The sequence below is a fragment of the Lepisosteus oculatus genome, chromosome 8 (genome assembly GCF_040954835.1).
Source record: "Lepisosteus oculatus isolate fLepOcu1 chromosome 8, fLepOcu1.hap2, whole genome shotgun sequence".
Lineage (NCBI taxonomy): Eukaryota > Metazoa > Chordata > Actinopteri > Semionotiformes > Lepisosteidae > Lepisosteus > Lepisosteus oculatus.
The window spans coordinates 47613292-47683316 of record NC_090703.1 but is presented as its reverse complement, the minus strand read 5'-3'; the positions used below and the strand labels follow the sequence as shown (position 1 = coordinate 47683316).

Below are 70025 nucleotides of genomic sequence, written 5' to 3'. Positions count from 1 at the left end.
GGTTTAATGCGCTCTTACGGTGTAATCCTTGTTTCCTTATTTACATAACATCCGATCGTAACGTGCAAAAAAAAAAGAACAGATTTTCTTGTTGTTCCTATTGCGACAAAGTCGTTAGGATATTTACAGCATGTGGTATACAGACTCCTGAGAGCCAGAATGGAGTTGACGACGGAAGGTCGGCTGGGGGCAGTGACAGCAGACAAATTCACTTCCACCTCGCACTCAGTCTGACGTCATTTCCTCATTAAAAAAAAAACTGTAGCCCAGGTCCACCTCCCTCCTCGACTCCCATCTCCACCTTGGCAGCTTCCCCTCCCGATTCACACCCCGCACCGCGGGAGGGCTTCAGTCTCCGCAGCCTCGGGGGCTACAGGCAGGATTCAGTTCAATCTGAGGAGAGCTAAACACCAGCCAGACGTTGTCAGCAGGTTTAGCTCTTGGGGCTGCTGTCAGTCCTGGCAAAGGGTGGAACGCGGAGTTCGGGGCAGGCTGTGGATGTGGGTTTCAGTTCCACCAGCCCAACGCTGGACACTGGGGGACTCTTCCATTTGCAGACAGGGGCTGTGAAGGACTGGAGTGCCCCAGGGCCAGTGTGGAGGGAAAGAGCAAGGTCTCCTTCCCCCTACAGCCACTCAGTGCTTCTGAGGGCCACATGAAGCCCATCCGTCCAGTTTCAAACCACTTCATCCAATACAGGGTCCCCCGGGGAGCCGGAGCCTATCCCAGCAAGCAACGGGCGAGAAGCAGGGTGCACCCTGGACAGGACACTAGTCCATCTCAAGCCACAGACGCAGTCTCTGGAGGAGACCCCACGTGAACAAAGGGAGAACATGCAAACTCCACACGAACTCCACAGGAATCGAACCCGGGCCCCCAACATTGTGACGCAGCTGACATTTGGCTCCGGACACAGCAATGCAAAACAATGACTCTCACTTCCTGTATAAACTGCCGGTTATTTTGTAAACATTTTACTGTTAGTCTAGAAACTGTTGTTTTAAGGAGGTGAAATTATCAACGGTATGGAATATTTTACAGTTCAAGTGGTGAAGATACAGGGAGCGTGGTTAGTTTACGAAGTGCACAGCGCGTTTCTAAAATCCTTGACTGTTTAACAGCAGCATTTGCTGATTTCTCTTTACTGGAGCCTTATACCTGATAGCAGAGCCCCTCCCTTTCTGAACAAGCACCCCAGAGCAGATGTGTGAGGTGGAGAGAGACTGGACGTGTGTGTGTGTTTGGGGGGGTTGTCTGTGTGTGTGGTCTCTGCAAGAGATCAGTGACTGTCAAGAGACGGTGACTGAGAAGCACCTGAAAAATTTAACAAAGCAGTGTCCAGGTGGCTCGTCAGGGCTAGTTCTTCTCTTTAAAAAGCTGTGGGATCACATGTCGGACAACTTTAACCTTTGGGCCTCTAAAACACAATCATCTGTAGCGATGATGCTTTCCTTCAGTGAAAGGAAATGCAGTTTGCTGACCTGGCTTACTAGAGTGCTCTTCACGTCTGCAGGAGTGGGACATGCCCAGAAAGGCATGTCGTGCTCTTGTCCCTACTGCTGCCTGGCAGACACATTCAGTGGCCATTGTCGGGCTAATATTCAAGAGCTGTAATTAGCGTCCGGAGAGCAGGGGAGCTGAGTGCTCTCGTCTGGGGTCAAGTGCTCTGAAATGCTCTGAAAGATCCTGAACAGGGGGGCAATTCCCAGCCCCGAAGGATGATCGACCAGGGCAGCTTCTCCCTCCCAGATCCAGCTCCTGCCTTTTCCAAGATCTCCCAACAGAATCCGAACGACAAAAACATGTGAGAGTGCATAATAGGCTGCCAGTGTGCAAGACCGCTAGAGGTAATACTTTAGTCAGCGCTGTGCATTGAAGGAACAGGAAAGGATCATTCCACGCTGAAAGGTAAAAAAGAGAAACACGATGTTTCAGCTGTGGAGAAGAGAAAAGGATAAACGTTGTGCTTCTTTTCTTTTCTAATGCGCACTGTTCATTCGATAGCAAGATCTCAAACAAAGGTTTTTTTTAAACAATTTTGTGGGATCGATCAAAACAGAAATTCAATCAAATGTGTTTGAGTTTCAATTGTACAACATAAATGATCTGCACCCACATTTTTTTTCTGCTTCTACTGTATACTTTTAATGAGCAATTCACACAGACAGACAGCAATAAGCCAATTTCGAGAGCTTCTGTACCATTAGCTCCGCGTAAATGATATGTCTGTGCTTTTTTCTAGTTTGTGTTTCACAAAGTTGCCATTGTGCTCCCATTTCTTTATCTCATGATCACTGGTCACCCAGACTTCATCAGGGATACTTACGACCCCTCTCTACACACAATAACCTGATTGTGTAGCACCCCCACTGCTGTGGGTCTTTATAACAGGGGTAGTTCTGGAATCCTGAGGCATAATGTTGGCATTGTACCCTGGTGACCTTAGGGACCCTGCCTTTTCTTTATAATACCCTAATAACTGTGCCCTCTCATTCGAAGTTACTTTGTCTAAGCACCGATCAATATCACTGTATTCTAAGACAATCAAGAGATTCTTTTGTGTATGAAATTACCTCAGATGTCCTTAATAAGCTTTTTCAATATTAATTTGCACTGCCATGAACAATACAATTTAAAGCTAATAGTAATGCTAATTTGACGCTACATATACTGTACATCTTTCAATTTTATTTATTTCGTCTTTATTTTAAGATGGCCGTTTTATAATGTATACATTTACATATTATGGTCATATTAGAGACAATACAGTTAACATTAAAAATGCTCATCACCTAAACATAGGTTAATACATTTTTTAAACGCTTACAATAAAATCAGTTGATTTTCCAGGGTGAAATAAATCCAAATAAATAAAAGTCTCATCCAGATGTTGTTCATTGATAAAGATTCAAACTATTTTTTCTAAATGAATAATTCATGAACAGCATGGGTATTTTACGAAGGTTTAAATCTTAAGCAGTCTGGTAAAGGTGCCACTGGTACAGTATATGTGTTTATTTTCATGATCTCATGGAAAAGAACTCGTACCGTGCGGCAGAAGGGACTTACAATCAACATATCTTAAAAATAAACCGTTTCTGATGTTAACCATCTTTCTCATGACAATAACCGTGCTGTTCATGGCTTAACCGTCCCAGATGTGAATGAACCAAGCTGTTGATGAACTGTGCAGCCATGAGAAGGACATGTAAACAGCGCACAGAAGGAAATCTAATTCAGTATCCAAGAGCTGCGAGGCACCGACTCTAGCCGGTACACTGCCCCAAGCTGACCATGTTGTTTGTGAATTATCCATACTGCATGAAACTTAACTACAGGGTTGAGACATTCACGAGTGATTCTCATGAATGCCTTTTCTGCAGATGGTCAGGATCCACTCAGAGTCATCTGTGAAGTGCACAGGAACCCTGCCCAAACCAGGAAATGAAGTACTGTCAGGCAAGCTGGAAGAAGACTCGCCAATTTTCAGTTTGTTGCCTCTTTTATGGATCCAGCTCTGAGACAATGTTCAAGCCCTACATGCCTACTGACAGGAGTTACAGGGTTTCCCTGCGTTTTCTCCAGCCTGATGCTATGCCAGAGAGGTGTGGGCACGCAGTCCCACCTTACTGCAGAAACTTCCAGCTGTGTTTTTCTTAATTCTGTTTGTGTACAGCTGATGGGAAGTTGTGTAAGTGCAACAATGCCTTCCCAGGGACTTGTAGCTTGAAATGGCAGAATGGAGGAAAATGTGAAACAGATGGGAATATGCAAGCCCAATTAAAGTGTCTGTTTCTGACCGTGCAATATTGAGCCAGGCCTGATCTGTGGTTTCAGGACACTGAGGTAGGAAGACAGTAGACACCAATGGTTCCATATGGTACTACAGTAGTCTGCCTGTTAGCCTGTTTAATATAAACCTGCAGCCTCGTATAAAAGGTGAAGGTGAGCTACAGAAGATGAGCTTGGCTCTGTTTATCACGAGCATTTTAGACCTGAGACATGGGGAAACTCCTTCACTGGAATTTCTGAATCAGAGAGATCACACAAAACAAGCATATCTGATGTCTGCGGTGAAGTAAGATCTTCTGTCTATTTTTGTAAAAAACACTTAAAACCATTTTAAGTTCACTTCCGCGGAAGACCAAACCTCGCAGCTGACAAGTGGAAAAGAAAGCTATGGACTGTAAGAGGCAGTACAGTAATGCTAAGCTTAGCACTGTTTTAAACTCTCGGAATTCAGGATTTCTTTTTTTGTATTAAACTAGGGGTGGTGTGAAGAGCTCTAGAAATCTGGACTGATTCGCTGTGGAACAAAAGACTGACATTCAGCCACACATTGCTTTTATTACCAGGGGAGTCTGACCAGATGAAGCGCTAAGCCTGATCTAGTGTTAATATAATAATTCATCTGTTGTTTAAAAGAACTAGCATGTGAACCACACATTAACAGCTACTGCTACAGAGTAACTACCACAGGACCAGGGTTTTACATCTCCGGCGAGGGAAGGCGAAAAACGAGTTACTACAAAGTAACTATACTGCTGATTATGTTACTAATAAATTGTGAATTTGACAATTTCTGATATCACTGATATCACATTTAGCATTTCACTGGTGCTACTGAGGACCTGTGCTGTCAGAGGTATAAGTCTGAGGTGAGACAGGCTGTACTGGGAGCTCAGACAGCTTGTGTGTAATTAGCATCTGCAAAAGCCAATTATTAGAAAGCTGCACAGGATAAGACAGTAATTACAAGAAAGAACGACGTGGAATGTTGTGTGACAGAGTACACTGAGGGCAGGGTTAACACTTTCTGCGAGCAGTGCTGTGAAGTCTTTCCAGGGCTTTATCTATGCCAGAGAAGAGTCTTGTCAGAGGGACAGTAATAAAAACATTCCCAGGAAACAGGACCCCCCCTCTTAGCCAAGAACACATTGGGGTCATCAGGTCAAACATGCGAAAATAAATAATGGGGGATTCTGCTCTCCACACGGAGAGACCAGCCCTGACCCCGTCCCGGGTATCTGTGGGCAGAGCACAAGCCTGTCACTCATGGGCACACTGACTGATCATTCCTGTCTCACTCTTCAGCATTACTGTCTCTCTCTCACTATTCTGCACATCTTCCTCCTTGCAGACTGTTCAGAGTGAGGAGATGACTGAAGAACAGCTAGGAAATGTTCAAAACAGCTAATTAAGCACATTCAGTGCATGCCTAATAAACACTCAGCACTGCTGCAGTGAAAAAGGATACTGTCACATGCATGCCATCCAGTACAGCCCCTGCTGTGACCCACCTTCCAGGCCAGCTGAGCCTTCTGACAGGACAGTAACCGGACTGCCTGGTGAGATCAGGCGACCTGGGTCTGACTCCCAGCTCATGGATATCTCGCCAATTAGACTCAGTCTGACCTCAGTGGAAAAGTATGAGAGTTAGCAAACACTGTTAAACTACTCTGCTCTGTTAAATTACTACTGGCAGCACAAGACCACCAGAGTAAAAGTAGCACATCAAAATTGAAATATATGCATCTTTAATAATATAAAAAGCCTTACAAATTTGCAGAGGCCAGCTGGACCGATTGCACCAGCTCAAATTTCTGTTTTCAGGATACCCCTGGGTCGTGGTATTGTTTGCAGAGCACATTCACAAACCAATATGAGGCAGCCCGTCAGAAGATGAGGCACAGACAGCTCCCCGAGGAGAAAGGAGCATGGACCACTTACAGTGAGGGTGTGACAGGCACCCAGGGCTTTCAAAATCGCGTCGCACGACACGTGACAATTCGAGAGCTCCACAAACTCATTCCGAAAAGGACAGCCCGATGAAATGGCTCACCAAACCCCAGGCAGACGTTGTCTGCAGCCAGTTAGAAAACCAGGCAAAGGGAGTGCAGGGGTCTGGTGTAGGAAGACCTCAGCAGCAACCACATGTAAAAACCAGAGGAGCCGCCACTCTCTGTGGACTTCACACTGAACACATCGCAGCACACATCCCTCCAAGAGCGAGCCAAGCTGTGAAATACTTCATCTGAGACGAGCAGTTGTTTTGGGTTTTAAAGGTCACTCCTGCACATTGACACTGTCTCGGGACCGCGTATACTTGCTCCAACGGTAGCCTTCAAGGTTGTGTTACATTGGCGATGCGACGTGTCTTCACATCCCTCCATCCTGTGTAATGGAAAGGTATCTATGGAATGCCATCACATTAGTCACTACTGGACTGAAGTCCTCCCTGCCCGAAGGAGCTGTCCCAAAGGGAGGTGTCGGAAGAATGAGGAATACTGCTAAATGAGTTTCAAACATGCCACTTTCCCAGCACGGCAATAACCCTCCCTCTCTCTCCTAAGACGCACGCACGCATTTTTAGCATTAGAGGAGGCCCTAGGATTAAACTCGTCATTCTCCAGTACGTCTTCGGCTCTGAGAAGGACCAGGGCTGAGGTTCCTGGGGAGGTGCAGTCTAGTATTACCTTTTCAAAGAAAATAAGAAAAAAAATATTTCTCCCCCCCCCCCAGACTTCCACGGTCTGACAGCGGGCTGTGGCTGGGTTTGGGAATGGGAAACAGGCTTGGCGTGTTCTGAGGATTTCTCCCATGGAAACTCTTCACAGAGGGTAAGAGAGTAGGTTAGGGGGCCCAGAGAGAGAGAGACTGAGGATGGGAGGGAGAGAAAGGAGAGAGAGTGGTAGGTAGGGAGAGAGGGAAAGATGGCCGAGAGACACAGAGAACAGAGACAGACCGACAGAGAGTGAGAGAGACACCCCCGTGGAGACCGAAAAGTGAGAGAAGGGGGCCCGGAGTGCAAGAGACCGAGAGGGAAAGGGCGAAGGGTCGGGATTCTGGGGGTTCCTGGCCAGTTTCTGGAGAAGGGGAAGAGTGGTGCATGCTGGGAAGATGTAGAAGATGTAGTATATCCACTGTGTGAGACTTCTCACAGCCCAACTCTCCAAGGTATGCAGCTGGCCTGGCCAAGAGAAGGCCATCCCTCAACCCTGACAGGGCTCTTTGCTGACCGATCAGGTCCAGAGAGGATGCTCTTGGCTGGGCTTGGACAGAGCAGGGTGTGCCAACTCAAAAAGCAGTGAGACTAAGAATTCCGTTTAATGTAAACCATCCAAACCTCCTTTAAAAGCTACATTCTTGCTGTGAACAGTTATCTGGGGGAAAGGTTTGAATCTGGGCTCGCTGCCAGGATCAGTGAGAACAATCTGTCAGTCAGAACGAATTAATAGAGAGGTGACTGCAAGTCTCTCTTTCCAGATCTTACAAGGAACACAATCCACATTAGCAGCGGAAATTAATGTTTCATCACTAGTTTTATAAAATCATTAACTTTTAGAAAAATGCTGATAATGCTTCAGAATAGAAACCACTCACTCACAGAAACATAGCTTGTTCAGTGCAAGTAAATGTCTATTCAATTATACATAAAACCCACGTGCTGTGTTACTCAGTTATTACTGACAACAACTATTAAGCACCTAACCAAGCGTCATGAAGCTGTTATGCACGATGTGTTAGATGCTTGCGTGCCAGACTTATAGAACTGAGTTGCCTAGTGGTGTGGGATTTGGCACAGCTGCCCTGGGGTTCTGGATTCAATTCCAGGCTGGGGCACCTTCTGTGTGAGCACACTCTCCACACTTTTATTTTAGGCTCCGAAATGTCCCACCCGGAGTTTGGTCTCTCGTCCCCTCTGGCCAACTGAACCTGGCTTGTATTAAGGGTGATCGCACAGGCCAGACACTGGATAGAAAGAGTCTTTAATTACAGCACCACAATAATAAATCTGGAGAGTCAAATGCTCCCGCCTTCTTTCAGCTCTAAACTGCTGATGTGCTTCCATTTATAGAGACGCTGGCCTGGAAAGACTATGTTTAGATCTTTTCATTAAAATGTATCTTAACTTTCTACCTGGAGGCAGTCATAAAAGAAAAGCTGCCTGGGCTAAAACTCAGTGAGGAAACTCCCCAGATTTGCACACCCCCAAAATCTTAAGAGCCATTTAACTGGGACCCTCAGTTCAGAGATGGTTGTAAAAAACCTCACCTCACAAAGTCTCTGTGAGGACAGGGAGAATGGCCCCTTCACAGTGGGATCTAGAAACGTGTTCTGTGCACACTGCATGCAATTCACAGTTTCAGGGGCGCTATGTTTGTAGAATCCTGCCTTGATTTCTCTTGGAAATCAGGAAATCTCTTGGAAATAAGATCCTAAGGAATGGTAAGGAGATGTACTGTATGTTTGAAGTTGTTGGGAGCTGATTGCCTTTGTTGCACCTGAGCATAGGGGCTACAGATTCATGTGTAAATCCATTATAACCCATCATTTATTATTCATGAAGAGACCATTAATGCAATTAACAGCCTATGTAAATAAAAACTGTAATAGTAACTATGTTTTGCAAATGGCTGCTTGCATGGTTATTGATTGAAGTCAGATGTATATTAATCCACCCTGAATGGTTCACTGTTGGTTATGCAAGTGTGATTCGTACCCTCTAAATGTTTTTCTTGGAACAAAAAGCGGCCAGAAAGACAAAATCGAAACCATTCACTGCTGCCACATCAGCCCAAGTAGCTCTGTATCCCCCACATGCTGATTATGAACTAGTGAGCACGATAAGCGTTCCTGACCCTGGCCTTTCTAAAATATAAGAACGTTTATTTTGAGGAGCAGAGGGATGAGTTCCTTGGATCAATTAGTTGTTGGCAACCAAACGTTAGTGAAACTGAACGGCCTCCTGCCTTTTGTAATTAATATGTAATTACAAATTAGGCTGTGTAGGTCACTAGATTGTGCTGAGCAGACTTAACAGACTTTTCCACACATGAAAATTATAATACAAAAACAATAACCTGAAATCGGAAGTAAAACACAGCCAATCCCTACAGTCTGATCCTAATTTAGCATAATAATTTCCATTTTCTGGAATATGCCTGGCTATTATTAATATTACCTTCTCAATGATTCTATGGTTCATAGTTTAATCAACACAATCCTTTACGTTATTAAAGGCATTATTATTTCCAGAACTTGCGGATTATCTTTCATTGTTTTCTCATCATAACTATGTGAAAATCTGGTTGCGATTTGTGGCAAAAACACAAATATAATCGGATTCATTCACGAAGTTGTCACATTTGCAAGAGTCACAGAATTACCTTTCACGTCATGGCACACTCTGGGCTCAAGACGTGTTTAACTCATTTAGAGGTTTTCCGATCTAATAAAACACAGAGTCCATGCTGGCTTAGAAAAAGAAACAGTGTGAACACAACACCTTTCTATCTGCTCTGGGGTATGCTAATACAAACCAGGACACAATTCTTTCAAATTCTACGTTCATCTTTGTGAAACAACTGGAGAGAAATTATCATGGGCTATTCCTTCTGTAAAGCATCTCTAAGGAAGTCCATGCAAAGTCCGAGCAGGGTAAACTCTGGACACGGTGATTACCAAATTATGTCCTGCCCGTGATTGATCATCTTAAATTTGACGGCACGATAGAGAAATTGGACACCCATGTGCCCCATTTTTGCAATGATGCAAATGCCCAGGCCACTATAAGCAGGCTCTGAACAGAAAAGGCACTATGCACAGACACCAGTGCACCAAATGCAGCAGACACAAACACATCCTTTTCTGCTAATTTGGCCTTGTGCAATCAGGCATATATAGTATGGATACGATGTATATCAGGGTCTTTGGGCCCTCTACAGGGACTAAAGCAGAAATCCCTATTCCCTGAGCTCAGATCTGGGGCAGGGAAATGGACAAAAGCAAGTGGTAGGGCTTGGAGGGACTCTTTCATTGAGCAAATTTGGCCCCATCGTCCACTTGCACTGACTGCTAATGGACAAACCACCTGATTTAGGAAGTTCTCATCTGATGCAAGTTTGATGATTTGGTAGAGTGTGTACATATTGCGAAATGTTTTTTGTGAAATAAAATTTCGAAAAAAATATAGTTCACGGCTAATACAGTATACTGTATATGCACACTAATGTATATGTATAAATGTGTATATACAGTACATGTGTGTCTGTATATTACAAACACAGGACACCTCTTGGGGTGGCCAGTAAAGTATCATATCGCATGCTCATTGAGTAACAGCACTAAAAGAGGGAATGGCTGTGTTCCAGAGTACACCCAAACAGTCAGGCAGCAAGAGCCACATGGGCAAACTGGGGAAGAAACACAGGCCGCCGCTACGTGTTGGATCAGTTCTCTGACACAGTGCTCACAACTGATGGGATTCGTGGCAGGGGGCCTGACAAAGACGCTCAATCTGTTCTGCCAGGGATCTGCATGTACAGTTCTTCCATTATTGGTGGAAAGACGGGGGGGTGCTCATTTTAATATGGCTGGGCTGTGGCACCAGTCGCCTCTTTATCCGTCTCGTTGCGTCAGCTGCGCGCCCTGGGCGGACAGCCAGGGAAACAGGAAGCACGGGGGGGCCCGGCCCCGCGGACGGAGTGTGAGAACTGCACACCCGCCCGCTGATAAAGCGGCCTGTCTGTCAGTCTCTTGAGTCACTGCCCTCGTCGAACTCATTCTGATACAGGCCGAAAAACACAGGTACTGGCGGAGGAGGCTCCCCGATATCTGCCTCGGCGCAGGAGACTGGCTCTGAGGAAACCACTCTTGCCAGGAGCTAAGTGAGGCTCTGAAGAAGGAGGACGAGTCGGAGCACGAGGTGGATTCCTAAAGGTGATTTGATCGAATGTGTTCATGGAAGGTCAAGTCAGAGTCAGGTCAGTAGGGGTAAAGCCTTTTTGCAAGGCATTACTGGAACTGTACGTCATTCAGCACATGTAGCACTTTTCTCTTTCCTGAGGGTAAACACACTCATGTATCTTCCCAGGAACCACTGCAGCTCTTTTCTAAAAACCATGGAATTGCTCGTGGCCCGAAACAGGCAAGGGATCTAAACCAGCTCAAACTCCAGATGAATATTACAACTTTTTCTGTTGCTGGTGCCGAGATGCTGCTGTCGGGTCTGGAAAGAGCAAGAGACAAAAACAGAAGCGGGATTCCCGAAGGGGAGAGAGAGCAGGGAGCAGTCATCCCTGATCCCAGTTAATCAGAAACCCCTTCATGCTGGGCGTGGGGTTATCCAACGCCGAAAAAACATCTGGTCAGCCCTTCCTGCCGAAGCAAAGATATTATTATAGAAGAAAATATCAGAAGAAACACAAAGGCCTTCAAATTTTTCTTGACTTCAGTCCCTGGATCAGAAGAGGTCAAGTAACCCACATAAACATAATGTTAACGGTGTTCTAAAAAAGGTGGAAAAGAGAAACACATTCTCAACTGAAACAAAGATACACGAGTAAAGCGCTCTCTTTTCTCCGCCTGGCACTGGCATCCCATGGATTCCAGAACACACTCTAAAATGCTGCATCTTTAAGGGCTTGAATAGTTTGGCTCCTGGCTACATCTGTGAACGATCATCTGCTTGCACAGGGACCCACATGGCGTGTGCGCTCGCTGGACTCTCAGCCTTCGGAGCCCGGGCTGTCTGCTCTGCTGCTCCAAGGCATCAGCAATGATCTTCCAGCCCACAGCACACTGTGCAAGCCAGTCTTCAACCTTCCTCCTATAAACTAGCCTTCAATCCTCTTTCATGTGTTGCATTCAATTGTGTTTGGCAAGTGATGTCATGATGTCAAGGGCACTAGATGAAATTAAAATTATTCTATGACATAAGAAGCTTTTGCAAACAGCTGGAGGCCATGTAGTGCATCTAACTCTTCTCTTTAGTAGCTAATGGATCCAAGCGCATCATCCAGCAACAAGATTGTCTGTCCCACACTCCCAGTGCCCTTTGTGCCCTTCCACAAAGCTTCCAGTTGCGTCCTCTGATTCATCTTTCACTGGTGATTCTGAAAACGTCCGCCCAGTTTACTTTGGTTTTGGGGAATTTTTAACTCTTGAACTAGGATACCGGGTGGCACAGTGGCACTGTGGTTGGTATGGCTGTCTAGCAGAGGGGGGCTCCAGGTTCAATTCCAGACCTGGAGAGCTATATGTGTGGAGTTTAGATGTTCTCTCTTGGTTCGAGTGAGGTTCCTCTGGGTGCTCCAGTTTCCTCCCATAATTCAACAGCTGGTAGGTTAATTGGCCTCTGGGATACCTGGCCCAAGGAACGAGTGTGCAGGTGTGTGTGTGTGTGCCCTGCGATGAACTGGTGTCCTATCCAGGGTGTACCCTGTCCTGTGCCCCAGGATAGTCTGAAGCTCCCTCGTTACCCTGGGTAGAAGAAGCACTTAAAAAACGGAGAGGTGAATTAGGACCTGTTTTGGTCTTCTCTGTTTAAGACTAGAAAATTCATTTGTATTTTTTTTCAAAATCAAGATGTTTTTTTGTTTCTGATAATATTGGAATTTCATTTCTGGAAGAATGAGAAGCTAAGATATTTTAAAACTGTTCAGAATTAATATTTTATTATAATTTAATATGGATTCAATAAAGCCCTAAAAGACTACCACAGATTCCTCCCTTTCTTCTCTTCTCTCCAGCTGCCTGGTTTACCTGTTTGACATTCCCAGTGTTTCCTGCTCACATTCCCAGGGGATCCACCAAAAGCCCAGGAATTTTTCATTTTGTGAAGTGATGGAACTGTGTGTAAATGGGAGTTGCACGGTCATTCATATGGCTGGTGGCCCCCTGGAGCTGTGAAACAGCTGGTCAGCTGCCTGCCTGCCATTACCCACAGCGTGCGGCTGGTTACAGCTCAGCCACTGTCCATCCTGTTCATCATCGCAAGGTCAAAGGTTAAATGAGCGCACGGCATGCGTGTCTCACCCAAAGACGCCACCACTGCAAATTTCAAACGAGCGCACAGTCCAAGGGTTGTGAGCTACAAAAAGAAAAATAATAGAATAATACCATTGTGTGCTGTCATGGAAGAACAACGGCAAAGACAAAAAGGTCAACAGGGGAAAAAACTGATATTTATTGACTTTTTCATTCAGTGGGCAGGTAACACATCAGCCCAGAGGGGACAGCTCTCGGACTGGACACCTGCTACAACCCACAGGCACCATGACACCAAATGGAGTTCATGTTTGGGAGGTCAAACCCTAATCTCGCCCACTTCCACCTGCCTACTGTACATATAAATGTCACGCTTCCTCCTGACTCAGTTCTGGGTGTCATTTTTTCCTCCCTCCCTCTGCCTCATCTTCACCCCTTGTATCTGCTCCCCTGGGTGTTCCCTCCTTAGCGGAGAGGGAGGTTTTGACATGCTCCCCTCCCACTTTTAGACGATTAGCATTCTCTTCAGCCAGGTGTTCAAATTGCACCTCTTCTCTGCCTTTGTTAGGGCTTGACTGAACTATGTGAATTATCAGTAAGCCTGCAGAGGCGTCGAAGTAGAACAATCATCCAGGTCCTGAACCTGAATCTGCAGGATCCAGTATGATTGTCAAAGCCTGGTTTTCTATGTCAGTGACAAAGAAACTGAGCAAAAGAATCAAAGACTGGCGGACAGCAGACAGCATGTTGGACTCTCCTTAACAACAGACCTTCCAAGAGACGGTTTTAAGTCTGGAACAGGAACCAAAGGACAAGAGTGGAAACTACTCTCATGCTGCCCTTATGGAAGGCTTACGTGGCGTGGGCAGTTGTGTGTGTACTTCAGAACAGTCACAAACAAGAACAGGCCATGCCATGCACACTGCCTACACCTCCAATAAGGGCAGAGTGACCACACCACTGACAGCTCGTCCCCAAACAGTGCAAGAATGATTTCATTTCAGTGCCTAATCTCAACCTTCTTTATGTTTAAAGAGAGCAGAGATGAACTGCTAAACACAGGTGTCTCAGTCACTGGGAAATGTTTAATAAAGATGTCATGAATTAGGAGCCTTAATTGGTGCCAGTGCCAGCCGGGTGTTTAATTCTGCCTGCTCTTCAGAGCCCCAGTTTCCTCCGCACAGCTGCAGTGCCCAGGACGAGCTGCAGTGGGCAGGCTCCGCAGGTTGTAAAAAAGGACACAAGCACCTGGCAAGATGTCAGAACAAAGAGACTGCAATCACCCTTTTTGTCAGGGAATGTCTAACACTGAGAGGCTGAAGTAGCTGCTTTTGTCTGGAAGAGAGCAGGTGGCGAGGGAAGATCAGAATCCCCAAAGATACTGATTGTCAACCCAAGAAACTTCTTCTGTGTATAAAATTACCTTTGGGATCCTCTGGAGAGAAAGTCATTCATTTTATCACATTGAAATAGAACTAGTAAAAGTGACAGGAAATGTGTTTAGCTGAAAGGTTGCTTGTTTTCAGACTGGAGGTTTTGAGATGCAGAATGTAAGTATATAGTGTGCCCAGCAGGAACACACACATGCAGGACTCAGCAAGGAAGCAGGGGGGTCTGATAATAACCATCAGCCTGTGGCTTGACATTCTTGATGAGCTACATGTTCAGAATATCCAGCTGCATGGAGGACAGGGCAGATAGGGATTTGATAATGTCTGAATGAGATGCCATCACAGAACTGCTAAAAGCCACGAGCAAAAGCAGGTGTTACTCGGAGACATGAGAACTACGCACATGTGAGTGTTGGATTCTCCCCTGCGTAGGATCTTATTCCAGGCAAACCCCAAATTCCCTCAGCTTTCTTTCCTTCGTTTCTGTTTTGGATTATTATGTTCGTCGGACAGGTCTGCCCAGCTCCGAAGAGGCTTGCTCAGTGTATCTCAGTCCCCGTGCCCAATGCACACTCGCGCTGATCAAACAGCACTCCCGATGACTTCCTGTTGTTTACAGATGCAGCTGAGCTTGACCACATGTGGTGCGGGGGGGAGGATGAGGGGTTTTGAAGCAAGGCCAGAATAGCCCACTCAGGCTATCAGATTGGACCAGACCAGCACAGAGAAAAAAGGAAGAAGAAGCACAAGGCAGGCAGAGCAACAATAGCCACAGAAGAGCAGGAGGGCCTGCTGGGAAATGCATCAGCTGCTCTCCTCCCAGCACAGCCCTGCACGACTCCCTTGCTCTGCAGGCTCTGAGCTGAGATGCACAACAACTTCAGTTGCTCTTTTCTTTGCAAAAAAAATAAACACTGGTTTAACAGGGGATTTTCTTAGAAATTCCTTTTGGCAGGTGGTGTGGGGGGGGGGGGACATCTTATCTATTCATTCTTGTTGTCTTTTACAGCCACTTCTTAGTTAATCTCGCCTGTAACAAAAACAGCAGCTTGTTATTTCATGAAAAAAAACGAAGGCAAACTGAGCAGACGGCTTTCAGTTCTTACACGCCCACTTCTCTGACACAGACACATCTGACATCCCAGCATGCATCTTCAAACTACATGGGATACCGACTACGCTCACCAAAGGAGAGGGTGTTAAGACCATGGGAGTGTGGTGTAAAGTATCGGCAGGGCTACACAAATCCATTACTTGGACTGATTTACCAGGCACTCTGAGATTAACTAAGAAGTCTCTGTGTGGAGCTTCAAGTAGGTGTGTTGCTTCTTCCTGTGGACAAGTTGCCAGAGTCCTGCCATAATGAAAGATACTTCCCTTTTAAATTAAGAAGAGCTGCATTTGATTGGAAATAACTAGTAAACACAAGCATGTGTAAGAAAAAAAATCCTATCCTCTCTGGCCAAGAAAAATCAGTTTCCTTCACTGCTTCCCTGATAAATCAGTTCAGATTAATCAGTGTGTCCTCCAGCTTGACTGGAGGACACACAGACTCCCATCAGTAACACACTGTATACAACAGATATGCCACTGAAGACTGAAGTTTAGACAAGCTGAACATGTTAGGGAGAAGATCTGCAATAGACACAATACTATCACAGCTGTGAGTTAAAAAGAGACACATGTGATTTGACTGCGTGAGAAGAAAACATGGAACGTTGCATGTTGTAGACCATTCATAATACACACTCACCTGTACCCTTTGGTGTGCACACAGCTGAATCAGAGCCAGCAGTGTAAACCACACTTTGCTAAGTGCTGCACCTGCAGTCTGCTGCCTGGGCACCTGGTCCCTATTGTTGTGTCTCAGTTCTGTGACACTGTGAAGTCAAATGGCAAATGTGTTAGGGATGTCTCTGTCGCTCTGCTTGTCTGATTGACCAGTTTTCTGGGCAGGCGCTTAAATACCGATTTGCATTGTGAGAAAGATACTTGTAATCGTGCTGTCGGCTGAATGATCTTCCATCGCTCTGACTGCACCAATTGGGTATAAATCCCAAGCAGCAGTCTGTCTTTGCCCATAGACAAATTACTAGTCCCCTCTCCCCTGAGAACTGGCAGCTCCAGATACAGTCAAACAGCAGGGGCTCGACGTGTGCTAACAGGTATGAGCAATTAAGTTCACCGATGCCTTTGTTTGAGTGTTACACAACACTTTAATAAAACTCAATAAATATGAGAACCAGGAAAGCTTGGGATTGAGAGGGGGTCAGCTGACCCAGCCAGGTCACAACACAAGTCTCAACACCTTGTTCCGCACTCATTAATTTTCATTGCGGGCGGATCATACTGATTCACAACAGATGCTGAAGGAAAAAAAATCACAGCCACATGCCTGTCACCACAACACTGCTGCAGCTGGAGACTGGAAATGTGAGCGTGCGCTGAAAGCGTCCACAGTCACCCCAACGTGTCACCCTGCTCTCGCAGGGCTTATTTCCACCCTTTTATTTTTAACACTTCTGGTTCGGTTCAGGAGAAGGGAAGTACCCACCTATCCTGCGATCCTCTCTCATTTATTTTTTTAACACGGAAAATGAACTGTTGACCCTGGCACAAACAGCGCCGATTGCGCACCCTTCCCAAACTGTCCCAGTCACACACGTGGGATGTGCCGAGACGCCCCGGACGGCGGACGCCGTGACGTCCATCCGGACCCCGCATCCAGTTCCCAGTTTCCCAGCAATCCGTGTGCTCTCCTGGCCATCGCTCAGGGGGGCGGTCCTGACGCAGGCTGAGGCGCCCCACCTTCCTCCGGATATCTCAACCCCCGATGTCCCCCTGCCCCCTACCCCCCCCTGTTGTCCTGCACATGAATTGAGCTCCGACAGCATCAGCCTCGGTCTTCCAAAGTCCCCGCCACACGTTCTTCAACAGCACAGCCTGCTAGCCCATTCGCGCTTCAGCACAAATACAGGCAGCCATCCTGCCCACTCAGAGCCTCAGGGCGGGCAGGAAACAGGCCCCATAACCCCACGAACAGAAGAGGGCAGCCATGAGGCCACTGACACAGCCGCGCAGGTGAAGGGTGTCTGGATCGGAACTCAAAACAGCTGCCTACCTGGCTGCACAAAAAAAGTCACGACATGAATGATAGGATAGAAGCAAAGCCAACTGCTTTGACAGACATCAAAGGGAGGAACAGAACATCTCATTCTGTCAAGGCAGGTCACCACAGGCAGCTGTGTCACCCGCAATGGGCTGGCAGAAGCTGTGACATTAATGCAAAGAAAAAATATATTTGAAATAGGTCAATGGAAGATTAAGAATATCTAAAGAGATGGATCCATCGGGGTTATACAGTAACTGTTTGGTACTGGAGGTCTTTCTGTCTGAAGCCCATAGATTTTCTGATGCTGTGATTGGTGGACGTATGGAATGGGACTTATGGTTGGCTGCTCATTTTCGGAAAATTGTGATTTTGAAAACTATGGATTGTTTTCAATTTGATACTGGCTAGTAGCGTTATTTAGTTGTCTGACAGAACTGGAAGGTGATTTTAAACTACCTGAAAAAGACGGGTTATTCTCACATGTATCAGTGAGGACCCGATACGTGGACTGGTTTTCCATGCCAGGGATACTGGGCTCAAACTGACCAGAGGACTGGTTTCCTCCCCCGGCAGGAGACACCAGCTCTCCCTCAGCGGGCAGTAAGGTCCAGAGAGCTCTGGAGCGACAGGGGGAGGGAACTCAGGACCATTACATTTGGTCTCTTCTAAACTGGAAACAATTTCCGTCTGAATAATTCATGCCTGGGAAAATGCAGCAGACAGGTTGTGTGTGAGATGGGGTGGGGGAGGAGGGGAGTTGTTTGTCTAAAACACCCTGACGTCCAAACAGGGCCCCCAAATTACTTGTTAACCGCACCATCCCACTCTCACACCCACACACACACAACGGCTGGAGCCAAACACACAACCCAAAAGAAGCAAGCGACAGGCTGGGACTGCCCGGGAGCACCAACACGAGGGTCATCGGAGATCACTTCACCAAGAACACGCCAAACTCGACTCTGCACGCCAGGCCACTGCCAGCAGGCCTATAGCCGCCACATGTGTGTCTCTGTACGCTGCCTTTTTCCTCGTTTGAAAGTGGTGCTTAAAACGTTCTACAATAAAGACTCAACAGGAGCCCGGTGGGCAGGCCGGAATGTGGCCTTTGTTGGCCCGTTAATTGGGTGTTGTGCAGGCTTTTCCCCCTCCTCTTCCGGCAGGTAAAGTTTCAAGCACAGCAAACCTGCAGGATCTGAGGCCGAGATCTTTGCACCCATCTGGTTTTACCCACGGTGAAGCAACAGGGCTGCTGACTGTACATTGTAAACTTGACACACATGGTCTCTGCAGCTCTGCGCGCTCCACAACACGCAATAATAAGACAGGGATGGAAACTACACGTTCATTTCACTGCATTCCGTCCAGCTGTCGATTTGCAGCGTGCAGGTTCAAACAATGTACGCTCACGGGGAGGCCAAAGCAGAGAATATCTAATGCGATGCTAATCATATGCTTGTCTCTGCAAATTGACTTAAAGCGAGGCAACAAGCATAAGCATTGAAATTCAGCATCTGTTTTGGGCTCCGACGCAGAGCCTGAAGCCGGCGACTCCTACGACTGCTCCGCAAGTCAGTGCGCGACGGGTCTCAGAAGGGGAGGTGGTGACGTCACTCCACAGCGTTCCAGCCTGGAAGGGGCCAGCGCTCACCGCTTCGTTTGGGCCGGACGGACCGGGACATCGGAAGGGTGCTTGTAATGGAGGTCCAGGTCAGCGGTACAAAGGAGCTTTGAGAACAAGGCATCTTGTGCCACGCCGCTACGATCCTTTATTTAAAGACGCACCTTCCTTTTTTTTCGGTTTGAAACACAGTTCGCTTCGGTTTCAAAGAGTTGTACAACATTCGAGGTCCCACGTCACGTAGTTTAAATGTAACATAAAGATAGTGAGATGACAGACAGGGACGTGTTGAGACTCCGTGTTAAATGGTACACTAACACAGGATGGGATGTTAGGACTCTCCTTAAACAGCTGCTCATTCTCCCCTCAGAGAAATGGCAGCATTACGTTCTTATTGGAAATACTTCCATCACCTGTGCTATAGCTGTTTGTTTTTTACAGTTAATAATCTGACAGATGCCCTTTTTTAGCTTTTAGCGGCAAGTCATCAAACGGAAACGACCTTTCCTCAGACAGACGCCAGGAACAGAGACCTGCACACCAGTGTGAGAAGCGTTTCACGGTGCCTTTTCGTTAAGAACCCGGGAGTTGTGATTATTAATGGATCAGTTACTTAAACCGTATCAGAATGTCCTGTGACACTCGGGTTCAATTACCTGCGAGTATGAACAGTGCAGCCGGACGTCGAGTTTGCCGGGCCGGAATTAAGGCGCAGATCATTTCTCCTCCACGGTAACCCCGGAGTGCGCTCTCTCTGCGCGCGTCCTTCTATTAAAACCGCAGCTGTGGAAAGAACACCCTCCAACGAGACCTGAACGAGAGCTACCGGACACAACCCCTGATGACCACATAACGCTGTGCCATTATATTTAACACATGACTTGCATCGACTGCAGTGCGATAAAAGTAAAACAAAACGCTACAAACAATGAATAAGGCGTGAAAAAATGAACCTATCTGTAGATTAAATGTGTGCGCTGAATAAACAGGCACTGCTGGGGATGATATTTCAACGTAAGATTTTAGTTCCAGAAACCGCTCCGCGAATCACAATTAGCGGGATCTTTCTCTTGAGTCCTGTATACATTCAGTAGTTTATCATCCGGCGGCCGCAGGCTCGTGTCCTGGTCTGTGCCCCCGTGCACAATCGTCAGCACCAGGCGTCCGTCGCGGGCAGCCATTTTCATCAAGCCTGCCGGCCACGCGCTCTGCCGTGCGTCACGCAGAACCTGCACGAGGCCACATTTCTCCCTTTCCTTCCTCTGGTCCTTTCCATCTTACCGGCGAGCGGTTCATTAATGTATGATGGCCAGATAAGCTGAGCTGAAGTCCCTGCATCGATGGGTGAGCGCTGTGTGAAACATCTCGAGTTTTCAGGCTTTGAAGAGCTGCGCCTCTAGAATCGATGATTTGTCCAGTGTATTGCGTGTGTTCTCATTCTGAGTTGCTGATACACCTGTTATACCTGCCTATCAGTATAATACTTAATACTAAAAGCTCTGTATTACAGTCCATTTATGCATGCAAATTGGTAGTTTTTTCACGTTTGATAATTGGGAATGCATCGTTTTCAGGCTATAAAATTAGATTGCATTTGTGCTAGAGATCAGCCACGAGGTCATGTTCTGTGGTGCCCTTTGTGCTCTTTCTGAATCACCCTCCAGAGTGGAAGTTATTGGAAAACAATCGGATCTTATTGAAGCAGAATCTGGCGGTGCACCCTGGGAGCACAGCAATTTGGTAGCAGCTCCCTGTAGTGAGGAACAGCAGGGGGCTGTTGCTGCAATTTAATTCTCCTTTCGCTCAGGACAGCAAGTAAAATTGCAAATGAAAACTTGAAACGCTAGGCAACTTGAAATCTCCATCATCACCCCCACCGTGCAACTGCACCACCGTGGGACCCCTCTAGAAGGAAGAAAAAGCAACAAACAGCCAAAGTGGAATTAAAAAAAATGCATAACAGTCAGCTGATGTCTGAATAATGGGGTTGCAGTGAAAACGTAGCATCTGCACTAAAAACAAAAATATGAGAGTGTCATGCCTGGAGGAAGGTATTTGTCATCTGTCTAACTCCACGTTGGCTCTATTGCCTGACCAGGAGTCTCCACTCCATGCTCACTGGGAATCTCGGAGGCTCTGCCCAGGCAGCTCAGGAACTCCATCGGCTCACGACGAGCCTTGCTGGGGTTCCCTGCTGCACCCTCTCAAGGCCCTCACCCCTGCAGAACCAGGCCGTCTGCACTGCAGGACAGACACCGCGCCATGTGTGAAGGTCACTGATCTCCCCGTGAGGTCTGAGAGTAGCCTTCACCCCCACATGAGCCGGGGTCGGTCCAGGCAGCCGCTAACTCAGTGAGATAAAGGCAGGCAGGGGGAATGATTGAGAGTCGTTTGGTTTTGTGGGCAAGGGAGAAATGTTAGCCTAAAACTCCCACCCCTTCCCCTGTAGGACTTTCCCAGTCTCTGACCCTGTCCTCTTCTGCTGGGATTGCAGGATTGTTCAATATGGATGCACACACCCCTGTGGAAAACCAGCCAGCTGTTCTCTAATGCACTTGGCTGGGCAGGGAGGAAACAGTCAGTGAGTTAGCCCAAGACTAACAAGACTAAAACAGACTGTGTCAAGATCTAACTTAATAGAGGCATCATTTTAATTGCCCTAAAATTAATTAATTTATCCTGAAGTTACAAATAGTTACAAGGCTGTACCTGACTGAATACAATTAGCATTGAAGTTAAATGTAGGTCTTGATATAGACATGTAAAAACGTGTACTTCTATTGAAATTCACTTTGGGGGCTGTGGTATAAATCGATGAGAATCAGGAACCGTGAGTCTGTCTCTCAGTTGTGTTTTATGTGTTGCGTGCTGTATGTAAATATTCAATGGCGTGTTTGCGCTGTAAATGTCTGTATATGTCGTGTTGATTTTTCCTGCTTTGGCAACACTGTAGCTCAACAGTCGTGCCAATACAGCTCTTGGAATCTGAATTGGAATGAAATGCCACCAACTCCTTCACCCTGCAAAAGCGACACAAGACACCTCCCCACCTCCTCTCTTCCTCTGCCCCCTCCCCCCCCCTCCTTTGTCTATCTAACCCCCCCTCCCTCACTGCCTTCCTTTCCCTCCCTGGCTTTTACTTCTGCACTCTGGGCAGGCCTTCACTGCCTCATGTGTGCATGTGATACGGTAATGTTATGAGCAACCCCTTTATCTCTGGAATAGAAAATAAAGACCCCCCCCCCTAGGCTGGACCTAAAGCGTGTGAAATTCACCGTGAAACCAAGGAACACTTTGTGCTGAGTGATTATGTAGCTCATCTCGTTGTTTTTTTCATCCTGTTATGCCTTAGCAAGCTGTAGATCACAAGGTAATAATGTTGGATCACCCCTCCCCCTTGTCTTTATCAAAAACAAACCTTCCACCCATCCTTTTTCCGAGCGCTTTATCCAGTACAGGGTTGCAGGGTAGGCGGGGGAGCCAGAGCATGTCCCAGCAAGCAACAGGCGCAAGGTGGGACACACCCTGGACAGGACGCCAGTCCATCACAGGGCAGACACAAACACAGACATGCACTGACAGCAGGGCCAGCTTTCCCAGAATCCAATTAACCGGTCTTTTGGACAGGGGGAGGAAACCCAAAGGAAACCTACACAAATAAGGAGTGGAGCCTTAAACCTGGTCAGCAGCTGTATCACCCTGCAGCTCCCAGCTGGCAGCCCACTGGAGCTCAGCAGGTGTGAGGCTGGTCGGTACCTGGATGGGAGACTCCTGGGGAAAACTAAGGTTGCTGCTGGAAGTGGTGTTAGTGGGGCCAGCAGGGGGCACTCACCCTGCGGTCCATGTGGGTCCTAATGCCCCCGTATAGTGACAGCGACACTATACTGGGAAAAGGTGCCGTCTTTCAGATGAGAAGTAAAATCGAGGTCCTGACTCTCTGCAGTCATTAAAAATCCCAGGGCGTTTCACAAAAAGAGTAGGGGTGTTACCCCAGCATCCTGGCCAAATTTCCCATTGGCCTTTACCCATCATGGCCCCTTAATAATCCCCATCTCTGAACTGGCTTCATCACTCTGCTCTCCTCCACACTGAGAGCTGGTGTGTGGGGAGCGGACTGATGGTGGTGGAGGGGATCCCCATTACCTGTAAAGCGCTTTGAGTGAAGTATCCAGGAAAGCGCCCTATAAGTGTAAGCAATTATTATTGTAATTATTAAAGCCCCACACAGACAGTGCCCCCAGAATTGAACTGCAGGGCTCTGGCTTTGTGAGGCAGCAACGCCTAACATCTCCACCACCGTGGTCCGCCCCAAAACAAACCAATCAAAAACAAATTCCCATTCGCAACAACAACCTGGATTCCCAGGAATTTAAACTCACAACACTTGAGTGGGGGCTGCGGGGAATTGCGACTTGATCACTGGGGTAATAGTGTAAATGTCAGGGCATGGTGTATATACTGACCAGACTGGACTGGTCCAAGTCCCAGCTGGGGCACTGCAGCCTCACCCTCAAGCAAAGTGCTTCGCTTGCATTTCTCCACAGTGACCTGTAGAGTAAAGCAGCAGTCACCAAGTAGTCATGGGGAAATGAGAATGTGTTCTCACTTGACTTACCCAATAAAATAAATAATTCAATGCAAATATTCAGTGGAATCCATTAGTCTGAGATCATATATGCAAAGGCGCTGAGCATGAATAGATTTAGGCCTTGTGTCTGCAATTGCTTAAAACACTTTTGACAGTGACCACATGTGTCTCCACACAGCCCTGAGAGCTTCCTGATGTATAGTCTGAACTGACACCCTGCAGCGCCAGACACTCCAGGGAGTAATTCCATTTGCTGTTGTGGACTTAGTTTTCCTTAAGCATCGGTGGGACAAATCTTAACAGTCCCACAGGTGGGCTGAAATCATGATACCCCAAATTACAAACCCGCCGCTGCCCTAGGGGAGCAGCAGGGCAGAGCAGGGCTGGGGAGACGGGCAGTTAGGGAAACAAACTGAAGAAGACTTCACTAAAAAGTAGCATTGAAAATAGGTATAACTTATAACTGGGGAAGTCAAAGATAGAAAGAATAAGTTTCTTGGCCTTTAAAAGTAATTCTTTTCTATTAAAAATGCATTGATCTCTGCAGATTCTTAAAAAAAATATTTCACCATTTGGAACGCAGACTTATCTCTGTAAATAAGTATTGCACTGCATCGCATTCCACAGTTAGCCCTGATGGGTTTATAAAATTACCTTTCAGAGCTCAATAACTGTTTTCCCTCCATCTAGGAGTTCTCAAACACGAGGAACCTGCACTTTGCATGAGGCTTGGGAACCTGCTTTTTGTCAGTGCTCGACGGCAGGAAGAGAAGAGACTGCCTGAGCTGGCCTCTTCCGTAGTTCCTGTCAGGATCATTACAGCCATCCAGGAAGTTCTTCTCTGCTGCTCTTCTTAACTGCTCAGACACAAGCCACAGCCCCTAGGGCACCCCAGCTGTCTGCAACACCAACCTCCTCCCAGAGACCGAGTGCATGCAACACAGTACTGAGCACAAAACGGAGCAGACACTGAACGCCTGCCTTGTGCATGACTCAAGTCCTTTAAGTAGGCGGGGGGTGGTTCTAACAAGGCAGTGTGGGCAGTGTTTCTGGACTCTGAGCCTTTAAATCAATGCTTAATGGTTTACCACATCTTCCTCATGGTTAATCGATGATGGCCAATGGCGTTTAGAAAGATATGCCCCGGGAAATCTCCAGGGGTCACATCAGTGTTCCTCAGAGCCATAAAGATTTCACAACAGACGGTTTCAAGATACACAGCAAAGCCTTTCCCCATCTCCTTCTGTCAGCAGCGGCTTCCATGCCTGTTACGATATTCATTCACTACGGCGTTTGTGCTGATCCCGAAGGAACGTTGCTGGAAGACTTTCCTGAAAGACTGTCTGCTCACTGGCGGATTCACTGAGTGATGAGCCGCTTCCTAAAGCATAATGTGCCCAATAAACGACATCGAGAGTGGGACGGCTAGCTTATGGGAGGCATAATTCACGTTCCCTAAAGAGGTGGATTTGTAGTGTCACATATTCTATGTCTGCAGCTCCCTGATATACAGCTATATTAATGTAAGCGATTTTATTTGAAAAAAAAAAACTACACAGATTAAAGTAACATATTTTTGGTTTCCGGTGCATAATTCAAGAGGCTGCAGCCAAATCACAGACAGCCAGACTGTTGCGCAAACCTCGCCAGTCGTTTGTAAAGCGCTGTCTCTAGCGTTTAAATGAAGAGAGCGCGGCGCAATTTACTTCAAAAGGTGTGCGCAGACTGCGAGTATCTCTAGCGAGCCAGATGTCAAACATCGTGACTCCTGCCTTGTTTAATTTATCCCAGGCTCTTCGTGTGCGCTGGGGGAAAGCCACGCTTGCCTTAGGAGCGCGTATTGTAACCGGGCAGGTTTCTGTGTATAGACTGTGAGGGGTGGGCGGGTGAGCGGATAGGATTGTCTAGGGATTTCAGGACTTTTGATCTGTTTGCTCTCCCCTCACGGTCGTGGACTGGAGTAATTGTGCTGGCGTGCGGCGGGGGGCGCTTTCATTTCCACGCAGTGCAACTTCTGCGTCCACTGGTCCCGCCAGTAACCCCTGCCCCGCGCAGAAAGTGCTGCTTAGCAGGGAATGTGAACATAGTCGGACCAACGGGGGGGCCACTCAAAACTGAAATCGCTTTTTTAAAAAACGTTCTTCTCAGCGCGCAGTCGAGGTTGTTTTTGAGGGGGGAAAAAAAAGGAAACGTCTGATTTTTTTTTCTCATCTTGCGTTGTAACCCATTCGTTTGCAAACGCCTGGCGTGGGTCAGAAATAAAAAAAAAAAAGTGTTTGGCTGTGGGCATTTTGTCATCAAAATAATGCCAATAATGTCAACCTGTCTGTCGCATAGCACGGTACAGGACCAGGTACACAAGACATCACACTCAAGGGTTTAAGATCTTTCTCTGCTAGACGTACACGCCAACACCATGCAGAGCCGACGCTCTGTTGGGAAACAATAAATGAAACCCGCTGGTTTATCACACCCGCCAAGGTCTGGAAGTTGTGGGAAGTTGCAAAGGTGGTTTCTATTCGAAACACGCACAGCTTCTAACAAAGAGACCTGTGAAAAGAACGAAAGTGCCCCCAGGACTGCAGAAAGCGGAGAGGGGACAGCGTTTGCACGCAGGACACTGCGGGAAATTAGATGGGACAACACGCTTAAGGCAGGGAGGGCGGCTCCGCAGGGCACACCCTAAGCAGGACCCCGGCTCGGCCTCTGTCTGGGGGTCTTGCAAGTTGGCTAAGACGCCGTCCTCTCCTGGGGGACGAATACGGCTCCTCACAGCGCCGGCCTCCCGGACGCCACAGGTAAGAGGAGCCCACCCCCCTCCTCTAATAATGACCCCCCTGCTCGACTGACAGCCTCACAATTCAATTCAGTTGTCAATTCAAGGTGCTTTATTCGCATGACGGAGGGGTACAGTCGGTGCTCCCTCACTCTCACCCGGAGCCACCCGTGAAAGTGGCGGGGTGACTTCTGGATAATCGATCCCTATCATCACAGATTCCGCTCCCTCCTGTTGATCTCTCCGAGCGCTCAAGACCTACTAGGCGGACTTCGGGTTGGTTTTCGGGTCTGCTGGTGTGGTGTACAGACAGAGCAGGGGAAAGGTTGAGACGCCGCGTAAAAGTACTTTATCACCCCCCCAAATCTAGTTTTCATTATACTGTACGTGTGCGTGCCTGCCTGTACTAAGCATCCTCTCTTTCAGTATCTAATAAAAAAACGATACAGTTCTAGATCCGTTTCTTCCCCTGCACAGCACTTGTGAATCCCATTGGCTCCCCAGCGATCGCCCGGGGGGACAGAAGAGATACAAACTACTATAAAACTCAAGAGTGTCCCCTCAGCGTGCCAGAGGGAGAGAGAGCGCGAGGCGGAGAGGAGGACAGGCACGGGCTGGAGCAGCAAGAGGCTCGAGGACGAGGTTCCCTTTGCGCGAGGAAATCCGTCTTTTTTCCGAAGTTTAGTTACTTTTCGTGCGGGCAGGAGTAGCTGTAGTTTTTGCCGCTTGATAAGAGCTGGGAAAAAAAAACGTCGGGGGTCCGAATGGAATAAAACTATTACCTGATCCAGGACAAACCACGCGACAAGAGGAGATTGGTCCTTAAATTTTTTCCTTTTCTTTTTAAAGAGTGTCCGGAAAAGGGTAAGCGTGTCAGTTTATAAACGTTTAAATACAATTTTGTGTCTATTTTTAAATAACCCTGAAAGAATATTAACATCTTAAGCCGTGAACTGTAATTTGTGAATCCACGGTATTTTCGAAAATCGAAACATGTTCGTTTGTTCAATCCTAGAAGTGTTTTTTTTTATATACTTCAGCTGTTGGTTTGCTTACATTCTCTAACTTGGTGTAGTTACTGACAGCTCGGTGTAGTTACTGACAGCTGTCTGATCCGCATGAAGGGTGAAAAACGACTTCTACAAGAAGAGCAAAACTAACCAGGCAGAAGGCTGGGGATATTTCCTCACAGATACGTCAGGAAACACTAAAGGGGATTGTTTGGAAAAAGATAAATTATTATATTAAGCGGAGGACCTTAATCGGAACAATTCACAGCAAGTTTGCGCTACCTTGAGATCTATCATACAGGAAAAAAAAAAACAGATTAAAAAAATTACTGAGGCAAGCACACACCAGGGAAATTAAAACAGTAAGAACTGTGCGACTGCTTCCGTGCACACAATTCCTGACAACCAAAGCACTGAAAGTAGTAAGTGAAAAGACGCGTCTTCACGAAAGTTGCGAGTCTCTGCGTCAGCAAAAACTGTGATGCAGAGTTAAAGGTGGGAGGAAAATCGATTAGATGAAATGCCATGATTCTAAAAGCAAATGACTTCCAGAGTGCATATAGTCCCACTTCGGGGTTGTGAAATATCACTAGTACGACACAGTTTATTGACCTTGTCTGTTCACACAGCTTTGATCTCACGGTTTCGTAACTACGGCTGGTTGCGAGAGGGATTTCGGGGAAAAAGGGACAACATCTATAACGGAAAACTCACAGCCCCTTCGTCCACAACGTAAACACAAACATTTCTCGTTGCATCGGACAAAAGGCCGCCTTTTTAGTTCTTTAGCTCAGCTAGCGCTGTCATAACGTGAAAGAACTTAAACTCTTTAAAAGAGTTACTGAAAATTCACTCAGAGACGGTACAGATGTTAAAGAAAATAGTGGAGAAAAAAAACACGGGCAGACGATTTGAGGTGGAATAAACTAAGAATTAAATTAGGGAAGGTGAACCGTATGGTTTATAGCAAATAACCGTTCCTTACCCAGGCAGCGTGCGTCATCTTCCAGCTGTTTCTAACTTCGCTTCACAACTGTACAAGGACGCACTGCGCTTGTTTACAAGTCCTGCATAAAACGTAAACTTCAGCCGCCCTCACACTAGCACCGCAGTTTTAATCATCATAGACCAGGACCGACACCAGATAGGAGACCTCCAGAGTATCCTCTGGCTGAAACAGCCTATTTCTATCTCTAGATAAAACCCTAATGTCCCAGGACCGAACTTATCCTAAATTAAAAACATTTCCATTCTCTCCCCGCCCGTCCATATATTCTTAAGCTTTTTTCAGCAGCGTTGCTCGAGCGCAAAATTTGCACCCGTTTTCTCTAAAAAATGTTTGACGAAAACATTGGATCAACATTGGAAAACATTGGTTTTCCACATCTTGGCTACCGGCTCTCTCGGATGTTTTCGACAGTTTCGGAGTCATTCTTGAGCCCAAAGTGCCCTGCAAATGTTTCCTATGACTTTCAGGCCCGGCTCTGCGAATTGCAGTGCACGTTTGCACGTCCGCTCGGTTCAGTTTCTCTCCGTATCCGGGGCAACAGGTCAAGGAACCCCCGGACCAGCCACCTTCTGGTCTCGAGACGTTTTAGGGCTCCGCGCTCACGGGCTTGCAGGGTATTGAAAAGTGGGCTTGTTTTCGTGAAGCGAGTGAAAAACAGTAATCCCACCGACAGTGTAAAATGAAAACGAGACCACCCCCTACTCCTTACGCCGAGGTCGGTTCTGGAGTGTGATAATTATCAGTCATCAATAATCATGATAATCAATAATCAATAATCATAATGAACGGCTTTATTTTCAGGAGTTGAGTGATTCCACAGACCCCAGTGTGAATTTAATATGAAAGCATCGACGTGCTATACAATTACCGGGTACTTAAGCGATTTAAAACCACATTCAAAGATCGTTATCAGCCAAGAGGCAGCGAGTCGCATTGTCCCTGTAGACTGACTGCGGGCAGCTTGCCCATCTAATCATTCATTTCCTACGGAGATTGCCCTCAGTGTTCTCAATAGGAAGTCAGAATTAGCCTTTATTTCTAAAACCATAACGTGACTGTTCGTAGATTTGAATGCAGAATTAGTGCGCGGTTTCCGTGGGGATACTGGATTGTGCAGTATGGGTTTTAATGATCGCAGAACATTAAACAGAAGGAGGGATGTGAACTATGTTGCTAAACTCCGTTTGAACTTAGATATTCGTTAACACGAATCGGCAATTAAAAAGGTTTTGCGGCCTGCTTTTGTATTAGATGATCGTCTGAAAAGATATATAACTATGTGAGACGTGGGAGAATTTTACGTAGATGTAAATGAGCTTCAGGTAGTTTTTTAAAAGCCTTTTTAACAACAACAACAACAACAACAACAACAAAATATCGCATGCATTGTCCCCAGGTTCCCTCGATCTTGTTTCCCTGAAACTCTACGAGTGCCAGTGAACGACCTTCGACTGGTAAAACTCCACAGCGGAAAATCTGGGCCAAAAGTCTCTCGCAGTTCCGCGCAGTACAACTTGTACAGGTCGGGCAGGAAACTCGGCGTGTTTTCGTTCGCGGCTCTGCAACGCCACGGGTTGCGCACAGAGTTTTCAGTCCTGTCGGCATCACAAATTCCCAACAGACCACAGAAAGGAAAGACGGAGTGTCATCGCCCAGGAGGTGAAGTCAGTAAGTAGCATAGGACCATTTTAATAAGATGAACGTTATTTAAAAGTGATATTTTTAAAGAAACCGTTGTCCACCGTAAATAATCTGTAAAATAAAAAGTTAATAATAATAATAAAATGCAGACTAAAGATTAGGTATTTTTTGCATTCTTAAGAGCAATCAATTACTTAAATTGCATTAACCCCTTACATATCAACATTCCTCTTACAATTGTAGTCTGCTTTTATGATGAACTTTTCTAGGCGGTGACAGAAACCTTATTCTAGCGCAGTAAACCATAGACATCGGATATCTTAAGGGTTAGGGGTAATTTACATACAGTATATATGTAAATATACTGCACATACTGTATATTAGTATTTTCACCACGTGTATTTGTGAAATTATCAAACTGACCAGAAATATTATTCTTAAGAAAATAACGCTATTATTATTATTATACTGATGATAGTGATTATTATCTTATTACATCGTTAAAGATACTTTGAACAAACTACAGTATGTCCAAAATTCAGCAGCCAGAATCAAGACCAGGTCTAGCGCAAATGATCACATTACTCCTCTACTGGAGTCCCTGCACTGGCTTCCGTTCAAATTCCGTGTAGACTTTAAAATCCTCATGCTCACGTATAAGGCTCTGCATGTCTTGACACCTCCGTACCAGTCTGAACTATTATCGCCCTACTCCCCACCTCGCAATCTCCACTCTTCAAATTCTGCCCTCCTTACTGTCCCCCAAGCCCGTCTACATTGTAGGGGTGACGGGACCTTCTCCTGTTATGCCCCCAAGCTCTGGAACTCTCTCCCCAAGGATATCAGAGAGTCACCTTCTCTAAACTCTTTCAAATCCAGACTCCAAACCCTCTTCTTTAGAAAAGCCTTTACTGAACTGGTTCCATTCTTCACCCCTCTGCTTTTCCTAGTACCACCATCCCCGGTCTCCTCTGTGTATTGTAATTGTGTTTTATCTTGTGTATTCTTTTTTATTTATTGTTGTTGTTGTTCTGTAAAGCGCTTTGAGAAGCCACCTTTAAAGGCGCTGTAACATAAAGTTTATTATTGTTATTATTATTATTATTATTATTATTATTATTATTATTATTATTATTATTACATGTTTGAGGTTTTTTTTTTTTTGTTTTTGGTTATAATATTAAAAAAAAACATTTAAGTATCAGCGATAAGCACACCTTCGGATTACTCTTGTGTTGGAGAGGAAAGGTAGTAATATCGAAACCAAGAAATGAATTAGACGAGTATCACGATAACCAAGGCTTCTCGAAGAGTGTGGGTTGGGGCGAACAGTTGAAAAAAGCATGCCGAAGACACAGAATCGAGGCGTTTCTTACTGGGGCAAAAACCAAATGCATTTTAACCAGATTCACGAGGATAATTGGTCATCTAGGATGCACTGTAATTGTACAAGTAATCACTAAACCGAGCAACATTAGCGGAAATTAAACACTCACATTTCATCATGTGTGCATAATGCAAGTTGAGCGTTTATAGACGGGAATAGATAAGACTTCGCAGGAAGGCGGATGTTTAACTGTGGCTACACAAAATACGGCAAATTTGATTAATTTTCCGTTCTGTAACCTTCGCTGAAGGTGTAAACAGATCCCTGACTCGAGTCAAACCGCAGTTCCTCCCCCAGCCCTCCATAGACCAAGCAAATAAACGCACAAGTTCAGTCCAGGTGTTGTACCGAACACACTAACTACGGCTGGTCGTTGAATCAATTCACTGATTGCCGCGTATGTGTCTGATCTTGGGGACCCACGGGGATCTCGAGAATATGCTAAAAGATTTTTATTTTTCACTGTAGTCCATTCTTTTACCAGACAAAGTTAAAACCTTTCATCCCTGTGTTACTGGAAGATGGCCTCCAGGCTGACGGCTCACAGAAACATCGTCTCGAACCCGGCGATACATCAGACACAGAGTTTTTTTTTTTAAATTAAATACCCATTTAAAAAAAGTTGTAAAACGAGGAATCCTACAGAACGGAGAGCGGCAAGTTAACAGTTAAAAAAAAAGCCCCCTTTCGAAAATACCCAGGGCGTGGTGACGTTTGTCCCGCGACAAGGTCTCTCACGCGGCTTAGCTATGGTATTGGTTCCAGAACAGTAAATGGTCACTTCTTTCTTTATTTACTAGGCAGGACACCCCGGTCCAACCCATCTAACACTTCGAAAACAGACAGATAAACAAGCGACCAGTGTGTGCTGGTAAGAGCACTTTATCATTATCTCCTCAAGGCAGTTTGTATGCGCCCGGGTTCTGCAGGTTTCTCGCTCCAGCTGGGCGCTCAGATAAGAGCAAGCACTTCAAGTAAACTTAAAACACCAGAAGAGCGCACTCCGCTCCGGCCGTTTCTCGAAAGAAGCCGGGTGTCAGCTAAGACAGCGCAGTCTCATTCTCGTGGTCTCAGTTCGCGATGCACCTCCATGTAGTTTCTACTGGTGTCCTCTGGACTGCTTCCCTATTTGTTCCAAAGCGATTCACAGGGGTGACTTTGTCGATCCTTTGAGTATTTTGTGCATTTGAATCTGGTTCCCTCGCTGTGTTTTATTGACATTTCAAACCTTCACTGTTCTTTTCCAGTTGTAATACTGAGAAAAATCATTTACTGTGTATTTTAACATAGTAACATTGAACATCAGACATTGTCTACTGTTCCTGTATCTTTGTCGCGCTTGGAAAAGCCACCTTTAAAGGCGCTATATAAAATAAAGTTGATCATTTCTATCTTTCTTTCCCCTTAAACTTTGTCTCCTTCCATTATAGTCTGCTTTCCTGGAACTATAAGCCCTTGTTTTGCACTATACCTGTAAAGTTTCGGTCATACCTTATGATCACAGTGTCCTAATGCTCTGTCTTGATGATCACACTCTGTCCCGCTAGGACAAACCCTAAATGCTGTCTGTACCCTACACTAAGTCTGAAAGCGGTCTTTAGGCATGTCTCCCTTTCAATGTTGACTTCTGATATCCTGATTAATGTTGCCCAATCTTTGTGAGGAAAATGTACATTTCCCATGACAATCGCTTCTACCTTTATACACATATGATGAGATCAGGAATATAGGACTGTGTTAGAATGAATATCTGAATTTTGTGATTGGTAGCATACTTCTGAAATCATGTATCCTGCTTGTAAATGGTCATATAATAGATAATTCCTGAGACCCTTGATTTAACTAGATTCATTTTCTGTGCCTGAATGCCTTTTGCATTGTTTAGACCCCCCATCTCCACTTGTGCCTTGTCTCCTGTCCCTCCAAAATGCTGTGTAACCACCAACCTGCCGTATTAGTTACTGTTATTCTCTTGTACACGATTCCACTTACATCACATCTCCTGTTAATGCTCTAGCTTCTGTCTCACATATTTTGCTCCTAATACTTACTATAGTTCTAATCAAGGGTTTAGGGTTTTCTGGTTGATGCTGAATAGTCCATTAAACTTATGTTTACTTACACTTATGTAGCACTTTTCTGGACACTCCACTCAAAGCGGAGATAATGGAGACTCCCCTCCACCTGGATGATGCGACGGCAGCCACAGTGCGCCAGAACGCTCCCCACACATCAGCGATCAGTGGGGAGAGCAAAGTGATGAAGCCAGTTCAGAGATGGGGATTATTAGGAGGCCATGATTGGTAAGGGCCAATGGGAAATTTGGCCAGGGCGCCGGGGTTACACCCCTACTCTTTTCAAGAAACGCCCTGGGATTTTTAATGACCACAGAGAGTCAGGACCTCCGTTTTACGTCTCATCCAAAGGACGGCGCCTGTTTACAGTATAGTGTCCCCGTCACTATACTGGGGCATTAGGACCCACATAGACCACAGGGTGAGCGCCCCCTGCTGGCCCCACTAACACCTCTTCCAGCAGCAGCCTTAGTTTTCCCCCAGGAGGTCTCCCATCCAGGTACTGACCAGGCTCACACCTGCTGAGCTCCAGTGGGGCTGCCAGTGGTGAGTTGCAGGGTGATATGGCTGCTCGCTAATCAACCCGTTTTAGTAACTGTAACTCTATGAATGATTATTCTGAAGGTCTTTTAAAGCTGATTAATGAGAACTTTGGTAAAGTTAAGGTTATCTATAAAACAATGAGAAGCCAGGTTAGAAGTATTCACAGTTACACAGCTAAATAAATAATTAGACCAGCTGTGAAACTGTGATCCCAGATGGAAAAGGTAAACAGATGACAGTGGGCCTCCAGGAGCTGGGAGGGACTCCCCAGGTTGTGGCCTTGGCTGTCTGTCTGTTCCTGGGGTGTCTTTTTGACTGTACCCCCTGTGCGTGTCAAACAGATTTCCGCTCAACTCCCCCCCTTCCAGTCTTTTCGGATGTAGATCCTTGCCCAAAGTTCTTAATTGAACTAATTATTTAATTGGAGCCTTTTAGCTGTTTCTAGCTTGTACAACATCTTATTGTGTGCACATTTTATGGGCTTTTTGAAATTTCAAAGCAGTTTACGAACTCATTTGTTATAGCCGAGGGTTTAATTGGTCTAGTAGAGGAAATAATTAAGGTGTTAATTAAGTAATGGAGTCATCCTCTGGGGGCACAATACAGCAGGCTCAGGGGTTTTAAAGACTAGGATTCAGAACCTCTCCATCAAAGGAATCATTTTATCAACACTCACTGAGCTCAGACTTCTGGCAGAATTTCACATTAAATACAGGCTTGGCCTACAGCACTGCCTCACAATCTGGCACTAATGAAGAGAATGAGATTTTCTTTTATTACAGTCTCTGAGCCACTAAAACATGCCATCTGTTTTCACCAAAATGTATTATACGGATCGTCAATTTTGATACCAAGGTAGAGTAAGTGCTGTAGGCTTTAGAGTGTGGCAATACATGAATTACAATTTGACAGCTATAAAAACAACAAAATGTAATATGAATTTAAATTGACCAAAGAAATGCCACAGTTACCTACTGGTTACCAGTTACTGATGTGCATGGAGAAAACTGGTGTTCCCTTACCTAACCGCATGCTCTGCATTAATCCCGATTCCGTGAAAGGCTGGGGTCCGAGTCTCGCAGGCACGAACGACAGAGGTCATGACCTCCAGCCTTGCAGCGGAGCAGACAGAGACAGACCCCAGACCCAGTCTGGAGGGGAGAGACAGATCACTTCAGCGTGATGACAGGACGTGCCCCAGGCCACACGTGTCCTAGGGTTTGCTCAGGGCGCTGTTGTAAAATGACTTATTAGTCTTATTAGTTTTATTGATCGGTCCGAGGCGTCCCACCGCAAGTTTTGAATCATGTGAAAATTTAAGTCATTTTGACAAACAAAGTTGTAAATCTGAGCAATGTGATGATCCCTCGGGACCAAATATGAGCTTAGCAGCTGATGCAGCTAATGGCAGGTTTATAGGACATGCAGTACTGCAGGTGGTCTGCTGTTGGATCACAGCTCAGATGTGCACAAGTGTCACGTCCCTGGCTCAGTGCGCTCAGGTTTAACAGCTGATAGCACAGGCACGTCTGCTGGTGCTTCCTGCTCCTGTCTCACTGGGAATAACCAGTGGAGTCCTGTCAGCAGGGTGGGAGCAGCCTTCTGCTCCTCTGCTCTTTGGAGTCAAGTACTGCAGCATGTTCAAGAGCAGGTGGCAGGAATAGATCCGTCTGCCTGCTATCAGGGAGGAGAGGGCGAGAGCCACACAAGAGCTTCATGATGACAGCTTATTTACTACTGAGGAGCACTCCAGCTGAGCTGTGTAGCTGTGTCTGATTATGTGCACCACAAAAATTAAAGATGCACTAAAAACAGAGGGCAGTGTGAAATGCACAAGGAGTCCTCAATGACCTTTGTGGTTGGTTGTTGGAATTCAATACAGAAAAGACCCCCTAACAGCCCCCCTTCAGGTTTCTGCAGATGTGTGGAAGTTTTGTCCCCAGGGTATTTGGCAAGACTTTTTCTGGGTTGTAAGTGGAACAATATATTTATCAGAGCCCCGAATGCCAGGGGGGCTCGAGCTTGCCCTGCAGATGTTTGGAAACAGTCAATCGTCCCATTCAGAGACAAAGAAGCACACAGCAGAGTGAGAGCTAACTTGTGATGCCTTGGAGAGCGGGGGTAGCACTGTCCCGCACAGTCTCGGTCCCATGATCCCGGTCATGGGAGTAATTGGAGGATGCACACGGGTCTGCACACGAGCGAGCATGTGTTCATTGTGGCGTGCACCAGTACATAGAGTAGCAGATCCTGCTAGCTCCCTGCAGCCTCTCAGTTTTGTGTTAGATTTGCATTCAACCAAAACAAATTGATAGTGGTTAGATTAGATGCAATGTTATTTCTCAGTAAGATGCCTTTGTAAGTGATGGACATAAACATCTTTGTTTTGTGCTGGTGAAAACCAGCAAGAGCAAAGCCCGAAAACCTAAAATAAAACCAGTAAGAATTTCTGTAGTCTATTTAAACTTTTCAGCAGGAAATGTATTTTCCTAAGTGACTCTTTCCAAACCACATGTCACCAGTCCAGGCTGGATCACCAGTAGCTACAAGTGGTGCATAATGAATTGTACAGTTGATGACTTTCCAGAAAGTGTTTTCACACTGCTGATCACTGGGAATCTAGCTTTCCATGTAAGCGGCGGTCCTTCAGGAGCAAGGAAATGCTTTTTGCTCCTCAGGGGAGCTCTTGAAAAGGAGAAGCGTTATGCATGGTGATGTACGGTGCTATACAGCATGGTGTTGCTGAATGGCACACACCCGGCAGAATCAGCCCTGGGGTATTGAGTAGTGCAGGGATGGCTGCTGAGAAACACACTCTCTGCAGAGGACTTGCACTCTGAATCCCCCAGGCCTTTTCACTCCGTGCATTTCCAGCCTCCAGCCCTTGAGTTCGGAGGGGAGGTGGGAAAACAGTTAAGCTCCAAACAAAATCCAGCCATTTTCCAAGCCCTTCTTCCAATTCCGGGTCCCAGGAGAGCCACAGCCTCTCCCAGCAAGTACTAGGTGCAAGGCAGGGTACACCCTGGGTGGGACACTAGTCCATCAGAGGACCAACACAGACACACACACCCTCACACCATAGCCAGTTTTAACAGAGGCCATGTAGGCTACCGGCATGTCTCCAGACTGTGGGAGGAAACCAGAGCAGCCGGGAACAAGGGGAGAACATGCAAACTCCACACAGACAGCACCCCAGGTGGAATTGAATCAAGTGTTGTAAGGCAGTAATGCTCACTGCTGCACCACCATGCCACCCTGCCAAGAAAAATCCACACAAATTAAGAGTGACAAAGATCAGCCAAACACTTTAGCTGCATGAAACAGTTTCCCCAGCGCTTTCTCAGGACTTCAGGCCTGGTGAGTGATGCCGGGCTGTTCTCTCTGCAGGACTGCGCGCCACGGCCTGGTCTCTCCCCACCCCCCCTGCTCCCCAGCCACTGGGCACAGAATGAAGGCCGCCGTGTTCCTCCTCCTCCTGGAGCTGTGGATGGCCGCCTCGGGGGCCACGCGCTTCATCCGGGACACCACGCCGAGCAGCCCCCGGGAGGGGCCGGGCCGGAGGGGCCTGACGGGGGTCGGCGCGGCAGGGTCCCCGGGCTGGAACGCCTCCTCGGACCTCCCGGCGCTGTCCAACCCGCCCCGCTCCTATTTCCCCCCCATGTGCGCGAAGCCCACGGAGATCAAGCACGCGTTCAAGTACGTCAACACGGTGGTGTCCTGCCTGATCTTCGTGGTGGGGATCATCGGGAACTCCACGCTGCTGCGCATCATCTACAAGAACAAGTGCATGCGCAACGGCCCCAACGTCCTGATCGCCAGCCTGGCCCTCGGGGACCTGCTGTACATCCTCATCGCCATCCCCATCAACGTCTTCAAGGTGAGGCAGGGAGGGCAGCTCGCGACCGGGGACGGAGACTGCCTGTGCCTCTCCTCCCCCTCCGTCCTCCGTCCTCCGTCTTCGCTGGGCCACTCCCGTCCGCACCCGAGAGCTCGTCCTCTCTATTCCCCAAAAACCCGGACCGCCCATCCGGGAGTCTGCAACGGGGCAGCCGGGAAGGGGAGGTGAACTGTGGGTGGAGCCACCAGAGGGCGACGATGAGACATTCTATCTGCTATATTAACTAGAGGAAATTATTTAATAATACTACAAATAATAATAATAACAATTCCTTATAAAAGAAAAAAATCCCTATCAAAGTCTCAGGGTGAGATCTCTTGCATCATTAGGAAAAAAAAGCAGTCCGGGTTAAAATGAACACTTTTCTGTTTGAGTTACAGACTTATTTGTAAGCTGTGTCAGCTGCTGGAAAAATGAATACAGCCTCACATTAGTGCTGGAAGGCACCGTTACACCGTGTCTCTGTTACAGGCTCCACAATATTAGGGACAACCCGTGTGCAGATTTCCCTACCGCATTGCCGGTCAAGGCGGAGATCTGTTACAGAGTCAGTGTAGAAGATCTTTTTTAGTAAGGAGCTGCAGTTCAGCCACAGCTTTCACAGCCTGTCCCAGTAGCAGCTCTCGTCCTTTTAGCTACTAATTCCAGCTCATCTTGAATTACCCTGCCTGCAATTTCAGAAATGGTATCTCTGCAAAACCCGTCCATGCTGGTGTGAAGCATCAAAGAGATGGTCCCTTCCAGGACCTCTTCCACCATGTCAGAGGCTCCTAATGCGCTGCAGTTCAGTGCAGGTCTGGCTTCAACCCAGTGGGTCTCGCACAAAGTATTACCATCGAAGCAGAGTGACAACTCATGCAGATGCTCCTGCGTATTAAGGCAGATCAGTTGCCTTTAAACATTAAATCAAACAGGCACGTTCTTGGGGGGGTCACTGCGCTCACAAGAAGCAAAGGCGCGAGTGTGTGGCCATCACGTACGTCGTTAATTCCTGGTGACTGGTTAATTGTCTAAACAACAACACCTTTCACCTCCAGGACAGCTCTCTGCAGAGTGCCACATGTGATCCCAGCTCCTGGTCCGAGAGATTTACTGCCGTAGTAAGAAGAGCTATTATAAAAACCTGACCTCACTCTCTCACCCACAGACCTCTGTTTCTCTAGCAGCTTTCAGAGGCAGAAACTGTCCATCAGATCTGAGCGCAGGTCGCTTTGGGAAATGACTACGTCGTCAAATTACCGAGAGAACATAAATTTAAATCTGTCTTTTTTTTGTTTGTTGAGGAAGCGCATGTCTGCCCCCAGTTTGGGATGTCATTTAGGCGCACTTCCCTGTGGTTTGCACTTGTGTTTCGTTGTTAATCCTGAAGAAGACCTTAGGTTTGATTTTCTCCACGCTTTTGAGGATATTTAGTACTTTAAATCAGACCCCCTTATAGTCAACATCTCCATTCAAGACTGAAAAGGTTGAGTTCCTCAGTCTGTCAGCCTAGCACATTCCTTTAAGTCCAAGAATACCTATGGTCACTTTTCTCTAATCTGCGTAGTATCAGGCTGTGCGTTTGCTGAAAAGCAAATATCTTCACTAAGCTTTCATTTAAGGAGGTATAAGCCAAGAATGGTGTTATGCAAGACAAATAGTTTATTCCATATTGTATTGAGTTCAACATTTCATCATCATAAAATTATCACAAACACAAATTGCTTGACTCTAAAGCAAACAAGTTTTGAAATTGCTGTCCCAATACTATCAGAGGACACTACATATCGGCTTGCACATCCTGCACATTAACTATTACATTTTTACTGGTCTCACTGGGCTCTGTGCAGGCCAAGCTGAACTGTGTTGTACTTTGTGTGCGGCAATTTGTACAGTATGTGCAACTGAGGTCAATTTTCCAATCCAGCTGTGCATTGATACATCTTTCACATTTGCCTGACCCCAGCTCCTCTGTGCTCTTTCCAGCTGTTGGCAGAAGACTGGCCGTTTGGAGTGCACGTCTGTAAACTGATGCCCTTCATCCAGAAAGCTTCGGTGGGCATTACAGTTCTGAGCCTTTGTGCCCTCAGCATTGACAGGTGAGTCACAGCTCCAGCCTCGATGTCTCTTCGCATTCCTACAGCTGGACTTCCTCAGCTTACCTGGGAAAGAAGGAAGACTCCCATTGCACAGCAGCAGGATAACCACAGGTCCCGGGAGAGGCAATTTTACGCAAAGTAACGGGTGTGAGTAGGATTTCAACAGCCAGAAAGTGAAAAGATGAATCACAGTTCTGCTACACGATGGGAGTACTTCTGACATCCCTGCTCATTACAGCAGAATGGAGGCGTGTTTCAGGCTCTGGACTCAGAAATGGAAGGTTGTGGGTTCAGATCTTGGTTGGGCACCTATTTGCAGAACAATGATTATATAAAGGAAGAATTAACATCCTCCTTTGTGGCTCACTGATGCTCTTGAAATTGCTGGTGTAATGGTGTTATGAGTAGATTTTCACACGGGTTTTTAGAGTTGGGGCTTACGATCTGTTTTCTTACGATCTGCTGAAGGAGGTACAATTGCGATGTACGTCTGCGCGTCTGCATTGTTTCAAGATGCAGATGCAAGGGAGCAAATGACTGGGCCTGATCTGAGCTGACGCATTCCTCCCTCCATGTGCTGTAAATCATTACTGATGGAGGGCTCAAAGGTAACAGAGTTACCGCCTTCCTGGCCTTCTTTCTCCCCAGAGTCCTTCATTGCTATCTTTTTGAAACTATTTTATTGGTGATCCAATTTCTCTAATTGGCCAAGCGGCCGGCCACAGGACACCTCTACCCTGACTCTCCAGAGAACAAATGATTAAAGAGAGCAGATAAACCTGGGCCTGCTAGAGTTGTGCAACAGCGAGATACACGTGTCCTATAGATAACTGGTAGAGAAGCTAGAAGGAATGCTCTTCCGGAGCAGCCCCATTCCCGAGCCGGATGCAGGACGCCTCTCTGTCGCCCCCTGCAGGTACCACGCGGTGACGTCCTGGAGCCGGGTGAAGGGGATGGGCATCCCGCTGTGGAAGGCCGTGGAGGTGACCCTCATCTGGGTGGCGGCCGTGCTGCTGGCTGTGCCCGAGGCCATCGCCTTCGACATGATGGAGATGCCCTACCGCGGCAGCAAGCTCCGCGTGTGCCTGCTGCACCCCCACCAGGACTCCAGCTTCATGAAGGTACGGGGGGGGGGGGGGCTGGACGCCACAGGGGCGGCACCAGAGGACGCCGGGGTTCCACACAGGCCGCAAGAGAGGTTCCCCAGCGCTGGGCCATGTGGCCCAAGTAGCTCGTTTTGGTTGCTGGTAGCCAATTGGAGGATCAAGCCCATCCTTGAGAAAAAAGAGGGCATCAATCTGATCAACTTTAAGCTGTTCCAGACTCCCACAATCCTTGGGGTAAAAGGCCTCCTGCTCCTCGTCTTAATTTGCATTTTAAACGCACTGCTTCCTTTTTCCACTGCTGGTTCTGAATTCTGATAATGCCCCGGAGGATTTTGAATCCTTAAATTCTCTGTCTCCTCAAGCCTAGAAAGATTCTGTCCCTTCAGCCTGCTGTGCGGGGCATTCCTGTCCGATTGCTCTTCTCCAGACTGAATCCAGAGCAGGAATTTGTTTTTGGAAATGTGGTAATTGAAATTGCCCTTGTCATTCTTAATGACGTCTTACTAGTGTGTTTTAAACTTTAATACAGCTTCCCTAGATTTGAGTAGAACACTTCTACCAATATACAGTATTATTACATTTTTTAAATTGTTTTGCTTTCCCACATTGCCTGGAGACAATTATGGTTCCCATGATATCAACACAAAATATTTGCATTTTCATTCAGTAGATACCAGCTTCAAGTTCCTCGTCTTCTGTCTGGATTTTGTGCTGCTTCTACCTGCATGCAACACTGTACATTGAATATCATGAGCGGGCTGCATTTTACCCAGGTGGTTTTTAGCAGCCTCTTTACTTGGGGATCTCCCCTGTCCAGTTGTAGAAGGATACTTAGGCATATTCTTGAGCAAAAAGGCAAGAGAATCGGTTCCTGACACCCCCAACTTTTGGTGTAAAGACCTACATTGTTTTCAGTCCTAAATGAACATCCTGTCCAGCGTTGCTTGTTTCATTACTTATGCTGAAGTAGCGGAGTTGTCCTCATCGTGACTTTCTTATATTCTTGATTCTGTTGGATCCCCCCTGAATTTCCTCTATTTTAAGTTGAAGAGGAAACAGATGTAACCCCAGATACTCACTTTAAGCTGACAACTGTCACCTCTGATTTATAGTATAGGTTACAGGTTTCAGTGCAGTGCAAGTTAAAGTGCCCAATTCAGAAGCACAAAACACAGAAGTACAATGAAACATGTGATAGACAACAGTACTTTTCATGAAGACCTCATCCGCCACTGAAAGGTTATGTTTCCTTTTTCTCTTTTTAGATTTTAAGAATAGATAACCCTCATTCATGTTGTGGCTAGTCAGGCTACTATCTGTCTGCTTTTATGTACTGGTGCACATATTCCCCAGGCCACTTTGGCCAAAACAGGTTAAATTGCTGTTACTCTCCCTGTCTGGGCTGAAATACAAACCTAGACCTTAAAATTGCAGATCAAGGAGAAATAATAAAATGGGAAAGAGGAAACATGCAGTAAAGGTCGTAGAATGACTCCAGGGTTCCTTTGAGGTTAAACTGTGCCTACTGTGTTTTCCTGTTTTTAAGTAATTATTCCAGATAATAAAAACCCAGATTATCACAGAGGCAGTTAATCAATGACGAACAGGAAATATTTCAAACATAGGTCTCTCCCTTCATTAGAGACAGGCCATTCTCTTGAATTTAAAAGGTAAAACATAAATCTGTTGCAGATCTGGGGCGCAACTAACTTCAGGGGCTGGTTTGAAAGTGATTATTCTGAAGGCAGTCTGCAGTATGTCTCTCCTTCCCAGCCCTGGAGAGTTCTGGATCTACAGAGGCTCAGCCACTGGGAAGCCATGGGCCTGTGAAAGCGTGGCTTTATGAGCAGATGCACGCAGATGGTCTCCTACCACATTTAACACAGGCTCCTCAGCAGTAATCGATCCCAGGCCATCACTGTCCAGTCATGAACAACAACAACCAAAAAAATACGAGCAGTTCTCTTGAAGCAGAGAGGAACTGAAACAGAAAACGTTTCCAAAAGCAACAATGATGCATAAAAGGCAGAATGTTTGGCAAAAATGTTCACTGCAGCCCAGTGGGTCACATTCCTGAAAAATGGTTCAAGGTGCCTGTCTTGCTCAAAGTTCCAAGCTAATAATTGTCTCAGTGTAGACCCCACACTTTCAGTGTCATTATAACAGATGTGCTCTCACACCTGAAATATTTATGGCAAAATTAGCTCCGGCTTTACGCTTTTTATCCCCGATTCCCAGGGGAGAGCTCTAGTTTGGAGTTCTGCGCTGGGGGGCGGGGGAGGGTTGCTGATGGTGGTCTGTCTCTCTGCAGTTCTACCAGGACGTGAAGGACTGGTGGCTGTTTGGGTTCTACTTCTGCCTGCCGCTGGCCTGCACTGGGGTCTTCTACACCCTCATGTCTTGCGAGATGCTGAGCCGCAAGAATGGGATGCGCATCGCCCTCAACGACCACATGAAACAGGTAGGCGGGAATGAACATCCAGGGCTCTTCCTTAAAAAAAAACCCATGGGTGGTTTTTTTTAAAATGTTTAATTAATGTTTCTTTATTAGCCCTATACAATTTCTTGCATTAGGAATTCGTCTTTTCACATACCCCAGCTTTTCTCCATGGAGACACAGACAGGGAGAGAGAAGCAGGGGGTCAGAGCGCAGGGTCAGCCATTGTACGGCACCCCTGGAGCAGTTGGGGTTAAGGGCCTTGCTCAGGGGCCCAACGGAGTAGGATTCCTCTGCCAGCCGCGGGATTTGAACCGGCAACCTTCCAGTAACAGGCGCAGATCCTGAGCCAAAGACCCACCGCTCCGCCCAGGGACACTGTGGAGTTGTGTGTCACACGGGAGTCAGATGCAGAAGGCTGACTCTTGCAGTCACTAACAGGAGGGGGACTGAGATGGCTCTGAGCTCTCTCATGTTCGAAGGTCCAAATAAATAGCACGACAGGGGAGGTTTACTGACCACAGGAATTGTTGACACATCCTGCGGCAGCTAGGAGGCGGCTTATCGGGAGTCTCTGGAGATGCGACGTCAAGCAGCCTTTTGTCTGAAACGCACCCCACTTCCGAGCCGCGGGACGAGAACCGATGCATCACGTTTACATAACACCCCCCCCAAAAAAAGTGTCTTTTATTTCATTACAAACGTTTCTGTGACCATTTACTCCCCCTAATGGAGAGGGTTGAGTGTAGCGGCGCAGAGAGGGCGGGGAGGCAGGGTTTTCAGGAGGAACGCTGGAGAGCAGTGAGAGCCGAGAGACTCCTCTCTCAGGTAGACAGGGCCCCACAGCCGGGCCCCTTCCTCCACTGGGCTCGACTACAGCCAACACATCCTCTTGCTCGCTTCGTGGAGCTTCTGGTGCTTTCGACAAGGCGGACATTTGGATGAGAAGCCCTTGCACACATCAGGAAGGGTTTTGTTCTTCTAAGCCCACTGCCACAAGATTTTTGTTTCTTCCCGTTGTTTAACTTGGCCTTGCAAATGGCCAGATTTCCTTAACAACATTCCTCCTTTAATTAGCTAAGCATCGTTTCATCCTCTGCCAGTGATCTGTGGCAGAGGGGTTTTTTTCCTCCTCTCGTTAGTGGAGCCATGCTGCGGCTGAGGTTACGATGTGTGTGAAAACATCTTTCTGAGAGCAGGTGCCAGTGTTCTGCATGGAACAGAGCAAACGGAAAACAGGCCTGCAAGATCTCGGCTTCAGACCAGGACCTGGGGGCACTGAAAGGGGAATAAAACGTAATGGAAATTAATCAGGAACTGGGGTCTCCAGCCAGTCATATTTCCTATTTAACTGTACTGGCAGTTTGACAGGAATTGTGGAACCATGCTGTCACTTTGATCGGATGCCTTCTCGGGACACCAGTGGGGGAGACATAAAGATGTGAGAAACAGATTCTCCTTTAGACCACTTCTCCTGTTGCAACTACCTCTCCCCAGGCAGTTTGAAGGTACAGGCCTGAAATGACTGAAACACCCATCCACAGCTCGGGCCTTACAAATGACTCACACTGCTGGACTTGAGACCAAAACTAGGACCAACCAAAATGGGGATGTTTCAACTTGCAATGCAAGTCCTCCGGCTTAAGCTTATGTCAAGACCTGTCTCAAAGGCCACTCACGTCCGGCTGTACAAGTGCCACAGTCTGAAAGATTATAAATCAAGACACGACCCAGTGATTTCAGATCCTTGTCTAGGGGACCAGTCCATCATGAAGTAAGCTGTTAAGAGAGGGATCTTTGACCTCTGCTCCTGGAGAGCCCCTACCCCAGATATCATCAAATCAATGATTTCTAGAGACCTAGAACAATTTCTCCATCATCAGACAAACAGGTGATTTTCTTTTAAAACTGAGCAATTTAGAGACCTTTCGAGACCAAATTCTGAGGACCCTTCAGCCTTCAAGGCCCAGGATTAATTAATGGAACAAAACTACTTGCTTAATAGCTCCACAGCTCACACCTGCACCTCATATAAAAAATAGGTGTTTTGGGTGACCTGTAAACCTAACTGAATTGCGGCTCCCCAGGACCAGGACTGGAGACTCCGTAATGCCCTATTGCACTGGGGTACAGGGAAACGCTCACAAGCACTAAGCTCACGATCTGTCGTTTCCTGCCAGCGGCGTGAGGTGGCCAAGACTGTCTTCTGCCTGGTGGTGATCTTTGCTCTGTGTTGGCTGCCCCTCCACCTGAGCCGCATCTTGAAGAAGACCATCTATGACCAGAATGACCCCACCCGCTGTGAGCTGCTCAGGTAAGGTCTTAATCCACCCTCTGCTCATCTGCATTGCAGAATATCAAGCAGGGCAGAAATGAGAAAAAGACACCTGTTTCCTGTCTTTTTTTCCTAGTATAACCTCCAGATATACCAGCTCTCCAAAACTAGGCTTTGACATCCCTACAACATGAAAATCTACCCATAAAAAACTATAATTGCACCTCTCCCATTTTTTTTCCATTAGCTTCCTGTTGGTGATGGACTACATTGGCATCAACATGGCATCACTCAACTCCTGCATCAACCCCGTTGCTCTTTACTTTGTGAGCCAGAAGTTCAAGAACTGCTTTCAAGTAAGACCAGGAGGAGGGGAGGTGGGGGGGGGATATTGTCTCCTTCTTGCTTTGCTTTAGAAAACAGGTGTAGGAAAATTTGGTTTCCAGAAAAAGACCAGCAGATTTGGCAGGTGCCATTCATGGCAGCCCAACTTGTAGGCTACACGATGCGAACAAAAAATGTCTACTTTTGCTTCGTTGAAATGTCCAGAAAAAATAAGAATATGACTGCTCAGCAGTTTAAACCAGTCCCAGGCTGTGGTAAGTTCCAGCCTGCTGTGCCTCACCTCTCCGAGGTGGTAGATATACCATCACAGTTAGCATTGCCATCAGGTACACTCTGCTGCTAAAGCAGGAGGGCTGGAGAAACAGCTCTAGTTCGGAAAGAGCACTGAAGTGTCCTCAGTTCAGATGGAGGGCGATTCATACCTATGAAAATCGGTCCATAGTCCGCTATCGAGTCTGCTGCACCACCGGAGCGTCAGATTGAAACGTGACGAACCGCGGCCCATCCGCACGCAAGGAGGTGGCCAAGCGGGGCGCCTGATCCCTCTCTCTGCTCTGTCCCCCCAGTCCTGCCTGTGCTGCTGGTGCCAGAGGCCCAGCAGGAACATCGCCCCGACCGACGAGAGGGGCTCAGCGGCTCGCTGGAAGGGGCACTGCCACGAGAACGGGCTGGACCGGAGCAGCTCGCGATCCAGCCACAAGTACAGCACCTCCTAGACGGTGCCCGCAAAGGGGGGCAGTTGGGCAAAGAGCAGGGGGGCGGAGGCCAATAAACAGGACTGCTCTTACCCTCCCGACACATCCACCCACCACCCCCCCCCCGCCTGCTGGCACCAACTCGGCTCTACAAGACCAGACCGCACAGAACCAGACAACCAGGCTCTTGCGAGACGTAGCTCAACCTGGGATTCCCTTCAAGGAAAACCACAAAGTAGCTGAACTTACTGTGGTAAGAAATCCAGAGCAACATGCATTCGGGACTTTGGCCTGTTAACAATGCAGCTGGACAACCAGACTGGGACATGGAACTTCTCTCTCCACGATCCTCTGCATCAAAACCACCACAATCCAGGTGGGTGGTCAAGAGGAAGGCTCCCTACACATGGCTGTATAGAACCTCCATTTATCCATCATCAGAAAGGCGCTTATTCCTGGTAAGGATTGTGGAAACCTGGTGCCTAACCCAGAAGCACAGGCTACAACCTGGAGAGGATGCCAGTTTTCCACAGGCTGAGTGTAGAATAACCTCAAAATGTTGTATAAACTAAGATCAAGGAACAATGGACAAATATGTTATAGAATATTAGGATTTAGTCCTAATCCTGCAAACCGTGGTTCAGAGACAGTTTAGGATGGAACACGGATTAAATGTATTTGAAGCACTATACCACCTGTACATAGATTTGGAAGTTTATCACCATCCGCACCAATACAGGCATTCAGTAAGCAAGAACCGGGGAAGAGTTTTTAACTATGTGTATCTACATTAATATATGGTACACAATAAGAACATTGTTTTTCAATATAGATATATAGAATACATAGACACTATTATTGTTTTGAGTCCATATAAATGACGCTGACCTATTTAGCTGTGACACTGGCCTCATCGTCACGTTAAACTGATGTTGTCAGAAAAAATAGAGCAAAATGTCTGTTGGAGGGGGGACTATAAAAGTATTAAAAAAAACACAAAGCAAAATAGATCAAACTAAGGCATCAGGATAAGATGCTGTACTAGTCACATGTGCCTTCTTTTACTCTGTTCAGAAGCAGCCATGCCAGACCAGGCATGTGCAAGAAATGCATATGAAAAACTCCAAAACAGAAATACAAAGACACACTGAGTCCCATGACACCAATACACCTACTAGGTTATCAGAGGTTAGAACTGTTCTTAGCACCTGGAATAGCTTGGTCTCTGTTATACCTCAATCTCCTTGTTCAAATTATTATTATTTTTTTAAAATATTCCATTATATATACATTTATATACTGTATTAATAGGCATCATCAAATAAAGTGTTACATAATGTATATACCTTGGATTTCATACAGCATTCCTCTGAATAGGCATTTTCAGAATTAAAGCATTTTTATTTTGTTCTCTTGCAGTATATTTATATATAGTATATTATGCAGTATATTCCAGGGACAAAATATAGAAACTATAGCATTTTTATTCATGTATTACATTGATCTGCTGTATGTACCAGAGTGAGTATCTATTTGTATAGCTGTGAAGACAACTCCCCTGTTCCAGACCTGTATTTTACTTTAGTGCTCATCCTAAATTCCTCCACAACAGGGGAGGGGGATCCTGTACTCTACTGTCGACTGTATATTTTAAAATATAAAGAACAGATATTATATTCATATTTTTTTTTTAAGGAAAACATTTATTCTAAAATTTACTTTTTAAACAAAAAAAGCTTTTTTGATACTGTTTGTTGTGGTCTAAAACAAATAGATAGCAAATAAAAATATTTTATCATGGTTCGGTTTCAGACTTTTTTGTTCCAACTGGGGGGAAAAAAAAACAGTCACATTTTACCGGTTAAGGATTTTGTTTTCAACACAGGCAGGGTCCATTTCTCTGCAAGCTGCACAAGACGGTAGCTCTTCGGTAAAAATGATGAAGAGGGAGTGGTACAGGTTTCAAGACTGACTGTCACTTCTGCCCAGCGGTGTGGAGTGCCAACACTATGCGCAGGACCATCTCGCTGTTGTAAAAAGATGCCAAGTCCATATGACTCAGGGGAACAGGTAACGGGTTAATTCCACGCTGAAAAGGAAAGGAAACGCAACGTTTCGGCTGTGGAGCCTTCAAGTGTTTATTCAGCATGGAACAAACCTGTTACCTGTTCCTTTGCAGCCTTACGCATGCTGACGCAGCTCTCCTCTTGAACTACATACAACTCAGATACTGGTAGTTGTAAAAAAATTGAATCACCTGGGTACATGAGGGACACCAAGTGAACTGAAACTCATGGGATATTCTGGAACACAACAAGGCAGTCTTTTCCACTTGCATTATCCAGGATGATTTGACCTTCTCCTGGAAGAACATGCCACATTCTCCCTGCAGATTTCCGGATGCCTCTGCACATATGGCCTACATATGCACAAGGTGGCCCAACGCCCTTTTCAGTGACTGCACTGGCATTTCCATTTATTATGCACTACCTGCGGCTCTCTCAATCAGGCTAGGCGATTCTGAGAAAGAAAAAGGCAGTTCACAAACATTACAAGTTCTCTCCTGCAATGGAAGCACACACAGAGGAAACTGAGCTGAAGAGCTCTGAAAAACTGCGTGTAGGATTATGGATCTGGGAGTCAAGTGGAATCTATGTTAAATCTTCAAGGGATTCCCCTCCCCTTAATATATGGACTTCTTAAAGACACGCTAACCACAAGTTAAAGGATGCACATCAAGTGAGCTAGCCCATTCAAAGAACTACAGTGAAAGTGGAGTACAGCAAGAACCCACCTAGCTGTGGCCCAGAGAGCACATATTCACTCATAGAGGACGCAAACTCATGGGGGCTCATACAATTATATCAGGCTTTGAGTTGTAAATCTGAATACTGTCTTTCCAGAAAAAAAGTTATAGCATCAGACTAAAGAGGAAAAAAAGTTTTGTTCAGAAAAACATGGGTGAGGACTGTTCAGGGATGTGGAGGGAATTCTGGAGGCCTTCTTCCTTGCAGGCCGGATGTTTGGGAGGACAGTGGGCACGTGTTGTGGAGGTGGAGTGCTGGGCAGGGTCAACCTCACTGCCCAGACACCACCCAGATCGGTGCTCCCAGTCTGCCCAGTTTGGTTTCTCTGGGAACCGGGAAAGGTGCTTTTGCAGTCATGCTGAATGATGGCTTTCTGGAGCAATTAAAAACAAAAACCCCCAAAGTCATCCGCTGGGATTTCAGATTGATCCTGGGTCCCCCGAACGGCCATCCTCCCACGTTCCCCTGTTAATCCATGGCAACGTCCTGTTGCTCTTTGAACACTTGCACACGAGCCTGTAAAGAATGCAACACAGAACAGTTTGCTAAGAGTTACAAATGACTGATTAGGTGAGTTGTGCGACGCGGGGGGGGGGGACTTCAAACTGCTTTTTGCCACTCACCCCCACCATTGACACCGATAATGGTATAACTCAGCACTCACTAGAGCACCAGAATGCTGTGAAACGCAGATTGCACAACTCCACTCATGTGTGCCCGGTCTTGGGAAGCCTGCTTCTTCACTTGCCAAGACAGTTTAACAGCTAGCACTCATACCCCAGGGGCAATATTTTTCATTATGAAACCCAATGCTGCACCAGAACAACTGGCGAGGATTATTCAGCCTTAAGTGTCTACGAGCTGACATCGATATACACAAACTCCGAGCACACATGCTTCCAATATCCCTGGCTCCGGACTCGGCGGTCTCCGCAGGCCCAGAGGCTCAGAGAGCGGATGAGTGGAGGCAGGCGTGGCGAGCAGGTGCCTGTGGAAGATCAGGAGCAGCAGCACAGTCTTGACGTGAGCTGGACAGCACATCCACACACGCCAGCCACGAATTCACGCGCAAAAGCTCCTCCTGCAGTACTGACCCTGAATCAGGTGTTCTTTGTCCTTCGCTGTCTGATGTAGTGCTGTCAAAATTTTACTATAAAGCCATTTTTCTCATGGGATGCTAACTTTTTAGCATACAGCCTCATCTTATTTGTAACCATTCCTATGTTGTAAGGTTGCGTTCTGCCGCCACACTGTCAGATCTGCCTGTGTGTGTAGAGAACTCAACTAAGAATTTGCCTGGGGAGACTTACTCAAAATACGTTAACAAGCACCATCTCCTCTGGCCTGCTTGCAGAACTGCAATACAAAGCGAATTATAATATAATCTAATTAACAGGTAATGTAAACGGTTAAGGATTACATAATCTTTTAACAGTTGGGCTGGGCTCATCTTAAGCACGACTTAGGGATCAGACTCTTAATCGGGCACAATTTTTCATCTGCAACGCATGGAAACACAGAGCAGCCAGGAAATCCTGCAGGGAAATCTCTGATCAGACCCACCTGAATAACAATTACTTTGAATCTGTGAGGGAATATCAAGAATACTGCTCTTAGATTGCCTGGTCACATTATTTTCCATTTTGCTCTCAAAACAAAGCTCTCAAAAGACTAAGCAAGACCAAGGGAAGGTAGGGGGGTGGGGGGGGGGGGGGGGGGAATGGAGGGGCTGGCCTATAAGGTCTCACCTCGAAGGTGTGGAGCACGTGCTGGCAGACCTCCATAAGCTCGTTCAGGCCCTGGCGGAAAGGCTCCACAGCAGGCAGACCCCCTGCGGAACAGGACAAACAATTAGCTCACCCCCTGGGATGACATCACTGGCTGCAAGAGGGAGGGATCACTCCCTGGGATGACATCACTGGCTATATCTTGGAGAAGGGGTCACACACCACCCAGAGAGCAGTTGCTGACATGTACTTAAACTGGCACCCCAGGATCCTTAGCAAAACCTTTCATCAAAATTCCAACCCAAGACAAATACCCCAGTTAGATGGGACAAAAGAGCTCCTCTTGTTTGCAAATATTATGACCCAAATATATGACCCAAAGTGCATGGGTACCACATGGGTTGCCCAGTACTGAACCTGGCAGCCCATTCTCCTGAAGAACTGGCACAAACTGTCCTGTAATGTTTAGTTAAATTGTATAAGAAGTGGAGCTCTCACAGACGAACTGTAGATTTCTGATTCAAACAGAAATATTAGTCTGCATGTGGTATAAAACGAAAACTGGTACTCCCCTTCAATGCTACTCAGATTCTTAGCATCTTACAGAGCTCCTGGGATGAAGCTGTCACCATGCACCACATCAGAGAGAGAAAACCATCATCCCTCTCCTGGGGAGTGGGGGTGGATAATTCAAAATAATTACCATTCATTTTCAAAAACGAAAACTATAAATATAGAGGATGAGAGAGGGAGAGAGACAAAACTATAAAGGAGAAGGAATGCCCACAAAATCTGCATCCCATCAAAGAGGATCTCGTAAAACTCCGAAAAACAAAACCCCTTTGTGAACTTTGCTCTGTTTGGCTCTGCAAGCGGCACCACAGCAGTGCTTGAGCATAAGCAGAAAAACCAGGAGTCAGCGGGAAGTGGGCAGCACGAGAGAACCGCAGGGCTAGCGTGGGCAGAGAGCCCCTCTCTCTGCAGGAGCTGTGGCAGGGAGCCCTTATCCCGGGACAGCGCTTTCCTCCACAAGCCTCTGAGCGCCAGGCCGGGGCGGCAGGCAGCTCGCAGGAAGGGAAGCAAGCGATGAGGCTCAAAACACACGCTGCCTCCCGGGTGTTCGCACACGAAAACCGCTGCAGGAGAGGAGAGCAGAGCACCCGACTGGACACAAATCCACTGGCTGGTATTTTTGCGACTTCTGCCTCCTCCTGTTCGGGGGACAGAGATGGGGCATGTTTTAACACGGGGGTTACAAATATCCTACACCTTCTCTCGTTTGGAACCCTTCCCATACCCTTATCTGCCCACAAAGGCTTGCAGGGCTAGCACAGCCAAGACAGATCTGCAGCTTTTGCACGCAAGATCACTACTCTCGAACAGCTGAGATCCTTCACGTTCTCCAACCGGCAATTTAGCCTGGCGAAATCAGTAACCCACTCAACTGAACCACCAGCGCGCAGATGCAAGATCTTGCACATAAATCTGGTTTTCCTAGATAAGTTGTGCTTGTTGCCAGATGACAAACATCTATTTCAGAAACATCAAAGTGCACACTCGCGCACAATTCTGGTCATGCTTGCTCAGAGCCAGCGAGCTGCCAACTAAAGAAACCGAATGACTGATTTTATTCGGCCATCCTCCCACTTCCTTTTAATAAGAAATATGCAACAACTTAAAATGCTGAGATTTCTGTGCGAGCCAATTAAAATGAGCATTCCACATGCGAACGCAGCTTGACTCCTGCCAATGCTTCCAGGAAGCAGAGGCCTGGCAAGAGACCAGCAGACTGCCTTTTCCTGTCCCCTGTTGACAAGTGGAAAGTGCTGCCTGACAAACTGGGAAGGAAAAAGTCCCACGGGCACTGCACAGTCACGAGCAGACCAGACCACGGCTGTTGGGCTCTTGGCAACCTCTGCCACACTGCCGATGCCAGACGAGGGCAGGAGAAGCCAACACCTTGCTTATTAATCCGCTCTCCCGTTCACCTCGAATGGGAATCAGTACCAGGCAGCCCATGGAAAGAAGTAACCCCTAAGAGAACTACAGCTTCAAGGATTGGCGTCAGCCCCACCCAATCTGTATTGAGGCATTATGGCCTCTTTGGAGTTGTTAAGTCCCGGCAGTAGAAAAAGTCTCTGAGCTCTGAAAGTAGGCTTCGGAGAGGACGAAGGGAAGACCTTCCGTGAGCAGGGACATTATCGCAAAGAGCCAGATGCGAATAGTGGCCTACGATACATGTGCACCCCTTACGCTGAACACTAAATTAAAAACAAAGAGGCCACACAGGGTTCAAGTGGAGATGTCCTCGGGACTGGGACTAATCGCGTCAGTACAGAGCTCACATAGCCCTCATGTTCCTACCCTGGAAATCAGGAAGGATTTGATTACAGGCTCTGCTTTGCAACATATCCACTGCAGCTGAGATGCTGGAGACGTGACCGTTCCAAAGCCTGAGCCTTGTAGGAACAGATCAGGAATGGCACCGACTGAGAGAAAGCATATGACTGGATGTCGGTTTCAATCCAGATGCACACTTGCTGCTTGGCGCTCACACTGGAGGGAGGAGACACACACAGGACACGCGCTGGCTTCGCTTCACTCATGAAGGAAAGGGAAATGGAAGCCCCTCTTCTCAGACGCGTTCCTCACCGCCCCCTCTCCAGCCCGCCTCCACAGTCATTACGCGCGTAACCTCTGACGTGAGCGGACCCGCTAATGTCGCTTCCCTACCTCTAACACCCCATCAAATCCCAAATCTACTCCCCGCACCCAGGCCTGAAGACCCTCCGGGCTCAGCCCCACCAGCCCTCTCCCCCTCTTGCTTCCACGCCGGCACGACTGCTCCAGAGCACGTTCACAGCTATGTCTGAAATGAATTAAAAAAAAGGACTTCTCGGCGAGAGGAACTTTTCGGAAAGAAATCGGATTGAAATGAGAGCACGTCCTGCTCTGAACGCAAGAAAGGTCACAGATGAGAAGAAGCCATTTGGCACATTAACCCATAAATGCTTTGAAGATATGGAGTCCAGGAGACTGCTTCGGTTTAAACAGAATGAAACAATGAACAGGTTGAAGGATAACTCCATGCTGAAAAGCAGAAACACTGCTCACTTTGCAGCGTGTTATTGACCTTTCCTTGCTCCTCTGCAGCAGCTCCCTATTCGAACTCATATTCAATTATGACTGACAGAATAAAACCAGATGGGAAAGAAAGCTACAGATCCACCTGATAAGGGAGCAGGGTTGGGGGAAAAAAAAACAAACAGGCTGATCGAACGCTGAGCCAAGCACACGTGTCCTTTGGAAGAGCGAGGCTGTTTCGTGTTTGGTTTGCGCCACGCTTGTCTTTTCGCAAGAGGCGAAACTCAGGTGGTGGTGGCCAGAGTGCTGGGTCTGCCGCCAGCTCGGGGCCCAAGTTGCGATCGGAGGGGGGGGGTGGAATTTCAAGGTTACCTGGCGTTCTGTCAAAACAGTCCACGACAGAGATTGGGGAAACAAAAACAAGACAGATCTGATCACCCTGCTTCTGTTTGACCAGGGCTGTCAAACTCAGTTCCTTGGTGGGCCCGGTCTCTCAGGGACCTTTCTGTTCCCACCTGCATAGTCAATCAAACCATTTAACTAATTATTTTCCAAGTTACATAACAAAGGTCTTTTCATAAGGTCTTTTTGCGGATTATTAGATAAGGCATTCACTTAAAAGTCCTTCTAAAATACCGCAAAGCTGGGACAGAAGTATTACAACTGTGCAGTTTATTAAATAATTAGGCCAACTGTTCTAAACTGTTCTACAAGTGAAGGCTTGTATTTTTTCTTTAAGATCCAAGTACTACACCTCGACTAGTATCGGAGAGTTGAGGATTAGCGGCAGGACACCAGGGATCAAAGCATAGTGGAGAGGATTGTAAAGTGCACCAGGCTCCCTGCCGCTCACTACACCTCTGAGGAGGGGCAGCAGGACAGGCGTCCAACATGGCGACGTCAGCAACAGGAGAGAGCTGCTCAACCGCTGGCAAGCAGGTGGCCAAAGAGGGCTCGGACCTCTGGGAAACAAAATCCAGTGTGGAGAATAAGCTTGCCTTTCACAACCACCCCCAGCGCGTTACCTTTCTGCTCACTCCCAGGGCGTGCGTGTGCATGCGTGCGGGGGTGGAGAGGGAGCTCTCCAGAGCAGAAGCAAAGCTCTCTGCATGGCAGCAGAACCCAAAAGAAAATTACAACCCGTCATGAACAAAGATCGCAGATCCCTGAAACGGTCTTTCTCCAGGTACCATTTTGCTCTGCAGCCTATATATCCATGTGTTCCTCATAAAATGCTTTTGTCAATTGCAACTGCAAACCTGTCTCCGTGAAGGACCGTACGGGCAGCACCAGCTCCCGAGACAGAAGAGAGCTGGAGAGAGAGAGAGAAAGAGCAGGAGCCAGATTCCTCACACAGCTGTCTGAACAACAAGCACCAGACTTCAATCAGCCATGTCGGCTCTGGGGTTTTGCACATTTAACAGATAATTGCCCTGCTTTTTTTATGTACTGCCAGAGCAGCAGACCCGGGGGTTGGGACTGTTCTTTTAAAAAAAGCCACATAGTCAAGACTATGTTGTTTTTCTGTGCATAAATTAGCCTCAGAGCTGGGGGGAAAACTCACTGCACAAATAAAAGCAGACCAGGATCACCAGGTGATCAGCTATACTCTGTGTCTTTCTGCAGGTACATGATGCTCTACACTTGTTCTTTGTATTTTTAGATGACCTCTTCTACTTGGACGGTCATCGTTCTGGAGCTGGGCTGGGGGAAGGTGCTTAAGGGTGTACAAACTGTGACAAATGCGCTGCTCCCAGACTCTGGGAACAACAGCTGGTCGGCTCCTGCAACCCAGCGTGTAACAGATTGAAAACGGAGGCCCCTCTATGGACCCCAGTTAAAAACCCATTATCCCTCTTCCTGCTCCAATGTGCTCCTCTAAAGCAGCTAATACAATTAGGAGCAAAAGGCGGTTTTGTTTCTGTGGTCCTGGGCTTCCTGCCAGAAAAAAGGGCTCTGCTCCGAGGCTACACACTGTCACCAGGGATCGTTTCATAATCTAATTTTAAAAACTGAATTCTGCCCCCACTCCATAAAAATGAGCAGAACTATTCACCAAAACAAAAAAGACTGAAGGGACCACGGCACTGCGACACAGTGAAAGGCCTTTTTCTGGCCGGTCAGGCTGTCACTGTGGAGCTCACGTACGCAGAGCAGCCAAAACACGCTCATGCAGCTCTGCTGTGCAACCTCTCCAAGAAGAGCACCAGGGACATCAAAAAGAAAAAGCCAAAATAGCCATTTCCCAACTATGGAAACAGACCCCATTATCTCTCTCTGCGGATAATAACCGTCTGCTGCAGAAGGAGAGAGAGAAGGGCTGGATCCACACAAAAACACTTGTGATGCCAATATTAACACAGGGCTCCACACAAAGAAAGCCGACTACCACATAACCAAGAACAAAGCTTGATTCACGCTGCTCAGAGGAACCGGTGTCTTCGTGGGCTTTCCTGGCAGGTGGGGAAAGTCTCTGCAACAAACACGCCACAGAGCGTCCCACGAATGAGGGGGAGCTGTGGTGTTTGGGAGCCCCCCAGAGACACACATTTGCCTTCGTCCATTTTCGTGGACCCCCATTTCGATTTAACATGCCAGCCTTCGGTGAAATGAAACAGCAAGGGGATTAAGAGCACAAGCAAAAACTAGATATTTTTTGCGACGTGCAGATCTGAAAATTGTTTTTTTGTTTACAATTTCAGATTGTCCCCGTGTCACCCGTCAGGAGTCTGAGATCACACACGCACGCACACACGCACACAGGCACTCACCTCGTGTCTGGATCCGGAAGTTAATCTTACTCTCTGAGGGGTGAGTGATGCTGTACCCACAGAACTCGACTTCGGGGCTGTGCAACACAAAACGCACATGAACCCGGCGGCTCTTTAACACGTCATTGACTATTTTCAACACAGCGACACACGACAAACGTAGAGGTCGATGCAATTGAAGAAATACTCCACTGCACAGCCATTTAAAACATTCCGGGGTTTAAGAGCTGCAGTCTCCCACACGTTAAGGCTGTGCTTGATACCGGAAGTCCGAAAAGCTGTTTTGAGCTCAGCCATGTATCAAGTTAACATATTACAGTATATGAAACCAAAGAAACCATCGGTACAAAAGCCAGCGGCCAGTATATCTGAAAGCGATTGTCAGAGCGCTTGTGCACCAGGACTCGGGACCTCCAGACAGAGAGGGGAAACTCACTTTTTCATGACCATGTAGCGCAGGGCATTGCCCAGAGTGTGGTCCTCGTCGTGCAGCACAAACGTCACACAGGAGTCATCCCCGCCCTCCGCCTGCACCTGCGGAAGACAAAGGGCACCGCGGCAATCAGGACCTCTCGGAAATCACCAGGCGGCCAAAACGACCTGCAAACAGGCTGGGTGAGGCGACTCGCGCTGGTGTGCGCATCCTGAGCGGAAGTCTGTTCGCCGACCACGTCTGTGTAAATGAAATGGCGTCACCTTGCTTAAGATGGGCAAAATGTGGCTAACGCACTTTAGGGATACACGATAAAGTGCCCATCCTGCTGTATCCTGGCATTTTTGCAGTTTGGATCCTTCTGCTGCTCCTTTTTCAGGACAACAAGGCCACACTCTTGCCCAAAGCACCAGGATCTGCATTTAATAATCAGAGTGCCGAGCAGCAGTGTGAAACCCTGATGGTGGGATGTCTCGATCACTGTCCTTGTGGCCCCGCTGTCTGATGGCATGACTCTTACTCAACCCTTGGTCAGCCAATCAACCCCTTGTTCGGGGCTCATACCCGGATTCATTCAATCTTTTTGATTTCTGCTCTGAAGCAGTGAGAGAAATGAAAGGCTAGGAGCCGAAAAACCAGGCTTCACAATTTCCCAAGCCGGACGATCGATGAAGGGCACGATGAAGGGGGAGCCCGGCTGTGGAGATACCCAGAAGACTCCTTCGGCTCACGAGGAGCTGGAACGGAAAGCCCAGTAGTAAGCTGACAAGCGCAGCGAGCAAGCTTTCATAGCGAGTACTGCGGCGATTAAGGATGAGGTTTTGAGGAGGGAAAGAGAGGCACCTCTGGGCCTAAGAGAAAGGGCAGAATTCAGGTTTGGCTGCAGCTCTAGCCTGCCTGACTGGAGCTGCACGTGAGGCCTCTGTGATCCCCTGTGGTGGAGCATGTCTTTTTCACAGGAAGGCCTCTGTCTGCCCAGACAGCTACAGAAACTCTATTCCCTGCTCCCACTTTTCAAGACAACATTCCAAGTCATTTTTAGGAAACGTGGAAAAAAAGAACACTATGTACTTAAAAGCAAAAACAGCTAACAAAACATGTTTAATACCTTCAGCTCTTTTTCAACGGGAGATGGAATTCAGCCTTTTTTGTGTGAAACTGGGAAATCTGGGTGTTTGAGCTGGGTGGACGTGATAATCCCCGCAGATCGCAGGAAGAAATCACAATTATAAGGATCTGCTGGTCAGCGGCAGCACTACCTCCGGGTGCCCCCTAGCTGGTAAAAGGTGGTATCGCCGAGAAAAATGAAAACACTCTAGAAACTTCACAATTTCACACAGAAATAATTCTGCAGCGTACAACTCTCCATCGTCTGGAAAGTTGTCCAGACATACAAAGTCTCCCTAGTGTGACAGAAACCGTACTTCATTTTCATTTTATCCAGCCGATAACGAAATTATTTTTGTTGTTCGTCTTATCCTTCAGATATTTTTCCCAAGACGCTTAAGTAGGTTATAGAGAACAACTGGCCATATGAAATATAGCTAGTATACCGTTTTAGGCTACGGGAACAGTTAGCTTAGACAAGGACTGCCATAAACCCTGCTTTCTCAGGTAGTGGTCTGTTTTCTGGGGGGTTTTGAGAGTCGCGCGGTAAATATGGGACATGAGATAAGATTTCGGAGAAACAAAACTCGCTAAATCCCTGCACATGATGCTGCAACTGCTCCTTTCAGTAAGATTTTTCACCGAAATCGGTTCGCTCAAGGAAATCACAGAATTTCCCCAACTGACAATTGCCAGAGTAGACACGTTGATGCCAAGTTCGCCGTGACCGTATTTTAATTTCAAATACCAGACGCAAATCACACCCCACTCCTAAAATAGACTATGGGCTTGTGCATTGAGTTTATCGCATTTTCATTTAAACGGTCACTCAGAACAGTACTCACCACTTCCAGCACAGGTCTCTTCTCATCCTCACCGGTGGCCATGCTTGTTACCGATCTCCTTTGGCGCACCAATGTGACGTATTAGACAGGGCAGCGCAAGGAAATGTGGGTAATGTAGTGGAATTCCACTACACGGACGCCTTCTTAGATTGTCTCGTTTCTAAAATGTTTACTGCCAAGGCACAGTGAAACAATGTTACATCGATTGTAAAATCCACTTTTTAAAATCGACTTACAGTTACATAGTTAAAAAAACCTTCTAAAACAAGAACCTTGTCGTCCCAGAGAATACAAACGGGGATTAGAGTGAACTGATTTAAACGGATACATCAAACTTAAAAGTTTTTCTAACTTCCGAATGATGCCTTTAAAACCGCTTCACTCGCTCCTTACGTGTTGTTTTGTTTGCAGTAAGTTAATTTCCAAAGGCAGCTTCGAGTCAAATGTTATATTTTGAGCCCGTAAAGTCTTTTTCCCGCAGCAGAGGTTGTAAACTACAAGCCCCATGATTCCAAGGGACAGACGAAAGTGGTCCGTCAGAGGAGCACCAGGTGACTCAGAACTGGGAATTAAAAACATACGTACGGACGGGAAGGATTACGGAAATATACGCTGTTTTTTATTTTAAAGAGGGCCGTTCCGAAGGTAGTTTTCACGGAAGGCGATTCAGAGGTACAGTACGGGGCACGATTAATGGCGGTGTGTTACGACGGCTGTATCGTTGCAATCTACGGCGTATGACATGTCGGAGAAACGGAGGTGTCTGTGTGTATAGAGGTCTCCAGAATTGAAAGAGAAAGCTGACAAAATCATGTTAGAAGAGCTTTTGGGGGGTCCACGCGGGCTGTCTAAAACACAGCGGAGGTCGTTTAGGAGCTATTGAAATAGACTTTAGAATATGCTCTTATTCTAAGGTAATTCATGTTCCGAGCTCTGGCAGATAACGCGGCTTAAAGTGGTACCGCAGTGTAACCGACACTGTTGAACAGTCAGTGTGAGACTGTTAACACGGTCTGTTCCAGCTACATGGTGAAGAGCTGATGGTGAAATCGGCTCTTGTGGTTACAAGACGGGGGGCTGAAACGATTTGGGAACTTAAAATACTCCTTTCCGGATCGGAATGACGTATAGTTTGCAGGAACATGTATTTCTGAAATCAAACGGTTTTTTTTGGGGGGGGTGCATTGGAAAAAGTGTTGTTTAAATTAGCACGGCGTCGCCGGCGTGCGCGCGCGGCTGAGCGGTGGATCCCGGGGCAGGTGGGCAGTTAGCGTGCGTTTGCAGCCCGGAGTGAGCTGAGGTGTGGGATTCCAGGGCCGGTGTCTTCCGTTCGCGTTACACTGGGCAGCTCTGAAGCCCGGAGACGGGTGTTAATCTCAGCCGGCGGTCAAATGCGCTTGTAAAGGTAGCCGGCCTGTTTCAACAGCTGTATGGGAAATCCTGTAGCCATACAAATGGAATTTTGTATCCATACAAGTGGATCAGGTCGGATCATACCCCCCTGACCAGCGACCGCACGCACCTGGGCGGTCGGTGTGCACAGTGGCACGCAGCCAGACACTGCCCTCCGTCCTCCAAGGTGAAGCTGGAAGGGTTTACTGGCCCGCTAGTCGGTACCTGTGCTGTGTTCAGAGCTGTATCACATGCCTTGTGTCACATGAGCATTCCTGTGCCCCAGTACACACCCAATGGGGTAGAATGGCTTAGTGCGCTCGAGCCCAAGCAGGTGCTGGGTGAGCACTGTGAACCGTGGACCGGGGGCCAGTCCGATTCATGACTGTCGAAGCTGGTAGTCAGCCTCGGGTGACATTTGAGGGCTTCTAACCTACAGAGCGCAGTAGTGGGAGTGGCAGGTCATGGGGAGGGGCAGATCTCACTGTAGCTCGACTGGCTGCTTCCCTGTTTTGTGACGCCGGAGGCCCGGGTTTGATTCCCCAGCTGGCAGGGCGCATACCCACGTGAGCCCGAAAGCGCTACATTACTAGGGCGGAGCAGTGGTACTGTGGCTAAGGATCTGCGCCTGTGGCTGGAAGGTTGCCGGTTCAAATCCTGTGGCCGGCAGAGGAATCCTACTCCTACCCTGAGCAAGGCCCCTAACCCCCAACTGCTCCAGGGGCGTGGTATAAATGTCTGACCCTGCGCTCTGACCTCAAGCTTCTCTCCCTGTCTGTGTGTCTCATGGAGAGCAAGTTGGGGTATGCGAAAAGACACATTCCTAATGCCTAATGGCCAAATTCCTAATTGTATATGCCAATAAAGTGATCTTATCTTATCTTACCCTCACACCTTTCTCCTTCTGTCTTGTGTCTCTGATGCAGTCAAGTGCCCCAGCCTCGCTTTCCGTGCTCCCACCCCACTCGCACGCTTGCGGGCTGCTTCCCAGTGGTTTCTCCTCCGCAAGCCCCCCCCCGTCCTCATCACCCCTCCTCCTGCTCCTGTTGCCATGGCGATCCTGTTTGCGGTGGTGGCGCGCGGCACCACGATCCTGGCCAAGCACGCCTGGTGTGGCGGGAACTTCCTGGAGGTGACGGAGCAGATCCTGGCCAAGATCCCGTCGGAGAACAACAAGCTGACCTACTCCCACAGCAAGTGAGTGTCCCTCCCGTGCCGGCCACCAGGGGGCTCTGTTCCGAGTGTCTGGCTGCCAGCTTGCAAAACTTGACTTTTGGGGAGTGCAACAGCCCTCTGCTGGGATTGGAAAAGCACTCTTGCTTGATCACTTCCCTAAGCCTAACACCTTAGGAGCATTGTTTTCATTGTCAATTGCTTCTTATCCTATATCTGCCCAATTTGGAGTTGCCAGTTGTGTTGTTATGCCTAACTAACTACCTTTTACGATTAGGTTAGCTGTTCCTAAGACTCAGCCCACTGTGGTGACCCCATACAAGGACAGTGAGAAAGTGCTGGAAGGTTTCTCCAGCCCTACCCACCCGCTGTAGACTCGGCCATAACGTACAGCAGGTACCGCCTCGATTGGAGGAGAGGCGCGCGCCCTTCCTGGGCGTCACCACAGGCCTGCAGGGGTCGCTGTTTCTCCTGGGCCCGAATCATCCCACCCCCACCCCACTTGGTGCTCAGGCAACTGCGTGCCACCTGCTGGGGAGTCCAGTCACAGCCAGCTGGTTCCATCTCCCGGTCTGGATCACAGAGCTCAGCCTGCAAGTGCCTTTTTCCCACTCGGGCACCTTAAGACCATTTTTTTCCACGTAGCGCAATCCTCACGGGGCTCTGTGAATAATTCAAAACCAAGAGTAACGGATGGCTCAAATGCATACTCAAAAAAGTGAATTTAATATTCACCCTGGTTTTTAATTCCAAGCTGGAACGGCGCTGCGTGGATCAGCCAGAAACAAGAGCTTCTCCAAGCTGCCTCTTGAGGAGCGTGGACAGCTGTCTTTCAGTTTCCGCTTCAGCAATGCTTACCTAACGAAGCCTGAGTGGCTGCCTGCGTGCACTGTTTTCACTTCCCCTTCTCCCCTTTCTTTGCAGCTATCTCTTTCATTACGTCTGTCAGGACAGGATCATTTACCTGTGCATCACAGACGATGTGAGTATCCCTGCCCTCTGCGCGGCCGGCGAAGCTGTGCCTCGGCCTCCGCAGCCGGCCTAGCCTGTCTGTTCTCCTCCCGCCCGCAGGACTTCGAGAGGTCCAGGGCCTTCAGCTTCCTAAACGAGGTGAAGAAGCGCTTCCAGACGACGTACGGGTCCCGCGCACAGACGGCGCTGCCCTACGCCATGAACAGCGAGTTCTCCAGCACGCTGGCCGCGCAGATGGTGAGGGGAGCTGACGGGCGAGGGGAGCCCATTCGGCCCCTCTAGTGCGCCTGGCATCGCTGACCCGACGGCCTGGTCCTGTGGGCTCCAGCCTCATGGCTGGGTAGCTTGTTCTGCCCTCCCCATGCTGACACAGCGGGAGAGTTGCCCCGTGTGGTCAGTGTGCAGGGGGCAGTGTGCAGTCTCTGACTGGGTGTGGCCATTGTGTTGAGTTAAGCAAAAACAAAAGACCCTGCAAGTGAAAAATTAGGTATCCCCTGTGTCTATTTCTTAGGGTGAAATCGGCATATTGAAGTCTTCCTGTTTGCCACTTTTAATTAGTCCCATCAGGAGGGCACTCTGCACTTTTTTTCCTCTTGGCTTTGTAGTATCAAGGCTTGGATTTTCCCTGCTCAACAAAAATGTTGAGCGGGTAATATTTCGTGAGCAGGGCTTGTGGTCAGCTGAGCTGGAGAGGTGTTGCAGAGGCCAAGAGGCCAGGCTGTGGCTTGAGGGGAGAGACCGGCTCCCACCGAGGGGAGACCTAACCCAGAACAAGCCAGATTAGGCTCTGCTGTTCCCCGCTGAGCTCCGGTCCATTTGTGGTCTGTGATGTGTTCAGGGTCCCGAAGGTGAACCCCTAAATTGTGGAGTTTGGCTGAAATTAAGCCCACCCATGGTGCATTCTGGATAGTAGAGGAAGGAAGCAAAGGAGAAAGAATTAAAGTAAAAGCTCATTGGATTAAAAATGAGACTTTATGTCTGTTGTTTGTTTATAATACTTGAATCAATGACGAGCGTGCGTAACCAGGAAAGAGATTGCATATGTATGGAATAGGGCTCCTCTTGGCAGAGAGGCGCTGAGACAGTGCCTGGCTGTGCAGGGGAGAGCCAGGAATTAAGGGGCCCAGTCAGAAGCCGGTTCTGCAAGCTCTGAGCCCCCATTGTGGAGCCCCGAGTCACACTGTCTCATGATGCAGGCATGATGGGGTCACCGCCTCAGGCTGGCTGCTTTACATTGTGCTCTGTGACTTATGAACAACCCTCCCACCTCCGGCTGAGTCTCCTCACTGAGATCTAAAGTTAAAACAGCGATCACAGAGCTGATGCTGTTGGTTGTTTTTTTTTCTGCTGCTTTAAGTTAAACTCCTTTAAGTTTCTGGGTTTTGTATGGAGTTAGAAATGGGATTCCGTTAAGGAAAGTAGCCGGGCTCCTGCCTGTCAGGCGACTGTGCTGCAGGCTGCTTCTGTTTGAAATATAGGAGCAGCTTGCTTGCAGTTCTGTTGCACATTCACTACTGCTGTAATAATTACAAATGGAGCAAAGGTTTCACTGACTGTGGTCAGTGTGCAGGGGGCAGTGTGGAGCCTCTCGCAGGGTGTGGTCAGGGGGCAGGGGGCAGTGTGGAGACTCTCGCAGGGTGTGGTCAGTGTGCAGGGGGCAGTGTGGAGACTCTGGCAGGGTGTGGTCAGTGTGCAGGGGGCAGTGTGGAGACTCTCAGCCGGTGTGGTCAGTGTGCAGGGGGCAGTGTAGAGATTCGCACAGGGTGTGGTCAGGGGGCAGTGTGCAGGGGGCAGTGTGGAGACTCTCGCAGGGTGTGGTCAGTGTGCAGGGAGCACTGTGGAGACTCTCGGCCGGTGTGGTCAGTGTGCAGGGGGCAGTGTGGAGACTCTCGCCGGGTGCGGTCAGTGTACATATCCTGTCCCTCTCCCTCCTCCAGAAACACCACTCAGACTCCCGGGGATCGGACCGTGTGGCTGAGACACAGATGCAGGTGGACGAGCTGAAGGGCATCATGGTCCGGAACATTGGTAAGCTAAACTGCAGGTGTAGTTTACCTTTCTGTTCAGAAATGTTTTGTTTCTTCGTATTGTTTAACTGCTTTCGTTTTGCTGAAAGAAAAAAAGGTTGCTTGTTTTCTTTCATGATCACTTTTGCAAAGCTGATCTGAGCTACTTGTCCCACTACCTCCCTATCAGACAGCATTGTTCCTACAGCAGTGGTGCATAACTCCAGTCTTTGAAGGGTTTTCATTCCACCTCTGCTCTTAATGACCTAAGAGAGCTGATCATTGACTTAATGAGACCAATTTAACATTTACCAAAGGTCTTCTGCTGGAAAACACCTGGTTATATTCTGGCACCCAAGAGCTGGAGCTCTGTTCTTGTCGTGCACCAGCTGTGCTCCTACACTGTCGTTTGTGCCGTTGCGAGTGCCTCCACAGCACTGTAGAACCAGTGAGTGGACCTCGTTATTAATATAAGACTCAGTTTAGACTCCATTGCATTTTGTGGTCACAAGTTAAAGATAGTCAAGGCAGCAGTAGTCAGCTGTCAAGGCATGAGCAAAAAAAGTCATAGGAACTGAAGTTCAGTCATGTGACGCCTCTTAAAACTTACTGCGAGACAATGTGGTGTGATAATCAAGAACACAGAAGATCAGTAATCGCAAAGCCAGGACAATGCCTATTAAGTTCATATCCTGACTGAACTGGAACTTGCCTGACTGGCAGCACCGATCACTCGATCCTGAGACTGTTCTGCACCTATTTCACTCTTCATGATCTTGTTCACCTTTGCCAAGGGTTGCACCGGGCTCCGCTGGCATGTTTCAGAATGAATTTTCAATTAGCTCGGATGCTGTCTGAAACAACTATTAGTAGCTGAACTATTTGTAATACTTCAAACGGAGATGGCCTTGCGTACTCGTTCGTTAATTAAAACATGGCTATGCCTTAAAATATGCTTTAAAAGGTGTCGGGTGAAAATAAGCACTGAAGCTGGCCATGTGTCCTCTTCCTCTCCAGACTTGGTGGCCCAGAGAGGGGAGAAGCTGGAACTGCTCATTGACAAAACGGAGAACCTGGTGGATTCGGTGAGTCCCGCAGGTGGTTATGGAGCTGCCGAGACGCCTTACTTGTCTCCTGCTTCTTAGGAAGTTCATTCCTGATTGGGGGGCATTTCCCATGGGGGTCTACTAAATGAATCTGGATTTGGATAAAGCATCTACTGTACCAAGACGGGCGGAAATATCAGACTGCATGCTTCTTTCTTTCGCCTGCCAGAGCCTGAGGAACAGACAGTGAGCCTCTCTAATAATTTATGGTGTGTTGTTATTGCTTTGGCAACCCTGTAAATCATCTGTCATGCCAATAAATCTCATTTAGTCTGGGGGGAAAAGTCTTTATGCTTTTATAGTACTTAAGGATCAGTGGCCAGTGGATGTAACCAGGAAGAGATGGTCTCAACTAATAAATCTCCTCCTCTCTTCCTCTCACTCTCCTCCTCTTTCAATCCCTCCCCCCCCCTCTTTTCTCTCAATTATTCCATCTCTCATTCTGCCTAATTCTTCCCCCGGGTCCTGTCGGCAGTCTGTCACCTTCAAGACCACCAGCCGGAACCTGGCCCGGGCCATGTGTATGAAGAACCTGAAGCTGACCTGCGTCGTCGTGTTCGTGTGCATCGTAAGTCCAGCCTCTTTTTTGTTGCCTCCGAGACGATGTTGGAGACCAGCAGAGCCTGAATCCCACAGGTTCAGAGGCTAGATCTTGACTAGCTCGAGCCAGCTGCTTCTGCTGAGTAACAGAAAGCCCACTGGGAATGGATGTGCCGTGGTATAGTCAGGGTGGATACCCCTGCTGTTGGAGGTTACCATGCAAGTGCTGGAGTGTACACTCTGGTTTACTGAGCATAGCAATAGGAACCCCAGCATACACTCTGGTTTATGAAGAGTAGCAATAGGAATGCTGTAGTGTACACTGTGGTTTGCTGATGGGAGGACTGGGGGCCCCAGTGTACACTGTTGATGGGAGGACTGGGGGCCCCAGTGTACACTGTGGTTTGCTGATGGGAGGACTGGGGGCCCCAGTGTACACTGTGATTTGCTGATGGGAGGACTGGGGGCCCCAGTGTACACTGTTGATGGGAGGACTGGGGGCCCCAGTGTACACTGTGGTTTGCTGATGGGAGGACTGGGGGCCCCAGTGTACACTGTGGTTTGCTGATGGGAGAACGGGGGGCACTCCTGTTGATGGGAGAGCTGTTTACACATGGGGCCCTGCATGTTCTTTCTGCAGCTCCTGATCTACATCATTGTGACTGCGGCCTGTGGGGGAGTGACCTGGCCCAGCTGTGTGAAGCACTAAGGGAGACCTCTGCCCCCGAGCCCCTCGACCTGCAGCCCCTCCCCCGAGTGAAAAGAACCGCTCGCCAGACCCGGTCCATCCTGACCGCCAGCGATCAAGATCCTTCGCTCCCCTCTCCTCCTCCTCCTCCCTCACCCACCTCCCCCCTTCACCGAGAGTGACTCCCCTACAGCCACACATGCCTTATGAGCAAGTGACCACAGAGGGCATGACCACAGACACAGACACCACCACTGCATCTTTTCAAACCCACATGAGACGCTTTCTTGTTGTACAGATGGCAAGTGATTGGCATTTATTCCTGGAATGATCGAGATATTTAGAAGCAAGGAATTATCTATATATCCTTATATATAAAAAAAAAGCTTTGGGAAATCTAAAATAGTCTACATCCCTTTTTTTAATCTTGTAATTCCAGACTTGACCACACCAGAAATAAAACAACAACAACAACAACAACAACAAAGACCTCAGGAATGTCAGAATGTAAAGGAACTTTTAAGCGTTACAGTGAGGAAAAGGAAAGGGGCAAAATAGAAACTTTTCTGTGACTTTTTGATTTTCAGTCAATTACAACATGGCGGTTTTGGTTTCTTTTCCTCAGAAATGGGTCCAGGCTGCTAGAAGTGCAAATGAGCAGCTCTTTGCCCGTCTTACATTATACAGACCCTGTATTCAACACTTACCGGAATCTGTGCACTTTTCTTCAGCCCCTCACGCCTCCTCGAGCACCTACACCCCTGTCACCTGCCACGTGTGGGAATTGTCGCTGTAGGAGGAGGTCTCTCGGAGCCGGGGGTGGCAGATGAAGGGGTGCTGTCTTCCTCGAGAGGAGGAGCTCCTTGAGAACGGCCCCCCTGAGCTCCTCCGCTCCGGGCAGGTGGACCGGCCGAGGCTCGGAGCTCGTGATCTGGCCCCCCCCGACCCCACCGTGACACCCCGCCTGGCCCGGACAGCACGAGCGATCCGACCCGGCACTCTTCCGGCGCCAGGCCCCGGTGGCGCTGGTCCACGCCCTTTGATCGCTCCTTTTCACAAATGGGTTTTTGAAACATTGCTTTTTTTTTTTTAAATCATTTGTAAATAGAGATGTACACCAGTTGTCGAATACAGCCTGTGTGAGTTCATGTGGCGTTTCCTTGGAAGAATGAAAAGCGAATCCTACTGGGAGACTGTCGGACTGATAAGCCTGTCCTGCTACAGCTGAGACTCTAGAAGGTGCTCTTCCTTAGGTTGGTCCTGTAACTCTTGTTTCCCAGTGTTGGTCTGAGGATCTGGGAGTTCTTCAAAATCCCTGCTTGCTTGTGTAACCTTTCCTGTTGACTGTTGAGTCTTTTCCCTACAAGTCTGGTGTCTTTGTCAAAGAGAACTTTCAGCTCATTTTTTTTTCTCTCCTGTTTACTCGGCTGATGTGTTTCTTCCTCTCGTGCAGAACTGAAATGTAAGTGTTCGATGGCCAATTAACTGTGCTGCTGTGAACTGGACCTGCTGTTTATAACTGCTGTGTAATTTGTTGACGGCTACACTGTTGTCAGACACAGCGTTATTACAGGTTTTCGGAGCGGGTGGGTAGTGGTCGCCCTCAGTGCCCCCCCCCTCCTCCTTCCAGCCCCGTCTTAATGCGTAGAGTAGGAAGGCAATGATGTATAGATTTGATCATATAAACATTAATCGCATTCCTTCTGCCAAAATGAGTTCTTCCATAGCAGGAGGTAGGAGTGGTTGTCTTAAAAGCGCTTGTCTTCTGCCGGGAAGTGTTCCGGGGAGCCTGTCCAGGATAGCAGTCGGACTCCTGGCTTGCCTCCCTGTCTGTGTATTTTCTGGGAGGTTTACCCCATGGCTAGCATTAGAAAAGGTGACTTAGCTACTTCTTTGGTGGTTTCCCCCCCCCATGTTTGTGTTTTTTCCGCCCAATCGGAGAGCAGCATGTTCACTGACGCAGCGCTGAGCCGTCCCTCTGTCTGCGCAGAGAGCTCGGCCCGGCTTGTCCGCATCCAAGATACAATGCACTTTTAACCCACTAGTTCTTTTTTCCTCCCCCGCCTTGTTGTGTCGTTTTTCTTATTTAATTCTTGTTTTAAATAATAAAAAAATAAAAGATGAGAATGTGGCACACCCTGCTCCTGTGCACTTATTTACAGAAAGCACGAGAGAGGTGGTGATTCTTGGGGGGCTAGACCATCTGGAGATATGCTGGAGTGCTTGATGGAGATGCTCAGTCGCATTCATCCCAGAATACACCACCAGCATGTTTTTTGGCTCTGAAGGGACAGTGCCAAACCGATACGTCAAAACCGGAGGAGCACTCCCCTTGCCAGGGGGAAAGGATGCCAAGCAGAGGCACTGTCTTCTGCACAAGAAAGAAACTCTTCCGTCGTATACTTGCTCTCTGCTGCTTACTAAGCATCAGGGCGGCTGGCAGGAAGTACATAAGGAAACTCTCTCCCCAGCTCAGTGCAGCGCCGTAGCCTGTAACTGCTTTTAGAAACCGACTATCTCCCAAGACAAGTGTTTACTACTGTCTAAGAGTCAGTGCTGCTCTGAGCCTCTGAGGTTAAAGCACTGCATGTATTACTCTTAGGTAACCACACCAAG

At 47.6% G+C, this 70025-nt stretch overlaps 3 protein-coding genes and 2 long non-coding RNA genes across 9 annotated transcripts in view; 2 read left to right on the top strand and 3 right to left on the bottom strand.

The window, feature by feature from the left end:
* The window catches only part of LOC107077886 (uncharacterized), a 9293-nt gene extending 8880 nt beyond the window's left edge, over nt 1–413 (bottom strand). For both annotated transcript variants that reach the window (XR_011190270.1, XR_011190271.1), the window contains exon 1: nt 1–413. This exon is cut by the window's left edge. This is a non-coding gene — a long non-coding RNA (uncharacterized lncRNA).
* Nucleotides 414–13836: 13423 nt separating this feature from the next.
* LOC138240985 (uncharacterized) lies at nt 13837–16032 on the bottom strand. Its single transcript, XR_011190164.1, has 2 exons — nt 15916–16032; nt 13837–15192 (listed from the first exon to the last, which is right to left on the bottom strand). It is a non-coding gene; the product is annotated as an uncharacterized lncRNA (long non-coding RNA).
* Nucleotides 16033–26819: 10787 nt separating this feature from the next.
* LOC102691410 (endothelin receptor type B-like) lies at nt 26820–48558 on the top strand. 4 transcript variants are annotated; one of them, XM_006632961.3, is made up of 9 exons: nt 26820–27123; nt 32107–32177; nt 37312–37801; nt 39788–39900; nt 40817–41021; nt 43318–43467; nt 45624–45757; nt 45966–46074; nt 46630–48558. In XM_006632961.3, exons 3-9 carry the CDS (start codon nt 37373–37375, stop codon nt 46777–46779), a joined length of 1290 nt encoding a protein of 429 aa, XP_006633024.2. In that variant the 5' UTR covers nt 26820–27123; nt 32107–32177; nt 37312–37372; the 3' UTR covers nt 46780–48558. The 4 variants fall into 4 exon arrangements, with proteins under 4 accessions (XP_006633024.2, XP_015207126.2, XP_069049748.1 ...); XM_069193647.1 differs by lacking the exon at nt 26820–27123 and adding an exon at nt 29732–29946; XM_015351640.2 differs by lacking the exon at nt 32107–32177.
* Nucleotides 48225–59625, bottom strand: polr1d (RNA polymerase I and III subunit D). The gene is made up of 5 exons (XM_069193650.1): nt 59533–59625; nt 57584–57681; nt 57148–57224; nt 51314–51396; nt 48225–50081 (listed from the first exon to the last, which is right to left on the bottom strand). Exons 1-5 carry the CDS (start codon nt 59572–59574, stop codon nt 50034–50036), a joined length of 348 nt encoding a protein of 115 aa, XP_069049751.1. The 5' UTR covers nt 59575–59625; the 3' UTR covers nt 48225–50033.
* A 426-nt stretch (nt 59626–60051) lies between these two features.
* Nucleotides 60052–67520, top strand: sybl1 (synaptobrevin-like 1). Its single transcript, XM_069193649.1, has 8 exons — nt 60052–60204; nt 61851–62121; nt 63022–63079; nt 63169–63306; nt 65007–65097; nt 66093–66160; nt 66657–66749; nt 67362–67520. The coding sequence occupies exons 2-8, from the start codon at nt 61976–61978 to the stop codon at nt 67428–67430; spliced, it is 663 nt and encodes a 220-aa protein (XP_069049750.1). The 5' UTR covers nt 60052–60204; nt 61851–61975; the 3' UTR covers nt 67431–67520.
* The last annotated feature ends 2505 nt before the right edge of the window (nt 67521–70025 follow it).

Bases quoted from the DNA above. Each gene is read 5' to 3' on its own strand.
- sybl1 (XM_069193649.1), top strand. From the start codon at position 61,976: ATGGCGATCCTGTTTGCGGTGGTGGCGCGCGGCACCACGATCCTGGCC. The intron at 63,307-65,006 runs GTGAGGGGAGCT...TCCCTCCTCCAG, and splicing joins GCACGCTGGCCGCGCAGATG to AAACACCACTCAGACTCCCG. The intron at 66,750-67,361 runs GTAAGTCCAGCC...TTCTTTCTGCAG, and splicing joins TCGTCGTGTTCGTGTGCATC to CTCCTGATCTACATCATTGT.
- LOC102691410 (XM_015351640.2), top strand. From the start codon at position 37,373: ATGAAGGCCGCCGTGTTCCTCCTCCTCCTGGAGCTGTGGATGGCCGCC. The intron at 37,802-39,787 runs GTGAGGCAGGGA...TGCTCTTTCCAG, and splicing joins TCCCCATCAACGTCTTCAAG to CTGTTGGCAGAAGACTGGCC. The intron at 39,901-40,816 runs GTGAGTCACAGC...CGCCCCCTGCAG, and splicing joins TGTGCCCTCAGCATTGACAG to GTACCACGCGGTGACGTCCT.
- polr1d (XM_069193650.1), bottom strand. From the start codon at position 59,574: ATGGCCACCGGTGAGGATGAGAAGAGACCTGTGCTGGAAGTG. The intron at 57,225-57,583 runs GTGAGTTTCCCC...TGTGTTGCACAG, and splicing joins CGCTACATGGTCATGAAAAA to CCCCGAAGTCGAGTTCTGTG. The intron at 50,082-51,313 runs GTGAGACCTTAT...CATTCTTTACAG, and splicing joins ACGTGCTCCACACCTTCGAG to GCTCGTGTGCAAGTGTTCAA.